General features: G+C 39.8%; 1 protein-coding gene and 1 non-coding gene across 2 annotated transcripts; one reads left to right on the forward strand and one right to left on the reverse strand.

Annotated features, from left to right (window-relative positions):
• Nucleotides 1-12,464: 12,464 nt before the first annotated feature.
• LOC131237135 (protein kinase STUNTED-like) lies at nucleotides 12,465-18,421 on the forward strand. The gene is made up of 11 exons (XM_058234798.1): nucleotides 12,465-12,951; nucleotides 13,065-13,162; nucleotides 13,458-13,576; nucleotides 13,658-13,773; nucleotides 14,315-15,070; nucleotides 15,966-16,214; nucleotides 16,291-16,451; nucleotides 16,527-16,606; nucleotides 16,695-16,842; nucleotides 16,949-17,098; nucleotides 17,561-18,421. Exons 1-11 carry the CDS (start codon nucleotides 12,789-12,791, stop codon nucleotides 17,804-17,806), a joined length of 2,286 nt encoding a protein of 761 aa, XP_058090781.1. The 5' UTR covers nucleotides 12,465-12,788; the 3' UTR covers nucleotides 17,807-18,421.
• A 4,439-nt stretch (nucleotides 18,422-22,860) lies between these two features.
• LOC131238267 (small nucleolar RNA R71) lies at nucleotides 22,861-22,966 on the reverse strand. Its single transcript, XR_009167673.1, has one exon. It is a non-coding gene; the product is annotated as a small nucleolar RNA R71 (small nucleolar RNA).
• Between the last annotated feature and the right edge of the window lie 49,123 nt (nucleotides 22,967-72,089).

A 72,089-nucleotide genomic window follows, 5' to 3' on the forward strand; every position in this document is an offset into this window, starting at 1 on the left:
ACGCCCTGCTCATAATGATGGTTATCCTTTAAGATTAACAATAATTTAAGATATTCAGAAAAGTGATGTAAGGGTTCTAATACGTCACGTACTCCACTACTACGAGAAGTATCAGTATGCGCAAACAATCTACATGCGATGCATGCCTAGCAAAGTATGTGCGGCTCATCATATGTAGTGATCACCATAATGTGGAATATAATTCATAGAAAACCTGACTCGACCCACATCCCATAACTACGGATATTCGTCGACGTGTCCATGAACACAATGTGTTCATAGAGCAACTATTTGCGACATCTAATCCCGAAAAGTAATATAACACACATGGTGATTTACTTACATCGATTGTGCACCACGCCAACCAACCCATGAAATTACGTGCTGACCAAGAGAACCGCTACCCGTAACACATTACATCCACGATGAATATTAAGTCACTAGTTTTGATACTTTTAGCACATTACTTGCATTGATAGAGAGATAATTCAAATTATGGGGGTTTTAGAATACCAAGACACATGTCCAAGCCATAAAGGTAATAGCACAAGGCTAACAAAATAAAAAGGAGAGTAGCAATGGCTAACTCAACAAAGAGGAGAGTGGCAAGGGCCAACTCAACAAAAAGAAGAGTGCAATGGCTAACTCAATAAAGAGGGGAGTGGTAATGGCCAACCCAATAAAGAGAAGAGTAGAAAGGGCTAACTCAACAAAATTGGTAAAGGCAAGGGTAAGGCTTGTATCCATCACCCCACATAAATTCAAAAAGATCACTCGTAATTAACATCACACCATAATCCCAAGAGTAAATAATTGTTAATGATAAATAAAATAATTACAAAAAGAAAATCATGAGAACATGTAAAAGACAAGATAATTCATATTAACTTAAATCAAAGTAAGCTTAAAGGAAAAACCCTCACCTCTAGTATTGTCCCTTTCTTAAACGTGGGTATGTGTTGAAGGATTTGGCCTTTAATCTAGTATTTAAGAATTTGGATGGTTAGATTTGATTTAGACTAATTAATCTCTTTGGTTCAATTTCTAGGTCGGAGCATTGGGAGAGGAAGGAGAAAAGGAGTATGAGAGGGAGAAGGTTGGATGTGGGTATACCTGGCGTTTCGACTCGCCTCTCAGCGAGTTGTTTGGCTCGACTTTTCTCCCTGCTATGAATCTCTCTTCCTCTCTCTTTCTTTCTTTTTTCTTTTCTTTTCTTTTCTTTCCTTCTCTTTCTTTTTCTTTCTCTTTCGCTTTTCTTTCTCTTTCTTTTTCTTCCTCCTTAGGCTGGAACGTCCAGCAGTACCTGAATCATGCCTGACTCGGACTCAACCTCGACAGCCACAAAGGCAGCGGCTCTCAAACTCACTCTCCCTCTCTCTCGTTTTCCTCTCTCTCTCTCTCTCTCTCTCTCTCTCTCTCTGTGTGTGTGTGTTCTTGGATGTGTGCATCCTCCAGTGAATAGTGTGGAGTTTTTATAAAGACTCAGGCCCCCGATATTGTTTCTGCGTAACTTGTACACTTGGATGAAACCGTGTGCGAACAGATTGCACAAGTGTAGTTTGTGGTTTTCCTCCATTTCTTATTTTTCTAAGGTCTCTTTCTTTCATTCTTGCAAAGGTTGGATCGTTTCCAAGTGGGCCTCTCGTATATGGTCTTGATCTTAGATTGGTGTTAATTGCTATGATTAACACTCGACAGCCGGTTGTGGAAGATAGTTTCTGCACTAATGGCAGATCTGCCTTCAGTCAATCTTGGCTCAAAAAGGCTCTTCTGGACGGCCAAGGAGTGTCAATCAATGCTCCCTGGCCCACAAGATCGATGGTCTGATCGTCCTTGTAGGTGTTTCTACTACGAACATGTTTTCCGCATGGTGCGGTTAACACGCGTGCCGAAACGGCGGAACACTCCTTGTTTCCTTTTTTCCTCTTTCAGACATCTTGGGGAGGGTCTGATTCCCCACTCCTTATGTTTGGACAAGTTGATTGGCCCTAGGTGGCCCACTTAAATCACAATGGATATGTCTTGGGGTGGTTATAATTAGCACAAACATGCTCGCACGCCCGACAACTTGTTCTTGTCGCTGTGAGCACACGTGTGCATGAATGCATAAGAGCGTCATGGTTTGGGTCAGCCCGAGCTGCCCAACACGATGTACAATTCGGATCATTGAGGTGGTCCGTGGTGGTGGGCCACTGGCCATGCAAAATGGACTATGTTCGTCCGCTGGGAAGGAAACCAAAAGGAGAGGAGGAAGTTTCCTCTTCAGGCAGGAGATATCGGGTCAAACCCAATTTGACCGGCACTTGGGTTCGATGTGCCGCAGGTGTACACCCTGTTGTGTACACCCGATATGAGGTTGGGGTCCACGGTGATGTTTTTAGAGGAATCTGCTCAATCCATGATACTGTATGGGCCAATCTAGGTCATTTGATTAGAGATGAAACAAATCCAAAGCTTAGGTGGTCCATATCAAGTGGATGTTTGTTTTAACTATGGGTCTTGCTGATCTAAGGGTTGAAATTTAACATGTGCGGTTTTGCGATATATAAGCATGGTATAAGGTTTCTCATCAAACAGATTGTGAGAACCTTGTGATTTAGAATTCACTGTCTAAGTTAATGGCATTTTCATAATTATTGTTGATCTGAGAGTTTTATGAAATTTAATGGTTCTACATGGTTGTATACACCTTTCTAAATAATTCTTACAAACAAACTTACATCTAAATCATTATGAATAAAGAGTTATTCACAAATTCATTTAAGGGAGGGTATATACGTCAAATCACATGATGGTTGGTCTTGTCTTAAAATTAACAGTCAGATGGCTTGATCTGTGAATGGAGACTATTCCCAATGGTCGGATTCACATTGGGAAATAGATGTAAGGTTAGGTTAGCTAGATTAGTACCGTACACATGTACATAATAGGTTAAATTCTTATAGTAACACTTGAGAACTTTCAATACTCGGGTATTGAAAAGTTCGGGGCATTACGCTACTGACAAAGAACATCAAATAAACCACACGAGCTAACCTGGGAAAGAACCCCAGATTTACTCTTGTACTATCACCTTTATAAAGGAAGATACTCGAGGGATTTAACACCCTCATGACGATGCACCAATGGTCGCCATGACCATTTCCAACCGCAATGTACATCGAATATTAGTTAACATAGGCAATTTGACAAAAGTTCTGTTCATTGCCACTTTTGACAAAATGGGAGTTGGAAGATCGAGACTACAACTTGTGAGGAACCCTCTACTTGGCTTCACAGGGGAGAAGGTGACCTCGAAAGGAAGCGTCCTTCTACCAATGATGGTGAGAGAGGGCTCTAACCAAGTCACCACTATGGTAGACTACTTAGTATACAATTTAATTCTGGGCAAACCATCATTGAATGTCATGCGGGCCATTGTCTTCACCTATCACCTCATCATGAAATTCCCAACCGAGCATAAGGTCGGCAGGATCTGGGGTGACCAGCATGAATCCCAACAATGTCATTTGACAACCCTCTGAGGAAGGGTGCAGTAACAACAGACAATACAAGTCACCTCCCTCGATCTTAGGGAGGAGACTACCAATAGAGGATCACCTACAGAAGACCTCATCTCAGTGCTACTCTCTGAGGTCAACCCATCTCAGATGATCCAGGTTAGACTGTTACTTGAACCTCAACTCCAGGATGAGATAGATGACCTATTGAGAGAACATGCTAACATATTCACTTAGTCTCACCAGGACATGCCCGGGATACACCTGAGAGCCATAGTCCATTGATTGAACATAAACTCAAACCACAAGCCTGTCTGACAAAAAGACGAGCATTCAAATCGAAAAGATACGCGACAATCAATAAGGAGGTCAACAAGCTCCTTGAGGTCGGCTTTATCGAGGAAGTGCACTATCCCAATTGGCTAGCCAATGTGGTGCTAGTGAACAAGGGCAGTGGAAAATAACAAGTCTGCGTGGACTACACTAACCTAAATAAGACTTGCCCAAAAGACAATTTCCCACCACCGAGGATCGGCCAGTTGGTAGATGCTACCACTAAGTACGCACTTCTCATTTTATAAACACATACTCAAGGTACAACCAATTCGGCATGCACAAGCACAACAAGTAAAAGACCGCCTTCATCATGGACAGGGGGTTGTATTGCCATCGAGTAATGCCCTTCAGGTTGAAAAATGTCATAGCAACATATCAAAGGATGGTGAATAAGACGTTCTCCAAGAAAATCAGGAAGACCATGGAGGTCTACATAGACAACATGCTCGTTAAGAGCATCGTGGCCAAGGACCACGTGGCGAACCTAAAAGAGATCTTTGGGATCTGTAGGAGATACCGAATGAAACTCAACCTGAGAAAATTTGCCTTTGGCGTTAGCTAGGGCAAGTTTGTGGGTTTCATGGTCCACATTAAAAAAAGGCAACCCGACCCCAACAATACAACTACAAACTCATGCGAGGCCATCATTGCCCCAAGGAGGAGGTGGGGATGGAGGGACAACATCGAATTCACTTCCTCCTTGGGGTCATAGCCCTAACCTGCCTTGGCCCGAGTTTGCTCAACATGTAGAGGAGGCGCGTAAAGGTCCACTACCTCCCTCAGTTGAGTGTCCTGTGGAGGGGAATGGGCTAGAGCAGTTGCCACCTCGCCACTAGCTGCTACCTAGCCCTTTGTAAGGTGACAATAGTCTCCACCCCTGCCTTGGTGACTAGGGGAGGAATCTCGTAGGCTATCTTGACTAGTAGCCATTTTACCGCACGAGCAACAGACCTGCCCAGCGGAGAATTGGCAGCAGAGGGCTGAAGCACAATGGCCAAGGCCACCTTCTCAGCAGCAACCTTCAACCACTCCAACTCGGTAGTAGCCAACATCTTTTACTTTTTCAACTATAGGCGACCTAACATCTCTTCAAGAAATAACAAAAAAGTAGGTTAGAGTGCAACCTTCATGATAACCGTGTAGGAAGCTAAGAAATGACAAGACTCACCAACAGGGGTAAAGCCAAATTGATGAAGTAATGAGGGAGTCACCAACTTTCAATGATCCCACCTCAACAAGTCGCTCTCGAGCGATCCTAATCTGGTGTTGATGGTACACGAACAAGCTAGGTTGTGATCGGGAAAAGGCTGTGAAGAAGAGCATGATGTTAGTAGAGAGAGTGAATAAGTGAGTGAGTGAGTGAAAATCTATATAGTACAAGTAAAGCAGCTTAGGGTGTTTCCGACCTGGTAGTGCGAATGAGGTCAAAACCTGAGACCTCAAATTCCAGCTCCACCAATGAAGCCCCCCACTCTCCTGACACAAAGAACCATTTATCCTTCCATCCCTTGTTAGAGGGAGGGTTGTTGGTAATAATGACCTAGCCCTTGCCTGACTAGGAAGAAAAATAGTACTAACCATTCTAAACTAGGCTGGTCTTGGTTTGGTACAAGTAGAGGAGCTCATTCATTGTGAGCTCAGAATTTTTGATCAACTTCCATATGATGTAGCAACTGAAGATAGCTTGTCAGACATTTGGCTTTAACTGACTGGGGGTGACCTGAAGATGATGCAAAATCTCTCTCACTAAGGGGTGGAGAGGCAGACAAAGATCACAGGAAAAAAAGGTAGAATACAAGGCAACCTCTCCCTTGGGAGGACAATTAGGAACTTCCCTAGCTTGGGGGAGACAAAATCCTACCGAGCTAGGAATGAAAAACCCCGACCTAACAGGTTGGTTATGCTCAGCTGTGACACAAAGGTGTCTGCGATAAAAATAAGGTCACCAGAGGAACGGGAGGTTGCCTCGACTGGTGGCGCCACCTCAGTGAGAGAAGGGGGTCTCCAATGGCCAGACTCAATAGAGGGGGGAGCAGGCCCCAGGGGACCAAACACAAATGATTTAGCAACGGGCGGGGACCAAGAGTCAGACACGCCATTATTCGACTCCTCCTAGAAGCGGTCATAGATTGTAGTTGCCCTAGAGTCCGCCTTAGAATGTAAGACCCGTGTCCTAATCCGTACTATTCCGTTAGCTTCCGCGGTCCTTCCGGTCAAATTCCGGCAACCTTCGCACCGTATTCGGTGTTTGCGCACGATCCTAAGCCAGGTCCCGCGCACCGACGTCGGCTTGATCCGAAAGTTGTATCATAGCGACCGTGTCGTCGCCGCGGTTCCAACGCCGTGACTTGCGCACCGAACCGATACCCAGGTAAGAAGATGCCGATCAGCGTTTATTCCGAAGAAACACCGCGCGTTGCGGATTTCGAGAGAATCTCTACACAATTAGTCCCATCAATTAACCATAAATGCATCCCATTCATCAAGTACTTCACCCATTCCCTCTTTTTCCAAAAGTCCACCATCTTTCTACCTCACCATTCCTCTTTTTCTCATTTTCAACCACAACCATCTCTCTTCTCCACCAATTTCAAACTAAACCATACCTCTCATCACTCCTTTCTTACAACCATCACTCCACCCATCCCTCCATCCATTATTTCTATCTCTCCCTCTCATTCTCTAGCAATTTTTCCAAATCCCATGAGAGCTCCAATATCCAAGCTCTCTCCCAAATAACAAGTGTGGCCCACCCTCCCATCTCTCATCCACACCATTAATCCCCCATCATCCTCCATTAAAAGTGAAGGTAAGGAGCTAAGGAGTCCAAGGGAGCAAGGAGAAGGAAGATAAGGTGGGTGATTTCCCATTATTTTAAATTTTAGGCCCATTTGTTGGTGGGACCCATGTGGATGTATGTGATTTAATCTAGAGGGCCCATAATGGCGGGGTTCCTCTACCTCACCGTATATCTCTCTCTCTATCTCTCTCCCTTTCTTTCTTTGTAATGGTGTGGATCCCACCAATGTGTTACATCTACCCCGTCCATCTACATCAGACGGTGTGGTCCACTCTATTACAGGCGATGATCCACACCATCCACTGTTTGGATGGGCCCAATGCACTTTTTTTTGTATATATATACTTATATATATATATGTTATATTTTATATAATATATATAATATATATAACTTAATATGTATTATATATATAATATGATATATATATTATATGTATATATATATATATATTTGGTGGGCCACGTCCATTTGGGACCCACCACAAGACATGTGTTTATCCACACCGTCCAGCGTCACTGGACGCTGGACGGGCGACCCCTCTGTGTTCCAAAAAAATAAAAGAGTAGGGAGAGGTGGGCCACACATGCAGGCCCCACCTTAATGTATATGTAAAATCCAAGCCGTCCATGTTGTTTCCCATCTCATTTTAGGCGTTGAGCCGAAAAATGAAGTTGATCCCCTTCCTTGGCGGGCCATACCATAGGAAACAGTGTTCCTACCTTCGGTTTACTCCCTGACGCCCCTGTATATCAAAAATAGCTCAATATTGGACTCTATGGGCTTGTATCAAGCCACAGAGACCCATGGCTGGAGTGGATCTTGTGGATGCGGGCCCCGACTATGAAAATCTGCAAAAAAAATTGCTTTTCAAAAAAAAAAAAAAAAAACAAAAAGGAAAGGAGAAGCAGCGCATGCTGCTGCTTGTCAGAGCGCCAGAGCGCTGCCTGCGCTCAACGGCGGACAGACGGATTGGTTGGGGCTCACGGCCCCAACTGTGGGCCCCACCTTGATGCATTTCTCCCATCCAAACCATACATCTGTGGGGGTCCACGCCAAAATTCAGCTGTATATGGAACTCCGGTGGGCCACATCATTTAAAATCATGTGAAGTCATGCCTAAAATATATAAAATCGTTGGTGGGGCCTACCTGAGTTTTGGATGCAAATGAAACTTGATTTGGACCCTTAAAATTGTGGGACACACACAATGAATGGGCTGGATTGTGAATCACATCTCGGTGGGCCCCAAAACAAAAAAAATATATAATAATAAAATTTTTAAAGTAGCAGCTGCAGTGACGAGCGGACGGTCGCTGGGGCCTCACGGCTCCAGCTGTGGGCCCCCACGGTGATGAGTTTCGATCATCAACACCGAGCATTTGATGGGTCCCCTTTGATTATGGTCTGTCCCCAAAAATCAGCCGTATACTGATCTCAAGTGGGCCACACCATCCAAAAATCATGTGAATATATGCCTAAAACATATAAAATTATTTGGTGGGGCCGACCTGAAATTTGGATGCGGTTGAAACTTGGTTTGGATGGTCAACTAGGTGGGACACACATGATGGGTGGACTGGATTTGCAAATCACATTACAGTGGACCCCTAGGTCCACGTGACCTTACAAACAGGTTGGCTGGCAAATAAATATTACCGTGGGCTAGGCCCACGTGACCCTATCCACGGGTTGCATGGCAAATAAACATCCTGGTGGGCCCCCTGGTCCCGTGACCTTATGAATAAGTTGGATTTCAAATAAACATTTCAGTGGGCCTTACCCAAGGTCCAAGTGACCTTATGGATAGGTTGAATTTCAAATAAATATTATGGTGGGCCCTAGGCCCATGTGATGGAGCCATATTGATGTATTTCTGGCCGTTGGGGAGGCCCACCTTGATATATATATATAAGGCCCATGAGATTAGGCCCATTCGACGTATTGGTGGCCCATGTCGAGGCCCACTCTGATATATTAAGGCCCATGTTACGAGACCCATTGTGATGTTTTCAAAGGCCCATGGAGTATGACCCATTGCATTGTACATGAGGCCATTGATGCGGCCCACCTGACTTATATAAGGCCCATATGAGGCAGCCCACTTAATGAACCTAAGGCCGTGGGGACGAGGCCCAATAAGATGTAAATAGGTCCATTACAATATGTGATTCATGGAAGGCCATTCCTTGGGAGCGATGTTGGTTTGACGTCCACATTGATAATGTTGGTTAAATGTCCGCATTATAGCTCTCCCTAAGGCCCACTGATAGGCCCATAATTATGGTAAGTAGGCCGTCTAGGGCCATCTCCATTATACCTAAAGCCCTTCTCTTTATACATGTTTAGTATAGATCCATGATTCATGATCATTCGCACCATATGTATGCCTGATATGAGGAGTGACCAATCATAGCATATGCCTTCGGGCCGACTGTTTATGGGCTCCCTGATAGGCGGAGTTACCCCATATAAGTGCATGGTACACGCGAGACTGTTGCATGACTGAGAGTGTGATTCATGCACTTGCATTTGTGTGATTGTAGTCACTGTATGCCCTAGCGACATCAGGGCCATAGCCTTCACAGACACATCGTGGATGGCAGGATCGATACCGAAAATACTTGGTTCTAGCATACGGGCGCCATAGATGTCCCCGGTGAAAATCCCTAAACCCGATGGTACCAGAGGATGACTTCAACGCCGAGACCGAGTGGATATACGAGTGCATGAGGGCCGAATACCGGAGGCCGCGTCTCCCACCGTGTCGTGGTCGGTTGGAAAGGAGTGTGGCCTTACTCGCCCGAGGGTAGGGGGCAATACTAGGCCGAGTTTGACCACTCGCGAATGGGTCCGCTATCGACGTCCCGGATAATTGGCAGACTATTGGTCGGGCGGATAGTGAGGTTTCTTACGCTTATTTGGACTATGCGGTAGGAGAGCCGCAGTGCCATTTGGAGTGTATTGAACCCGGTGATTATCCAGAATGAGAACTGTACTGATACATGATGAGGATTGGCATGCTTGAGTTGCATCTTGCATCGCATGGCCGTGTTATGGCCGATAGCATTCATATCTTGCACCGCATAGCCTTGGTACGGCTGATTGCATTCATGTGCTCATTACCATGATTCTGCATCACTCTGACCTTGCATTATGAGCACGCTTATATCACACACACACTTACACCACCCTCTAAGCTTTCTATAAGCTTATGCACGATTGATGCGTGCAGGTGACGCCAGGACGCAGTCGCAGCCATAGTCTCGCTGTAGTTGGAGCGTGCAGCTGAGCTTCTGGAGTTTTGCTTCTTTTGTTACATTGTATTTTCCCTTTCTGTCGCATTGTACTAAAAAGTTTTTTATCATAGTGGATTTTGTAGTGGTGTTCTTGTGGTTATTGTTTGTGGGTTATGCTTTTTGTTATGCTCATTATGATTCAGACTGATGATTTGAAACCCTCCTTGTAGTCTCCCAAGATCGAAACCTGGTGAATGGGTGCCGGGGTCCGAGAATGGGGTTCTACGGAGGCTGTCGGCGCCGGATTCGGCGATCAGGAATTTTGTGAGCCCGGTTCCCAAGTTCGGGGCGTGACAGTAGAAGACATTAGAAAAGGAAAAAAGAAGAGAAATGAAGATGGAGATGAGAGAGGCTATGGCGTACCCGAAGAATGCTCCAGCACGAAAACGTGGAAGTAGCAAACACTGGGAAGCAAACAACTGTTCGGTCGAGGTAAAGACTAGACGCTAGTCGGCAGAGCTCAGGCTTCATAAATCAAACAAATGAATAAAAGGGAGGACCAGAGTATTTATAAAGCCCCATGACCGCACATTTATTACTGAACAGTGCCACGTGCCAGAACAAAAGCCTGAGGTGATGCTTCGATGGATGCGTTGCTTCATGTGGCGATCTGGAATTCATTTAAGCAAAAGTATGACGGCCTAAATGAAAGCCGTTAACTCATGTTTCATCCGAAATCTGAACGGCGGCCTGTCATTAATGCACATCCCCTCATATCTCATGACAATGATCATGCTTTTTAGAATTTCACGTCAAGCGCCGACTTTTCAGCTCTGCGTTCGCCAGCAAACGACAAACCCGGTCTCGATTTAAAATTAAAAATTAAAAATAAAATTTAAAAAAAAAAACCATGTTGCTTGAAATTTGAATTTCGATTTTTACACTTTCAAACCAATTTAATCTCTTACTTCCCGAGCACGTACAGGATGAGCTCGGAAGTAGGGGGCACTATTGTGGGTAAAATTGAACTGATTTACTGCATAGGAAGTGTAAAATGTCTCGAAATTGAGTCAACTAGGGTACCAGATGAGCTTCCTAATTTGGTAGGACACAAAGTTCGGAAGATATAGAAAATGACTCTCCCGATGAATAGATGGGGCCTAAGCCGACCTCAAGTTGAGCCGCTTTAGGACAGGGTTCGGTGGGAGATCATCTCTCAAGCTGACTAGAACGACTACGACCAGAGGGTGAGATAAAAATTTCAGAAAGAATTCCGTCTCGAGCTAAGAAAGGAAAGATTTAGTACAATCCTACCCAAAGATCACGCCGATCGAGGCAGGCTCGATGATACTTTTAGAGGTAGATTCTTATTCAAATAAAGATCCTTTGGTGAATCCGGCAAATCCCACAGGGATACGTAGGTCTTGACATCACCTCTTCCGTTGCAATTGAAGGGAAGTAAGACAAGGAAGTAAGACAAAAAACTCAAGCTCAAACCCTTTAACCGAGTCTACCTACCAAACTTGGGCATCATAGAGTCCGTAGCTGTAAACGGCTACCTCATTGTGTACATCTCATTGCGCTCGCATCTGCGATTGATCATATGTTTCACTGGATATTCCTGATAATAGAAATAAGACCAAATCAACGCATTAGAATATCCTATGAGTGGATTTTAATTTTATTTTTTTACGACACTCCAGGGAATTTGTTCTCAACTTGATGGACGATTCAGATTTGATCAATTGGACCGAAGCAAACTTAAAGTGAGCATTTCTGTCCATGGGACTCTCCGGGGTCGACTCGGACCGAGTCAACTTGGACTGGCAAGACATGATCCAGTTTGACACCGCAAGCCACTTGGACGATCCTGTCCGACTCAACGAGTCTTAAACCCAAGTAACGTTCCTGTTTTAATTTCCTTTATAACGGGAGTAACGTTAACGATGGCAAAGGCTGCTACGCCCTCTGGGCTGCTCACCCGCAATAGCCGGTTTGAATTCCTAGGTCGACGTGGTGACCGGCTACCTTGGGTTCCCCGCGAAAAAGAGGTCCGTTAGTTTCATTTCGGAGAAGGGATGAAAGCTCTCTCTCTCTCTTATTTTTTATTGAAAGATTGGGAGCTTGTTCTTTGCTCAGCTCAATCGTCATCAGAACAGCCACCTTTCAGTTTTTAAATCTAATGATCTTGTAGTAGGTAGTGGCCTGATTATCTTTGGCAGCTGTGTTTCTATAGGTAGCTTTTTGGATTTTATTTATTTTTCTTTCTCCTCTCTTTGACAGAATTACAGGTTGGGTTTGTTAGTTTTGATTGGTTTTTATTGTAGAGTTGGGGATTCTATTTTTTTTCCCCTCTTGGGTTTTTGTGTTTTTGTTTGAATTCATCAAGTCAAGGGATTTTTGGCTTCGGTTTTCCCTTGCGGAGGTTGAGAATTCTTCTTTTTTGGTGTTTTTGCTTTTTGGGTTTGTTTCTTTGAATCCATGGAAGGAAACAAAATAATAATAAGAGATTGAACCAGTATGTGTTGGCGAATTTGAGGTTGGTTTTAAATAGAGATGGTGTTTTTTTTTTTTTTTTGGGGGGGGGGGGGGGGCTTTTATTAAAATTTGAAGAAGGAAGAAGATTGAATGTTTTTCTGTCGAGATAGATGTTAGTTGGTTTTCTGATCAACAGAAGTGAGGAAAGCTTGCTTGATTTCAAAATTTTCAATCACAGAGTGTGAAATTGTTGGTCTAGGAAGTCGTATAAAGTTTTATGGACGGATGTGGTTTTGTGGGTTTTCTATTATAGAGATTGAATTGAATTTTCAAGAATCAGGGTTTTCAATTTAAATGTTCTTGTGATAAGTTTGTTAATACGGGATTGAGGTGAGTGGAGATTTTGAAACTGTAAGTTAAGTTGATGAATTTGTAATGAAGGTCGAAAAGGGATCTGTGGAGAAGATGGAAGAGAAGAATAATGTATTGGTCGGGATCCGAATCGACAGCGATAGCCGAGAGTTGCTCAATTGGGCCCTCATCAAAATTGCAGAACCGCGCGATCGTGTAATAGCTGTTCATGTTTGTCGAGATTGGGGTAACATTGATTTCCTGCCTGCGATTTTCTTTTTTAAGGATCATCAACTTAATTAGCATATGTTTAATCTAAACTGTTCTGCCTTTCGAGTTTCTGATAGGATTTCTTTCCAGGTCCTTGTTCGAAAGGGAATTCGGCTGCCACTGTCTGCTTGATAAAATCATTAGATGATTATTTAGCTGTATATCAAGGTCTCTGTAGTGTGAGAAAGGTATGTGATTATCCCATGTTTTTACGACATCATTGCATTTCTTATTATACTCTTTCCTATTTACTTTTCCATTGGATGTAGGAAACTACTACTATGACTTACTTAAGAAACCGAATCTTCGATAGCAATTACCTGTTTCTTGTGAAAATATTCTGTAATTCTATGAACCATCCATGTAAAAAACCACCTACCCAAATGAATCTGAATTAATCTATGTGCAATTCATGATACTCAATCTCAAAAGCATTGCGTGGGCAATTTCCTTATATTGTTTCTTCTCAATCTCGGTATTCAGGTTGATCTTGTAGGTCAGGTCTCGCGGGGCAATTCAATCAGGAAAGTTCTGGTGAGAGAGGCAAAGCTTTGTGGAGCGACAGTGGTAGTTGTAGGAATGAGCAAGCACAACACTTTCGGGTAGGCATTACAAATTCTCAGACAACAGCATTCGGTGTATGGCAATTCTCTCTGATTATTCTTAACAGTGACATCTTTCAGGGATTCGCTTTCACTTGTTCGGTATTGTGCCAAGAGGTTGCCACCTACTATTTCAATCCTCGCAATTAACAACGGAAAGGTCATTTTTCAGAAGGACGCTACAAAACAGTTGTCAGGTTCGATCCTTAAGGTCCCTTGTGGTGATTTCCCATAGATAACCAAATTACTATACAGAATTTCAGTGTATCTGTCAGTCCCTTGGGTGAATTTCAATAAGGGGATGCTTATCTCTGTTTCATTGGAGGGTCCACTGCTTGGCAAGTGGCTGCATGGTCTGACGATTCAGAAAGCCATTTTGTGGGCCCTACTAATGATTGAAAAATCACATAAATGGGACAATCCTAGCCACCTTCGTTCCCCATTGAACATGGGCCGTTGTTGTGAACCATTTTCTGGAAGGCTGTTAATCATAGTGATAGGATTGGTCAACTGATATGATATTTATAAAGTTGCCCGTCCACCTCAATGTCCATCACATAGACGGTCCGGATCATCTTTCCATGAACCAGCACATGGGATCAGATCAGAACTATTTTAAGAACTCGTCACATTTTCATGTTGATTAATTGAATTTTCAGCAAATCTGAGGTGCAGCTAATGTCATGAATTCGTTGATTTTTTGTATTGATTTTTCTTAGACCGGTTCTTGTTTTGTAGGTCCAGAAAGAGATCTGAGGCGGCCGAGCCTTCATAGTATACTACATCCAAGCCTATGTGTAGATGCAAAAGTTATCATTCCCAGTCACAAAGAAGAACCTGATATTGGAGTTTCTTCTGTGTTGGAGACTGGGAATCCCATTCCCAATACAGTTCTCAACTCCGATGGTGGATTAACCAATGGTGTTGGAGACGTAAAAGAAATAGAAGTAGAACAGGATTCACCACTCACAGAAAAGGATGATGCAACGAAAACTGACAATAATGAAACCAGAAGCTCATCTTCATCTGCATGTCAAAGCGCTGTTGATTTGGAATCTTTGAAAGAAGTTGAAGATGACCATTTCTACCCTGCTCTTGAACCGCCAATCAAAGTCACTTCGAGCTCAATTTCTCATCTCATAAGAAAGCTACCGGAGTCTAAGCCTGGTTGGCCCCTTCTCCGAAAAGCATCCTCAGCAGGTTCAGAAGTTCTGAAAGAAAAAGAAGCCAGGCAAATGTCTGTGGTTGAATGGGTTATGCACCTTCCAAATAGATCTTCCTCATTGACTCCTCTACTTCAGATTGGTTCGGATAAAATGCAGAATCCTATTGGAAGAGCAATATCAGAGTGCAGTGATAAGAGTTATAAAAACTGTTTGTCCTCATGGTTTGAGATGCCTAAGGAGTTGGAGACAATACTAATAACTAATTCCTCTAGCTGTAGATGGTTCACTCGTAAGGAGCTTCAGAGTTCAGCCACTCCATTCTCTAAAGGTTCTTCCTTCACCCACTTAACTTGTTTCCAATTCTTAACCCGTCTTTACTTCGGAGTGCGTTTGGATGCACAATTGGATTGAATTATGTTAGTGTTGTGTTGGGTAATGATAAAGTGGCTGTTGGGCAATGATGAAGGATTGGAAAGGTGGTAGACCCTGGATAATGATGATGAATGTAAATCTATCCTCCATTACCATACAGGGTATGAAGAGATAGAGAGAGAGAGAGAGAGAGAGAGAGAGAGAGAGAGAGAGAGAGATGGTGGAATGGTGGACTCTCAAAACAGAAAAATGGATCAGCCAAGAGGCTCTGATACCATGTTCCGGGAGAAAATTGTATTAGAGAAGAATTTGTTCTCTAATTACAATTTTCTCGCAGATCTCTCGCAAGTTTCTAATTAGAGCCAATGAGATCACCAAGTTGCTGCCAGAACATTCTAGAACCACAAGAAATGCTAGCAATTCAAATCCCAAGCACTAGAAGTGTGCAGCGACCAGAAGAGCCAAAGATTCAAATCCCAACCACTGGAAGTGCCACTAGATCCTTCGACAGCCACCGGAAGTGCCAATGGTTCACATTAGTCAGTGAAAGCCCAGGACAATGCTAATAAATTGCAAATCCAGTTCAAAATAGAAGAAAGACATAATTGGGAGTGGCACCATTTCAATATATAATGATGACCAAATGTCTTATTTGCAACTCAATTTGTTTCGAGTTAGACAAGACACCATTGTAATCTCAATTTGAGGAATTGTCACCCTGTAAAGGGGCTAGACCCATTTTTGCATTTGCGCTTTATTGATTTGAAACTATTGCAATCCCATTCAATTGAGCATCTAAACAGTCTTAATCAGCATATTTACATAAGCTCACTTCTGTCATCTTCAACCAGAAAATTTAATCGGGAAGGGAGGATCTAGCCAGGTATACGAAGGGTGTCTTCACAATGGCCAGCCAGTGGCAGTAAAGGTAACAAAATCTTCCAAAGAAGCTTGGAAGGATTTCCTTTTAGAAGTTGATATCATCACTAGCTTGCAGCACAAACACATACTATCCCTCGTCGGTGTCTGCATAGAAGAAAATGATCTCATCTCAGTTTATGATTTCTTATCCAAAGGAAGCCTAGAAGAAAATCTTCAAGGTAAGCTTCCACAATGCTCTTTTCTTCCCACCCCAAATGGGTTTTATGTAGTTAACATCATTTGGTCTTAAACCAGGTAAAGGAGAAATTTCTGTATTACCTTGGGAGGTGAGGTTTAAGGTGGCTGTCGGAGTTGCAGAGGCTCTAAATTACCTACACAGTGACTGCTCTCGGCCAGTCATTCATAGAGATGTGAAATCTTCAAATATTCTTCTCTCCGACAAATTCGAGCCCAAGGTACTTGGCCGAAGAGACATTGTTATTATTTGAATCTTATAAATTCGTAATACATCTGTTGTATCTATTTGGCAGTTATCTGATTTTGGGCTTGCAATATTGGCTCCAGCAACTTCAACATATGTGACACACAGCGATGTTGTCGGGACCTTTGGGTGTGTTTCTGTTTTTCCTGCAAATCACTCCATGATATCAGATGATTTCCCTTCTTCGAATTCTAAGGTAGCTGAATAACTTCCACAGGTACCTTGCTCCCGAGTATTTCATGTATGGGAAGGTCAGCGACAAGATAGATGTCTATTCCTATGGAGTGGTACTCCTTGAGCTGTTATCTGGAAGAAAGCCCATCAGCACTGAGGGTCCCAAGGGCCAAGAGAGCTTGGTTATGTGGGTAAGGAGTAAGGACCTTCTCTATTCCATTAATAAAAACACACTATTTCTATTAAATTTTCATTAGCAAAGGTTAGTTATACAATGATACATCCTGTCATGAGAAGGCGACACCGATTCTAGAGAGTGAGGATGTGACGGACCTAATGGACCGAAATCTGGGTGGTGATTTCAACGAGAATCAAATGCAGAGAATGGTTATGGCGGCGTCTCTTTGCATTACCAGGACAGCTAGGCTCCGTCCCCGGATGAGTCAGGTAATCTCCTGTGAGCTCTTATCTTTTGTGGGTCATCAGGTAAAACCATAGCTTAATTAGTTCCAGATAAATGTGATGACCAAGCAAAGGAGTCAAGATCCTATTCTCCTCATATGGGCCAATGTGCCACATGTGCAAGATTGAGACTATTCATTAGATGTGCCCCACCATGTAGATTCCATGGCCTAAAAATTGCCTCTGTCTGGTCATTATTGGTGGACAACAGATTGGAAGAAATGGACAATTTAGAAGAAATGACCAATGTTCCACATTCGACTGACATACACATGCACGGTGGGGGCCCACCAGATGAATGGCTTCATGTGTGGACCAGTGGGGCTCTTAGTTATCATCCATCAGTGCTAATTCAAGAGGGACATGTATGTGCTTATGATCATTTTCATAATTAAGTAGTTCGCTTCCCTGTCTTTATTAAGTTATTCCGCAATCTCGTTCATTCAGGTATTGAAGCTTCTGCAAGGAGATGAAGATACCATGAAGTGGGCCATGTCTCAAGCCAATGATCCTGAGTTGGATAATCAGGATGAAGAAGCATATCCAGCCCCAAGGGTGCAGTCCCATCAACTGGGCCTCACCTTGCTCGAGGGTGATGATGATACATCCGTCAGCAGCATAGAACAAAACAACCATCGGTCCTTGGAGGACTTCTTGAGAGAGCGATGGAGCCGTTCATCGAGCTTCGATTAGACTCAGCTTAATTTTAACTCATTTGAGGATGAATTTGGCTGCCAATTTGGTTAGGGACATGGAACATGTCGCAATAATCCTGTACAATCAAAAGCTCCAAAAGAGATGTAGAGTTTTCCTCTAAAGCTTGAGAGGCGGAGGAAAAAAAAAAAAACCATAATAATATGGAAGTAAAAAAAAGAAGTCAATGTAAGATAGTTTCTATCAAAGAATGTCGTTTAGCTGCTGCAAGCGGCATTGTATATGCATTCAAAGGTGGCGTGCTAGTAGTTAGAAGCATGGCTTTGAGTTAGTTAACAAAATGAATTCAATATTGGCGTGCCTGAAGTTGGAAAATGGTTTGATTTTTGGAATACGACCACTGCGATCCATCATTCGTCATCCTAGTTTGACAATGGCCAGTAAAAAAGACTGATATGAAACCCCACCAAATTATAGTTGCTTAATGGTAGGTTATCAGGTGTGGAGAGCTCACGTGCACGGCATAACCAGCTGCTATTGGAGGAGAGTTTTGGGAGAAAATGACCTCCCTGACGTATTTTATAAAGAAAACAGTATGGTGGTGTCGCTAAATGAACACCAAAAAAATTTTAAAATTTAAAATAAATAAATAAAATAGTAATCTTATACACCATCTACCCCCATCCAAAATCGTAACGGCAATTGTTGATCAAGAAGGGCATATCTCCTACACAGGCATTTACCTATCATTGCATGACAAGGCTTTCCATCAACCCGTCAATCAGGGGCCACATTCCACCAGAAAAACAGCTAATGCAGAGGAATGCATGCATAGAGGATGGGTATGTGCACCACCTATCGCAATACCATAACTCCGTAACGATTTTATATTTGTCAGAGTTTTGGACGCAACTTCCACGGCTTTGAGGGCCTGTTTGGACGGACGCATGCTTTTGATGCAAACCGATCCAATTTTGTCAATTACTTTTCAGGGCCTTTTTGCTGCAAAACCAATGCGACTGTCTTCGTGCCAAAAACCAAATTGCGAGTGAGATTTAACGCACATAAATCTTCGGGTGTATTTGCATCCGATTGTTTATGGGTGGTTTCCAAATCACAATGGTTGGGTCTCCAGGCAGCCGTTGCAAAGCTGTGTCAAAACAGGGCACAAGATTCGAAGCCATATTGAATAAGTTCCTCTGTTTCTTATACATGATTACTCATTTTCTCCCGTTTGTATACCATACCACAGGAACACCCCTTACTGCTGTTAATGTCTTAAATCCATGTCATCGATAGACTGGTCTAGGCCATCAAGTAGAGTTCGATGCCATCGAACAGGTGCTTAATGCCATCGGAAAAATTTGAAAAACTCATGTTTTCTTGTTAGAACGTTTTGTTGTTTTTTTGATGCCGTCGAAGGGGTTCGATGCCATCGACAATATGTCAATGCCATCGAAGTACCATCGAATGTGTCATTGAGAGCGCGCACAAAATTGCGTAAGTGCGGGATTTGTTTTTTATTTCGATTGTGATTCTCATAGAGGTTATATATGTGGATGTAATCAGGGTTTGGTAGCTATAAAGGTGTTCTAGGTTTTCTAAATTCGTTCCTAGGGGTTTCGAGGGTATATAGCTGAGGGAGATTCGAGAATTGTTCAAATCGAATAATCTTTATCTCTTGTAAATTTCTGCTTTTATAGTGCATTACTATCAATTTGTGCCGTGGTTTTTATCCCATAAGGATTTTACCATGTTAAATTAGGAGTGTTTGTGATTAGACTTGATTGTGCGATTGTAATACTTTGCTTTATTCATCTCTATATGCTTCAACGGTCCCCCGACAAGTGGTATCAGATATTAACGTTGGAACGCAGTTTGAATCTGAAAGCATAATATCAATGATTTCTAATCTTAAGTTTGATATTGAGAAATACTCAGGAAAAATAATTTTGAATTATGAAATGTCAAAATGACCAGTCTCCTAGTTCAGCAAGGATTGGATGATGCACTCCTTGAGAAACGGCTAAAATATATGACAGATGATGAATGTAATAAGACGGATAAGAAAGTGAGAACCTCTATCCAATTGTACCTAATGGATAAGGTCTTCTATAATGTCATGAGAGAGAAAACTGCAGAAAGTACAAGGGCGAAATTAGAGGACATCTACGTGAAAAAATCTCTTGAAAATCGCTTATACTTGAAGCTTCAGTTGTTCAATCTGAAGATGGCAGAGGGGCCTGATGTTGAGGCCTACATTAGTAACTTTAACAAGATAATTTAGAAATTACTGGATGTGGATGAAACGATAAAAGATAAGGTTCAGGCATGCATCCTATTAAATTCTCTCCCGGCTTCGTATGAGTCATTCAAGAACTCATTGTGCATCTGTAAATCAACCATTAACATTAATACAATTATCTTAATCCTTCAAGGAAAGGTGATGAGAAAGAATAGTGGTGACGTGGGTGCCTCTATTGATGCATTGGTTACGAGGGGACGGAATTCTAAATGGGGCAGTGGATCTTCACGATCGAGGTCCAAATCCAGGGGCAGGGGCAGGGGCAAAGGGAAGTTGAAGTGCTAGAATTATGGAATATTTGGGCACATAAAAAAAGATTGCACAAATCCTAAGGTAAGAAAAGAGAATTTAGAGGCTTCTTCAAAGGGGGGGAGGGTCTCACACTGCCCTCTCTTTTTAGGGCAACCATGCATTTACACTATAACATCCCAGATGTTTCTGCATAAGTTCAAGTTCAATGTGTTGGTATACATGTTGTTGAGTGTGAAATATTGCATATTTCCCCTTATTGTACAATGGCTTTATATGTATAGGTGTGTTAAATTGGTCTAATTATATATGTTTTGCTATGCAATGTGATTTGGAGAGCTAAGATGAAAATGATTATTAAAACAAGGATTTTATGCTCAAAGAATACCAAGTGAATGATTAGATCTATGGAGGACATTATTGAAGATGGAAAAAAAATATGAAAAATCGCAGTTGAATAACAGAAATAACAAACTGTTCAATTCCACCTGAGGTTGGTTCGGTCTAACTGAAAGTGCACAAAATAATCCAGTAAAGAAAAGTAATTTTAAGACTTAATTTGGCTCGGTATGACCGAAGTGTTATTCGGTCCGAGGGTTCGATATGACTTGAGGGAGATAGAGACTTCATAAAAATTTTTAGAAAATTCGGCTGCAACCGAGAGACTAATTCGGTGCAACCGAAGGGTACAGTTGGTGCGCCCGAAACGTAAGAAATGTGTGAAAATCTAATGTTGGTGTAAAGTTGGTTCAAGTTTTTCTTATTTAAGGGGGTGATTTAGGTCAATCTAGATATGATTTAGGTTTAGAGAGAGAGAGAGAGAGCCTTTCACCCTTGGGTTTAGTGGCCTCGCATGGAAGAAATGGGAACGTGATTTTAACCCAAGGAGGGAAAATGGAATTTGTGTCCCTAGGTTAAGCTCCCGTTTCTCCCATGGAGTTGCATAGCTTTTATGGAGCCATCCTTCTCTGATCTTTTTGTTCTACGTTCTTTTTCATATTTTTGTTAGAGTTTAGTTCAATTACGACAATAGCTGACTAAATCTCTTAGCTAGGTCTAAGAGGTGAAGCTTGTAGTGATTTTTAAAGTTATACTTTACTTTGATTGGTTTGAATGTTGAACAATTCATTGATAAAGCTTTAGTTTTAGTTTATTTGATCAATTGTCGACTCCGGACACTTTAGATGCTTAAGAAGGCTAAGATTGTTAGCTTATCTCTTTTACAAGGGATTGAATTATAAAATTCATTAATCTATCATAGAATAAGGACACAATAAATGCTTTGAATACCCTATGCTCAATAACTTGATACCTTGTGTGGGAACTGAATCAATTGAAGTTCAGATCTATTTTAGATTGTGAATGATGAATTAACTACTCTATTAGCCGATTGAATAGGATAGGAATTCGATTTAAGTTGAGTTATCTAATTGAATCAAATGAATTATGCATTGAGAATGGATAGAAATGGATCATTGGTACTCTAATGTTTTTTACTATTGATTTTCTCATTATATTATTTAGTTTTCAATCATTACTTCATTCAATTCAAATTCCATAGTTAGTTTTAGTTTAATTCCAGTTTTAAAGTATTTTTTAGAATGCCCAAGTCCCTATGGATTCAATCTTGGTCTCATCAAGTTAAAACTACATCACAGCCCTACGCTTGAGATTGTCAACCCTTGGGTTCGATCAAGTTTTTAGCACTATTACTGGGGACTTCAGCTGCAATTTTCTGAAATATCTTAGGGTTGAAATTTTTGTAAGATTAAGATTAGTTTTCTCTATGTTTCTAGGTTAGTTTTTTCTTAGAATTCTAGATACTAACATTTGTTATTTATTTATTTATTTACAAAATCTAACCTAGAATCATCAATCGGGCACTATCCTTCCAACCCTCTTGCTTTAGTTTATTTCATATTCTTATTTTTCTATAGAAGTTTTTTTTTTTTTTTTTTGGTTACTGTAGAAGTAGGTTTAGGTTTAGAATTATGTTTTGAGTGGTTCATGCCCAAATGGGTCCGAGATAACACTCGGAAGGATTAGTTGAAGGATTGTCCATCCATTGCCGTGTTAGAAAATACCTAAGATCTTCTGAATTTGCCGAGAATATGGCTAAGAATCAACCCAATCGACATGCCGAGTAGCAACAAGATGAGAATGATGTGCACAATGGTCCTCAAGCTAGAACCCTACGTGATTATTTACAATCAACTAGGGTGAGCACCCCTTGCTGCATGATTTTTTCACATGATGCAGGAAACATGGACTTTAAACCAATAGTGATCCAACTACTTCCAAAATTTTATGGACTAGATTATGAAATTCCATACCTGCATATCAAGGAGTTTGATGAGATTGTAGCCAACTTACACTTCAACAATGTGTTGGATGATACCCTAAGACTAAACTTGTTCCCTTTTCATTGAAGGAGAAGGCCAAGTCTTGGCTTCACTCCTTAGGGCTGAGATTGATTGCGACATGGGCTGAGATGATGTAGGAGTTCCTAAAAGAGTTCTTTTCAATTCATAAGACTAAAACCCTTAGAAGGGTTATCATTAACTTTTCACAAAAAGAGGAAGAAACCTTCTTCCAATGCTGGGAAAGGTTTAAGGAACTTTTAAGTGCTTGCCCACATCATGACTATGAAATATGGCAGGTCATAAGCTTTTTCTACGATGGACTAACTTCACCCATTTATTCGTAGATATGATGTGCAACGAGGAGTTCATGAATAAGGATCTTGATGACGCGTGGGACTACTTTGATATGTTAGCTGAAAATGCACAATCTTGGGATACTTTAGCTAAGTTTACCCAACCCAAGTTGTCTCAGTCTGAGGAAAATAGATGAATGTACATCTTAACAAAAAAAGACAATGTCACTGTTAGGGTAGCCAGCCTCACAAGAAAACTTAAGGCCATGGAATTGGAGAAGATGGAAACGATCAAACCTGAGGAGACCATTGACACTGTTTATGGTATTTGTGCAAGTAACATACACTTGACATAAGAATGCCCTACAATTCATGTGTTTTGAGAGTTATTACATGAGTAATCCAATGCCATGAACAATTATCAAAGGTCCTTCAGTGTTCTAATCTCAAACATGTACAATTTTAGTTGGTGGAACCACCTGGATCTCAGTTCTGAAAGTGCCCTGGTATGTCAATTAGTGTATGTGTTGGGTCAGTCAGACTACAGAGCCTCATAGGAAGATCAATTCAAGCATTTACCTCAACTAGATGTGTGCAAGCTTATCATAGGTAAATCTAAAGCTTCACATCCCATATCCGAAGACACCAGGTGAATAAAACCCTTAAAATAAGTTAGAACATTACAGGATTTTTAAGTAGGAAAACTTTTTCGAAAATCAGAAAATCTCCAAGTTTTCTTGCTTTGTCAATTTTATCGATACACATCTTGATATGATCGACCTTCTCTGTCGATGTCCTCGATGCCTAAAACGATATCATCAAAAAGAGGACAAAAAATGTCCAGCAATCGCATATATCTCTGGACTGGTTTATTGATGTATCGATCCACATATCGATATCATCGATATTTGAATCTCGAGTCCATCGAAGGTGACTCAATAATATCGACAGACAGATTTCCGGCGCCCCTGTTTTTCCTGAAGAATATCATATATGCATCGATATATCGATGCCTCTTCGATACCATCGAAATTCAAATCTCGATAATATCGGAAGGCTCTCGATGAGATTGGTCTAGGGCGCCAAGTTCTTCCAGCAAAATATTTCAGGATGGTTTATCTATGGTCGGGGGTCTCTCGATAGAATCGATATTCAAATATCGATGATATCGGTACCCGGTCGATTGCATTGAACAAAGACATAAACTGTCTGGCAGGCTTAATGAGAAATCCATTGGATTTATCGATGCCTCGACTCTGATATCGATATCATCGACATTCAAATTCCGATGATCTCGATGGTTCCTCGATCATTCTTGAAAATATGAAATATTTCATGTCAAGTCTCTCTCACTTTCAAGTATCGATGAATCGAACCTCTCATCAATGAAATCGGAGTTCGAAATCCGATGACATCGACAAGTGTTTCGATTCCATCGACTAGTTGGCTAAAGGTTTCAAATGCGTATGACATTGAGTTTATGTTATCGAGCGGACCATCGATGCTATCGAGAGTATACGCTCGATGATATCGAACCCGCTCGATGATATCGAACTCTGTCATAAATGTAACCGTTTTATATCCGTTGGAACCTTTTGCGTATTTAAAGAGAGCTTGTCTATTGTTGCTGGTAGAGAAAGAAGAGAGTGCTTTTGTCTGTTTCAAGCCTTAGATCATTTACCTAAAACTCTTTCTCTCGAGGGAGTTCATCTTCCAATCCACCCTCATCATTGATATTCAATAGAGTGGATTGGAGAATGAACTTCTGCATTCAAGGATCCTCCAGCAACTATCTTAATAGCAAATCATTGAGCTGGAATGTCTTGAATGTATAATTGGAACCACTCTATCTTCCTTAAAGGAAAATATTTTATAGAGTAGGATTCCGTTCTAACCTTGACCCAACCCGAAGCCTCGTATTGGTACATCATCTGTGTTGCGGATCAAGGAAATTGAAGACTCTTCATCAACAAGGAGGAGATCTTTGTCAATGTGCTGAATGAGACTCATCCACTTATTTGTAAGTTATTAGAGTCCAGAGGACACTTGTTATCATTCCTTTTTAGGATTGGGTCTTAGGTGTTTCTCATCCCTTCAAGCCCTCGTTGGAGGCCTCTGGCGAGAGTGTACGTAGTGGGTGCATTATGTGGACCCTTGCTCTGTGGAGAGCATAAACATTTGGTTGAAGGTTAACCTATTTAAAACCTTAGGTTAGAGGTGAACCGAGTGAAACCTCAGGGTCTTGTGGAAGATCCTTGACCAGTGTGCCTAAAAGTGGGTGTGTTATGTTGACCCTTGCTCGTGAGAGCATAAACAGTCTACCTTAGTGTAGGTTGTAAAGGTTGAAGGTGAACCTGATTTAAAACCTTAGGTTTGAGGTGAACCACTGTGAAACCTCCTTAGTGAAATCCGGTACACTCAAGGGTTGAGTGTGGTTACCAGGAGTGGAGTAGACAAGTAGTCGAACCACTATAAAAATAACTGTGTTTGAAATTATTATTCTTTTGTTTGTGTAACTTGTGTTAATATTTTCATATCTGAATATATGTGATCACACCTCACACACTTACATAGTTATATCCATCATAAACTAAGTTGAATATTATTTACTTCTTAAATAGTTTGTGATTGGATCCTCTACCGGGCTTGAAAGCTAGTAGAGTTACTTTTGAGTAATCCTAATATGTGTCTGTTATTAGGATTAGTGTAATGGGGCTTTAAATAAATCATAAAACTTTAAAAAGTCCTATTCACCCCCCTCTAGGACATATTGACATATCCCTACTTCGACTAAAGCGGTCTTCACCACTATTTCAATTGGTATCAGAGTGGGTCTCTCTTTAAGGGCTTCACCGCTTAGAGAGTGATCTTGACTGAAGTTGGGAATATGGCCAAAGGAGAGGGCTCATCGGTCACTAGACCTCCAGTATTTGATGGCTCAAATTATGCATACTGGAAGGCTAAGATGTATTACTTTCTGAGATCTTTGGATCACGATGTTTGGGATATAGTTGAAAGTAGATATGTGTCACCAACTGAACAAATTGTACTTGACAATGGCACAACTATCTTAAAACTAAACCAAAAGAAAAGTGGAGGACGTTCGATAAAGAAAGGCAAACTGCTGAAGCTAAAGCTATGAACGACATCTACTATACCGTGTCCCAGGATATATTTAATCAAATAAGTATGTGTGGGACATCCAAAGAAGCATGGGATCTATTGGAAATAACCTATGAAGGCACAAACACTGTGAAGAGATCTAAACTTCAACTCCTGACTTCACAGTTCGAAAGTCTCAGAATGGAAGAGCATGAGACCTTTATGGAGTTTTTCACAAAGTTAAATATCATTTGCAACTCCATGGGTGGATTGGGAGAAAAAGTTCAGGTATCTAAAATCTATAGGAAAATACTGAGATCACTATCGGAACGGTTTAATCTCAAAGTAACAACCATTGAAGAGTGTAGGAATATTGATGAAATGAAAGTAGAAGAACTAGTAGGTTCCCTACGAACTTTTGAACTACACTTCAAACAAATCCCTAAATCCAAAACAACTATCCTAAAAACCTCAAAGAGAACAACAAATGAGTACAGTGGAATTGAAAAAGATGATGAAGATGAGGAAGTGGCTTTACTAGCACAAAGATTCAGGAAATTCTTCCAGAAGAATCATGGTCATCCTACCAAAGGAAGAAAGATGGACAACAGACCTTCTGCAGGCAAATTTGGTAAAAAGACCAAAGAACCACAATGTTATGCCTGTCAGAAGTATGGACATGTGTCTACTGAATACACAAACAGAAAAACTAAGGGCAAAGTGATGGCTGCCACATGGGATGATACAGAAGAGTCAAACTCAGAATCTAGTGACTCAGAGAGTGATAGAGACCAAAAATCTTTGAAAATTCTTATGGTCTCCACTACTCCAATCATTCCCAGTGAATCTGAAATCGAAAAAGAATAGCATGCCACTGAATCATTTTCATCTAATAATGAGGAAATGGAAAAAGAAGAAAAAGAAGATCAAGACAAATTACAAGATGCTTACAATCAGCTTTATATTCATAGCATCAACATTCTTAAAAGACTTGGAATTTCTGAAAAGAAGAAGGAACTGCTGCAAAAGATCTAGACAAAACATTGGAAATCAATTCACATCTAATTAATGATCTGCAGCAATATTATTCAGATAATGACGAGTTGGAAAGAATCAACCTATCCCTAAAAACTGACTCATCAAAGCTTATCAAACAATAGAATTACTAGAAGATGAAAATAGGCACCTCCAGAATGAGAATCACACACTCCGGTTTGACTTAGAAAAATCCAGAAAATTTGTTGAAATAAACTATAAATTTTCTCAGAGTGGTGAAAAACTAGAAAAAATTGTTAGGGATGGGAAGACAAAGAAAAGACAAGAGTGGCCGAGGGTACGAGAAAACTGGAAATAAAGCCCCAACATCTGAAAAACTTGCTGCTTCAGGTAGCAATATGAGAACTTCTCCACTTTGTCATTCATGTGGTGATATGGGTCATTATAAGTTTGAATGCTTGACACCTAGAAGGACTTCATATAACACTGGTCAAAATCACATTGGTAAATTCACACCAGCCAGAGAAATACAAAATGACAAAAGTCCATCGAGGAAATACACTCATCCATCACCACTTAAAGGGAAAGAGGGAAAGGCAGAATGAAGGAGTCATTGGATCAAGTGGGTGAGATAAAGACTAAATCTACCACAGTAAAGAATTCTGTTCCAAAATGGATAGAGAGAAAAACTGAACTCTATACCCTGAAATGTCAAGTATAGAAAAACAAGTCCAAGTCATGCATCTAGATCTGGATATTTGTTGAAATGATGCAATTTTGGTGAGCTTCAATTGATATATCTGAGGTTCCTTACCTCAATCTTTTTGTATATATAAACATTCAAATGTTTATAATTTTGATGTGCATAGTACACAATTCTGCTTGGTATACTATTGATTCATAGAAGTTCTATCAGTATACTTGGAGGATCGTCTGAATGCTAAAAATTAAAAATCATTCACCGGAGATACGACTATCAATATATCATTCCCGATTAATCGATCAGATATCATCGATAACCCTTTGGAATGTGAAAAGCCATATGATCGAGAATGATATCAAAGACAGGCTCGATAAAATCGATCAAGAGTATAACGATATCATCGAAACAAGGATCGATGATATCGACAGATGTCGCTCGATATAAGTCGGTGGAGCACGAAAAAGGGATTTTATTCCAGGGTTTCCGGTTCTCGTCCCTTTGTGCTCCTCTCAACTGGATGGCTCGGTACATTGTCAGATAGCCCCAGAAGTTTCAAAAATATGGTAATACCTTTCTAATCATCAAGGGTTATTTTTTTTTTGGGTATTACCGTTGGACTTTGTCTTATTTCCCAAATTGCTCAAATCCTCTCTTTGTCCACATGGGAAAAGACAAAGAAAAGTATCTGGTCTGGGTGAGTCATCGAGATCCACTCGACAAAAAGTACTTGCTTCAAAAGGAGGCACAAGGGCCCCGGAACGTGAGACCCCCACCCGTCAAAGATCTCAACAAACTTCACATGGTGGGTCCCAGTCTGAAACACCGGCACCGCCTCCGGCTGAAGTACCTTCACGACAACCAAAATACACGGGTAGGAAGCTCATACATGAGAGAAAGGTAGACAGGGATTGTCTAAAGACATACAATCTCGAACCCCTGTTTGTTGCAATCAATTGGCTACCTGTTCTAGATTTCGATGGGCCATGCCAACTCGAACGAACATGCAACTTCCTTGCCGCGTGTCACTCACCTGTGTCGGACCCTCCATCTATCATGGTCTCTCTGGATGGAGATGATGTGCTGATCACGCTTACTATAATGGTGAATATCCTTGGTCTGACAATGGCACCTAAGAGTCTCCCAGAAATGGATCTCGAAGATGTTGAAATTTGGTCCATGGTAACTAAGTACCTTTGTTATGGTAGGGACATCCCTTGGTGTCAAGGGAATGCGTTGAAATCTAGGTACATGGAACCAAGATTTTGGGTTCTGCATGGTATCTTCACAACAAATATATATCCCAGAAGTACCAACCGGTCCGATCTCGCGGGTTTCATGACCATGCTAGTGTACTCAATTGCCAAAGGGATAAGGATCTGTCTTCTGACTCTGCTTGTCTATCAGTTGGTAAACGCTATCCATACATCCAGGGATCTTCATCTGCCCTATCCCTATATCATAAACATGGTCTGTAATGCCATCGGCTTTCCAATGACCACTGATCCGGTTCTTCCTCTCCAAAGCTTCAACAAAAATAATATTCGAAGAATGGATTTAAAGTTCCATAAATACCCTGAGGATCCATCTGAGGAAGAGCTTCAATTAGAAGAAGTAGGAGATACAGGCGACGCTCCCATCGAAGGAATTGAAATGGCCGAAGATGAACCCCTTGGACCCGATCAAGCACCGTCAATGTCAACGCCTGGGTATGCCAAACGATTCAAACTAGACAGGATTGGGGCAATTCAGAAGGATATCCACTCAGTGCACGAGAGACTTACTGTTTTGGAACGGATGGTCCAAGGAGTGCAGCAGACAGTACAACAGTTAGTCGAGCTGTTCACCTGTCGACATGATGATACGACACTATCCTCCTCGGTTCCATAAGTACTGATCTCTAGGCGCTATCATACACACTTCACTCTCATTACTGCGTATGAACATTAATATCTTTTTGGATGTTCTGCGCACTCATAAGTGTATGTGATCGCCCACTAACCTGCACCGTCTAAACAGTTTTTTTTTGTATATGTTACCCATGGATGGGTTAAGAACTGACGTTTAATTTTGGGTGCCCATGAGTGGGCTTGTCAATTTGGTTAGGAATCTACTACTATCTGGGGCAGTATATGTTTTGAATAATTTTGGAAATGGCTGATTATAATCTGCTCCTCTTTACTGCCATTCTGATATATGTGATCCCCTGGTTTATCTAGTATCTAATATGGAATGCATGTGATTTTTTTTAAACTATTGTATCTGCTATATCACTGCTCTATTCAGTCTGATATACATACATACTTGCTGCAAATGATGTCTGATTAAACCGACTCGATCATCTTATATCTATCTATTATATGCATATTCCTTTGAATGTTAGTTCTCCCAAATAAATCACACTTCAGTCAATATCAACTGCTATATCTTTGTCAATGACTGACAAAAAAGGAGAGAACAGTTCAAACACCCCGAATGGAAAATTGTATATCTTCTTGAATGGTGTTGCAGGTGATAGGGGGTGCAGCTGCACTAAACAAGGGGGAGTTTTGCAGTTAGGGGGAGTAGATACTAGGCTGTGCACATGGTTCATTAGAAATTGTAAAATTATGTAAAAAGCATGTACACACAATTTAGGATGTATTTGTCTAGATATTGCTCTAGGGTGTTTTGGTATTTTGTCACGTAATTGACAAATGGGGAGATTGAAAGTGCCCTGGTTTGTCGATTAGCGTGTGTGTTGGGTCAGTCAGACTACAGAGCCTCATAGGAAGATCAATTCAAGCGTCTACCTTAACCGGATGTGTGCAAGCTTGCCATAGGTAAACCTAAAGCCTCACATCCCATATCTCAAAACACCAGGTGAATAAAACCCTTAAAACAAGTTAGAACATTATAAGGTTTTTAAGTAGGAAAACCTTTTCAAAAATCAGAAAATCTCTAAGTTTTCTTACTTTGTCAATTTTATCGATACACATCTCGATATGGTCGACCTTCTCTGTCGATGTCCTCGATGCCAAAATGATATCATCGAAAAGAGGACAAAAAGTGTCCAGCAATCGCATATATCTCTGGACTTATTTATCGATGTATCGATCCACGTATCGATATCATCAATATTTGAATCTTGAGTCCATCGAAGGTGACTCGATAATATCAACAGATAGATTTTCGGCGCCCCTGTTTTTCCTTAAGAATATCATATATGCATCGATATATCGAAGCCTCCTCGATACCATCGAAATTCAAATCTCGATAATATCAGAAGGCTCTCGATGAGATCGGTCTAGGGCGCTAAGTTCTTCTAGCAAAATATTTCAGGATGGTTTATCTATGATTGGGGGTCTCTCGATAGAATCAATATTCAAATATCGATGATATTGGTACCAGGTTGATTGCATCGAACAAAGACATAAACTGTCCAGCAGGCTTTATAAGAAATCCGTTGGATTTATCGATGCCTCGACTCTGATATCGATATCATCGACATTCAAATTCCGATGATCTCGATGGTCCCTCGATCATTCTTGAAAACCTGAAATATTTCATGTTAAGTCTCTCTCGCTTTCAAGTATCAATGAATCGAACCTCTCATCGATGAAATCGGAGTTCGAAATCCGATAACATCGACAAGTGTTTCGATTCCATCGACTAGTTGGCTAAAGGTTTCAAAAGCGTATGACATTGAGTTTGTGTCATCGAGCGAACCATCGATGCTATCGAGAGTATACGCTTGATGATCTCAAACCCGCTCGATGATATCGAACTCTGTCATAAATGTGACCGTTTTATATCCGTTGGAACCTTTTGCCTATTTAAAGAGAGATTGTCTATTGTTGTCGGTAGAGAAAGAAGAGAGTGCTTTTGTGTGTTTCAAGCCTTAGATCATTTACTTAAAGCTCTTTCTCTCAAGGGAGTTCATCCTCTAATCCACCTTCATCATAGATATTCAATAGAGTGGATTGGGGAATGAACTTCCGCATTCAAGGATCCTCCAGCAACTATCTTAATGGCAAATCATTAAGCTGGGATGCCTTGAATGCATAATCGGAACCACTCTATCTTCCTTATAGGAAAATATTTTATAGAGTAGGATTTCATTCTAACTTTGACCCAACCCGAAGACTTGTATTGGTACATCATCTGTGTTGCGGATCAAGGAAGTCGAAGACTCTTCATCAACAAGGAGGAGATCTTTGTCAACGTGCTGAATAGGACTCATCCACTTATTTGTAAGTTATTAGAGTCCAGAGGACACTTGTGATCATTCCTTTTTAGGATTGGGTCTTAGGTATTTCTCACCCCTTCAATCCCTCATAGGAGGCCTCCGGCGGGAGTGTACGTGGTGGGTGCGTTGAATAGACCATTGCTCTATGGAGAGCATAAACATCTGGTTAAAGGTTAACCTATTTAAAACCTTAGGTTAGAGGTGAACTGAGTAAAACCTCAGGGTCTTGTGGAAGATCCTTGGTCAGTGTGCCTAAAAGTGGGTGCAATGTGTTGACCCTTGCTTGTATGAGCATAAACAGTCAACCTCAGTGTAAGTTGTAAAGGTTGAAGGTGAACCTGATTTAAAACCTTAGGTTTGAGGTGAACTGCTATGAAACCTCCTTAGTGAAATCAAGTACACTCAAGGGTTGAGTGCGGTTACCGGGAGTGGAGTAGACAAGTAGTCGAACCACTATAAAAATGACTGTGCTTGAGATTGCTATTCTTTTGTTTGTGTGACTTGCGTTAATATTTTCATATCTGTAATCACACCTCACACACTTACATAGTTATATCCATCATAAACTAAGTTGAATATTGTTTACTTCTTAAATAGTTTGTGATTGGATCCTCTACCTGGCTTGGAAGCCAGTAGAGTTACTTTTGAGTAATCCCAATATGTGTCTGTTATTAGGATTAGTGTAATAGGGCTTTAAATAAATCATAAAACTTTAAAAAGTCCTATTCACTCCCCTCTAGGACATATTGACATATCCCTACTTCGACTAAAGCGGTCTTCACTGCTATTTCAAGTTCGAGGAATGGACTAATGGCTAATGGTGATAAACATCCTCAAGGGCCTCTTCCTTCAATCCTTATCACATTGTTAACACGGAAAAAGTCCCAAGAAAATCCAATTAAAAAATTCATGCACGATCAAGAGCAATTCAATTAAAGTGCTATGCAAATATTTCAGGATATTAAAACATCATCAAGGATGTTTGCATCGTCTATTCAAAGATTGGAGTCACAAATAACTGTTATGGAGAATGGAACTCTTCCAGCTCAACCTCTTCCTAACCTGAAATCACAATGTGAGATAAGTGACCCTATCTCTTCGACTCATTATGTGGAGAAAGTCAAGTCCATCACCACTTTTAGAAATGGAAAAACAATTGATAAAGGCATCCCGACGAGGGCTGAGAAACCTAAGGACTCGGAAGAATCTGAAAGTGATGATGAGCTTAACAACACTCCACATGAGAAGGAACCAAAAAAAGAGTATAAGCAAGTGGCTCCATTCCCACAACGATTGATCTTATCCAAACCTTAACCCAACACTCAAGATATCTTAGAGGTTCTCAAATAGGTGAAAATTAACATCCCTTTGTTGGATGCCATAAAATAAATTTTGTCAAATGCCAAATTCCTTCGGAACCTTTATACAGTCAAGATACAGCACAATGTTTAGAAAAAGATATTCCTGACAAAGAAAGTAAGTGTCAACATTAAACAAGATGTGCCCTTAAAATACAAAGACCTTGATAGCCTAACCATCTCATGTGTGATTGGAACCACTGGATTGATCATGCCTTGCTTGATTTGGGGGTGAGTGTGAATCTGATCCCCTACTCGGTTTATGAACAACTCGATCTAGGTGAATTAAAACCTACTAAAACTGCACTTCAACTAGCCGATCATTCGATTCGTATATTGAGAGGGATGGTAGAGGATGTACCTATCCAAGTTGATAAATTCTACTATCTAATAGACTTTATTGTTTTAGATACGCAATTGGTTATTGATGCTAGCACTCTAATTCTTATTATCTTTGGTTGCCGATTCCTAGTCATATCAAATGCCATAATTAACTGTAGGAACGAGATTATGAAGTTGTCATTTGAAAATATGACTCTTGAGCTAAATGTGTTTAATATGTGCAAGCAACAGGAGGATGACGATGCTGTCTACAAAATTAATTTGATTGACTCATTCGTGAAAGACAAGTCTCTTTTAACTTTATACTTTGACACTCTAGAGGTGTGCTTGGCCCACTCCACTAATTTAGATTATGATATGATCTGGGAGATGGCTGCCTTACTTGATGTGATGCTAGTAATTTCAACTAACTGGTGAAGGCTTGAATTTGAACCATTACCATTGACTGACTCAAAGCATCTACCATCTAGTGTCAAGGCATCGAAGTTTGAACGAAAACCTTAGCTTGTTGATTTGAAATATGCCTATTTGGGTCAAGATGAGACATATACAGTAGTGATTTCTTCCCACTTAGAAAAGGAACAAGAGAGTATATAAGTTGATTTCTATTTTCAAAAAGCATAAGAGAGTTCTTAGATCGACTATTGCAGACCTTGAGGGAAATGACCTTGTGATTTGTAATTGTCGCATCCACCTTGAAGATAATACAAAAATACCTAGACAACCGCAATGCCGTCTAAATCCAAATATTAAGGATGTGGTTAAGGCTGAGATGTTAAATCTATTAGATGTGGGTATCATCTATTTTATATCTGATAGCCAATGAATGAGCCTAACTCAGGGGGTGAGAAGTCCGAAATTACCATCATAGCCAATGCAGATAATGAACTTGTGCCCACTAGAGTCACTATGGTTGGATAATGTGCATTGACTACCGAAAGTTGAATACCATCATGAGAAAGGACCACTTTCCTTTGCCCTTTGTTGACTAGATTTGGAAGGTTAGCGGGTCATTCCTACTATTGCTTCATGGATGGGTATTCAGGCTACAACCAGATGGTGATAGCCCTTCAGGACTAGGAAAATACTACATTTACATGTCCCTTTGATACTTTTTTCAATCGAAAGATGCCATTGGGATTGTGTAATACTCCCCACTACATTTTAACAATATATGTTTAGTATTTTTTTTATATGGTGGGGTAGTTTTTACCCAAGCCCTATCCCTTAAGAAGATTCACCCATCCTTTTCTCTCTTACCTTAGCACTACAAAGGCACATCTACTGTAAGGTTGTTATTAAAATTAGCTGAAGAAGAAACTTTCATAATAGATAAAGCTCTTCAACAAGACACATTCATGGGGGCTCATCCACTTTAAGTAAGAAAGTTAATTTTGATTCCATTTTGTCTGCAAAACCAATTCTTATATAGAATTGAGTTTCAGAGTTTGATAAACCAACTTGCCAAGTCCTTGTGCAGGCCTTTAACAGGAGCATACGTGTGTCGTCCTTGTGTAGGCCATCGACGGATGCAAAATGCATAGACCTTGTGTAGGTTATAAATGTTTTATGGTAAACCTGATTTAAAACCATCGTGACAGTGAAATTTGGTATGCTTTAGGAGAGAGTACATCAGCCGGGAGTAGAATATGCACATTATCAAACCATTATACATAGTTTACAATCGGTTGAATGAATCTTATTTATTGTTAATTTTTTTTTTGTTGAATTTGAATGCATATCCTTATTGTATCCAATATGTTTGATTAATTGCTTACATGATGATTTACTAGATTCATGTTTTAGTCTTGAGTTGAATTAGTATATCAATCTATATCTTGTGTGATTGAGTAATTGGAGGTGGACCTTTGTAACTTAATTCAGAAAATTTTAAGATGTCCTATTCACTCCCTCTAGGTCTTAGTCTTAATTTCTAGCTCCTATCATAACGACTATTGAACTGAGACTGCAATTTCACATATATTTACCACTAAACACATACTAACAAGGGAACAAGGTGCATATAATATTAAAATATGAAGCATGCATATATGGTCATTTAAAAAAGATATACCTTTTAAAATGACAATGACCAAATGTTTAATAATAAATATGTGATACCCAATTAGTGAATGACCGAATAACTGTAACTTATAATACTCATTATTGACCAATTCTCCATATTTTATGGTAAATCAACATATGTGTTATATAACCGATTGACTCATATCATTTGTAAACAACGTAAAGTCAGATTAATAGTTCCTTGGCAATGAATATTGCTAGTTGATCCAATCATGATATGACTTATGATAAATTGGAGTAGTAGTTCAGCCAAGAGCTTGGCCTATTACTTCATAAACTAGTTGAAAATTTTAGTTACGCTCCTAGTATTGCTGTGCAGCAACTGGATATACTTCAGGGCTATCCTGATATTGTTCTTCATTAATTCTAAGCAAGGGATGCCCCCAGGTATTCCTTGATTCCCGACTTCATGAACTATATTTTTATTTTCACGTTCACGACGTCTGAAATCTACCGGTGGCGATGAATTTCGCATTTCCTAGACAAGAACATGTTCAAGATATTTGAAATCCACTGGTATTGGTGAATTTCACACATCATGTATTGGACTAGGGATAAGAACATGTGGTATGTTTCATTGTAATGGAAGTATTTGTGGCATCGGCTAACTGGTGGTACAGGTGCCCGATTTTCAACAGAGCTTGCATCGGCCTGTTACTGAGGTGTAGCACATAATCTTTCAGCGAATACAACCATCAACCGTTTCATGCCCTCAGTGTGGCTGACTATCCACCTATTGAAAGCCTCGGCCTGAACTTGTGAATGTTCTGCCCGAATTCACAATAGTTATGTGATGTATCGAATCCCCCTTTGCATATTAACCTTCCCGCCTAACATAATCTCAAAAGGTTCGAGTTGAGATATTGATGGTCTATCTAGATTTAGAGAAACATGCACCAGACTAGGTGTGGATCTCCTTGCTCAGGCACTTGTTGGACTTGGACTTCCTCCTCATGAGTAGAAAGCTCGTTAGCCACAACAACAGCTATTGAAATATTATGACCATCCATTCGACTCATGATTCCAAATAATTACTTCACTAGTAAATATGCTTAAGTCAATCAAATGTTATGAAAACCAAGTAATTTAGAGTCCTATCAGGCGTGCTAAAAATGTTGGCTCTAGTTAAAATTATTGAGCGGTTGGTACACAATGAATATTTATGGTAACCAAGTAGTTTGTAGTACCACTGGATGTGCAAAAAATGTTGGGTCTAGCCAAAATTGTTGCATGGTCAGTGCACAATGAATATTTATGGCAACCAAATAGTTTGTAGTCTCATCGGCCGTGTCAAAAAATGTTGGCTGCTTGGTTTGTTTTTAATTATGCATGTGTGCTAGAATCGATACAGCGACTCGATGTAAACTGATCAACTTTGACGCCAAGTAAAAAAATAAGCAAATATGTCTAATATGAATGTAATGATTATATTCTAAGAAGATCAGTCACATATTCAACCACTGCAGAATTTGATAACAATCAGGCGATAATCGGAGAGTGAGGTTCTTTCTCCAAAAATGGGTGACTTTGTGCCTTCCACAAGAAAGAACTTTCAGAATACTAGTGCAAATCAAACAAAAGGCAAAACTCACAATCGGTCATTAAGAGAAACTGCAAGAATGCGTCTCTTAAAAGAACTACTTGATATTGGATAAAGAACGAATCCAACGTATGAAGGTAATCTTGGCTTTTAGCTAAGAATTACCGCTACTTGATACTGCTACTCTTATGATAAATTAAGATAAAGTAAATTGAAAAAAAAAGTTTGTTTGTTTTTTTAGATTACTGTGACTGGATTGAGGATGTTTTTTTCTGTCACATTCTTCTGTTATTTATAGATTCTTGTTGTAGCTTATTCCTCAAGATCTTTCTTTCGTTACTGCAATGGTTACATTAGTCTAAAAGCCTTTTTAGGTTCTTCTCTTTTTTTTTAGTGTGTTTTTCTTTATGACGGTTACACTTCTGAATGCCTCTTGGTCACTTACTTTACTTTTGTGTCGGCCAAGGTTTTATTTTGATTGCCCCCGGTCACCTTTATATCAAACAATTTGACCAGACTTCTTATTTATATATCGACCACAATACTCCATTGGGCATCTACTAATGCTTAGAACTAAACTTATGCTAGTTGTAAGCCCCTGAAAATACTCCAAATCTTTGAAAATGTTTTTATCCACTTTCTATTCCTCGTACAATGACACCTGCCTCTCTTTTAATAGCTTTCTCACAATCGTTGGAAATAGGGTACAGCAACTTCAATTTTGAGCAGATACCATGAAATTAAAAAAAGAAAAAAAAGGAAAAAAAAAAAGGAAAAGAAAAAGGCAAGGCGCTAAAAACACATACATCATGCTGTGCCAATAGAGTTTTAGTTTGGAAATAACATACCAGAGGTTGAATTTTGCCCATTTTGGGGGTGAAATTCCATGTGCAAACAGTGATCACTTCTCGTTATTAATCACACCCAACTAAAGGGGCCGTAAAATCTGTCAAAATAATGGACGGCAGGGATAAAACTCATACAACATGGTGGGGTCTACACAGTTTTGCCACGAATACACGGTACCGACCGGTGCTCTGTTATACAGAGGCGGATTGCGTCCTACCCCCGCCGGCTCTGTGGGGCCCACTGTGATGTACATGTTTTATCCACGCCGTTCATCGCTTTTCGCAGATCATTTTAAGATATAAACCAAAAAATGAAGCAGGTGCAGATATTACGTGGACCACAAAGTGGGGATAGAATGTCCACCGTTAAAAACTTCTTGGAAGCTGGAAAAGTTTTGGATCAAGCTGATATTTTTGTTTTGACTTCATCCACGTCTACATGGCCTTATTAATAGGTTGGATGGTATAAAAGAATCACGGCGGCCCTTAGAAAGGTTTCAACGGTGGATGTCATCATCACTGCAGCTTCCTTTGGTGTGGTCCACTGGAGTTGTGGACCTTCTTCATTTTTAGGCACAAATCTTAAAATAATCTGAGAAAAGGGATGAACGGCGTGGATAAACCACTTACATCACGGTGGGCCTCAAAGAGCCCTGCATGGACGGTCCGGCCAGGGGGTAGGACGCAATCCGCGTCCCCGTTATACACGATGCAATCCGAGTCCACTACAGTAGCGAATCCGAGTCCGTTTCGAAAGAGGGCTTGCACGCAAGCACAACCTCCGGCCCTAAATCCGATTTTTCGAATCTCTGGATTTACACAAAGCCGTTGAAGGGGATATTTTTGCCGATCAATCCACTCTGCGAGGAGGGCTACAAAGCTCAAAAATTCAGTTTTCTTTTTTTAATTAATTGAATCTCTTCTCGAGCTTGATAGTGGTATGTTCTTGCCCTTTAATATCTCTAAAGGATGAAGATTTATGTTTTTTTTTTTTTCTTGGGATTTTTTTCTTTGCCGGTTCCTATGCAATGTTGCAAGATATGATTGTTCTACAACACTTTTCTTTGTGAGTCCTTCTGGGGTGTTTGTATGGCATGTATGCAACCCATCCAATCCTCACGTCCGCTACCATGCTTCAGTGGAGGTTTTTGGGTGGTGGTGCGTTGTTTTCTATGGCGTGGCCCAGGTGCGTGGGGCCCACTGTGGTGTGTGTATGTAAAGAATCCAGCTTGTCCAGTCCATCATATGGGCCACCACTCTACAGTGGTGGTTTTTTAGTGGCTGTCCTGTGTAGTGTAGTTTATAGAAAAGTGACATTTGTACTTAATACCCTAAAGTCGGGGGATTTTATACTCTCTTTTTATAATTGAACTTGTGGGTTTCAATTAGACATTATTAATTGAAGTAGTTTGCTTTAGAAAGTTGTGATGCCATAATGATTGGATTTGGTTTAAATATAAGTGGACTGGCTTTTGATACATGATAATTAGTAACTTGGTTTGAATATGCATTTACTTATAAGTGAAGCAATTTTTAGGCCTTTTTTGAATTTTAAAAAAATATTTGTTCTTACTATTTATCATATTTTCCCTTTAAAATAAAAAATAAAAAATAGAAGTATCGCGTAGCTAATGCTACTTGGAATGTAGCCTACGCTACGATATTCGCTACTCGCTATTTAAAACACTGCTTCTTTCGCCACTTTCTTAATGCACCCGGTCATTTCATTCCACATAACATTAACTTCATCGACATTCCACTTCTTTAAGCAATTTATTCCTAAATAACATTGCTTTTTCTACTTTTAAATGCCACTACCTTGTTCTTGGGCACCTATTAATTTCACTTCATCTCTTCCATCTCATGATGTAAATATTGATAACCATTAGCCTATGTTGTGTTTTCAAACTCTCTCCTTAGTTTGTGCATATTGATCGTTTTATCTTCATAAGCAAAAAGAAGTCTATTTGTCTTGTGTATGATCCATTTTTTTGAAGGTCATTAAATGTTCATCTCTCTTTTTTCAAATTATGTGATTGTTTTTTAAGATTGTATGGACCAACAAAATCAAGGATAGCATCTCCCATCTCATTTTCTATTCCACAAACCCTCTCCTCCATGTTCCCTTTCATGTCCTCTACAGTCTTTTCCAAAATGACATTTACATCTGTTCCTATAAAAATCTTCTCTCGGTTTGGAATTCCTTGTATTTGTCCATCCATGTCCTCCTAGAATTGCCCTGTAAATTTTTTTTTTTTTCGAAGATTGAAATATTATTAAAGGGGAGCCAAATCAACTCAAAAGCAAAACAAAAGCAACTAAACCAAAACAAAATACAACTCAACAACCTAACCTAAAAATGACCATACAACTTAGAGGGATCTGAAGACTAGAAAACAAAAGCGGCATCGCAGTCCGCCTATACAACTTTCAAAAACAGAAAGGAAAACTCAAAAACCAAACCCAGCAGAACCTTATCCTAAACTGCGGCTCAACCAGGGAGGGGAGGAATACAAAGGATCTCCAGCAGATTGAAAGCAAAGGACCAGTCTTTCACGTCCCTTAAAGTACATGTGCACATGTGCACTAAAGACATCAATTATCTCCACCCTCGACAATTGTTATTGATAAAAAGCTATCACTAGAGTTGGCAATGGGCTAGACTAGGATTGACCCTAGCCCGACCCCTAGCTTGACCCCTAGCCTGGCCCCTAGCCCACTATGCCCTTGCCCTGGCCCAACCCTGTAAATAAAAGAGTTAAAATGATATATTTTAAGGTTTGAAATAGTTCAATCTTAGAAAGTTTTCTACTATCTATCATCCACAATGAATCGTATGATATAAATGATTTAGATCATTGAAACATGATTTTAGATCCATTGAGTGTCATTAAACTACTCTTCATGTTGAATGGGGTCGCTGACAAACTTCTTTAATCTATCCTTTTTTTCTTTATAATGGCGGCCCGGGTGATGACTGGACTAGGCCATTCACCATTAGTCTTGGCTTGGGCACTAGGCCTCGATTTGAAGCCTGGGCCTAGCCCTTGGGCCAATTTAGGGGCTAAGTCGGGTTGGGCAGGCACGCCCATTGCAACCCCTACTATCACTGACTCTCTTAACAGCTACAACTTTATCCTCTACATCTTTGTCTACCACTATCCCTACCTAGTTTCTATCATTGTCCTTTCCTATGTTCTAAAGTTTGTGTCCATCAATTTTCGTAATTTTTGCCAAATTTCACTTGGTCTTGTATACACAAGCTATGTTAACTCTTCTCCGTTTCATCATGTCCGCTAACTCCTACTTCTACCGGTAAAAGTTCATACATTTCGTGTGGCATAACAAATCCTATTCTCTTTGACTCCCTTATTACCTGCACTCATCCAAAATGGTGTAGGAACCTTTGTCTACACTTCACCACAATTAGGCATTGTTTTGGTGCGTTGCTTCTAGGGGATGCACTAACTAACCCTCCCCAATCCTGAATGTACCGTTGCACGTCGTTTGCAGGTAATGCCCAATCATGAGCTTGAACCATTGTATCAAGATTCATGGGAAAGGATATAGAAAAGGTTTTACACTGGCTGCCTACCTGATACAACCCTCCTTTATCTGGTCTTGGGACTGTCATTGAGAGTGCAAAAAACTCGTACTGGCGGAGTTGTACTTCACAAATAAACATAGTTTCTGTTAATGTTGATAGTCCTTGACTTTTTTGATATGTTAAAAAAACTCATTCTTGGGATGGAAATCTATCTGACTTGGTCAGTTAATGATTTCCAGGTCAATTTTTTTTTTTTTTTAAGTTGGGCTAAATTGAGTTTACTTTGCCAGGTCAATGATTGACCTGAAGAGTTTATAATATTTTCTTTTGCAGCTATTTTCGTAAATGTCATGATCATTTGAGATTGGTGTATTTATCATGACCTCTCCTTAGAATAGCATTCTCTGTCTCTATGATGGTGTCTTGTTGAACTTATAGCCTAGGGTACTCAATATACTTTGGTTCGTTGTCAACCTAAACTGTCCCTAAACTTACATTCCAGTTCTAGTAACAACCTTAAAATACTCAAAACTCCTGCTGTAAACCCAAACACCTCTTCCCCTATCCATAGGCCAACTGAAATCCATCTCTGTTGACCCTTCCATAACGAGCTCCTAAAGTCCCACCTGCGTCCCCTGTTTACTCCAATTCTCAAATCTGAACCCCATAACATGACTATCTTCACTATAGCTTACTTTCTCCTTCTAAATCCTATCCATACATAATAACCTTGACTCACCCTCATCCTAACTGTCCAGCAAAACTGTTCCTAAACAGTCCATTGTTTTATCGTAGATCCTATCCACAGCTTGTTCCCAGGAGCAGTCAAGTCCCAATCTGCAACCCATATACAATTTCAAATCTTTCCACTTTAAGTCCAGAAACCTGTAGCCATTATCCCTGATCATTGCCTAAAACACTGGATGGGACTACTGGTTTATGTTGTGTTAGGGAGGAATTAAGGGCTCCTTTACAGTTGACTAGAGGACATATTTAGGGACAAGGTTTAAAGGCTGGTTTTTGTTGCGTGGAAGCAAACAAATTTGAGTGTTGCATGGTGTTTTGCACACTACACTATACTTCTATTTTTTTAAATTTTAAAATAAAAACTATATGATAAATAGGAAGAAAGAAAAACATTATATATAAATGCCTAAAAGATGATTCAATTTTTTTATTTTTATTTTTTCAAGTGTAAGCATGCTCAAACAAGTTATTAATTATAGTTGATCAAATTCCAATTCACATATGTAGACCAAATCAAATTAGTACAAATTTCCTCTTGATCCTCTCAATGACTTTGTTCCACAAGTGTTTGGCCGGCTTCCCAATACAAAGAGGCAACCCAAGATATGATGACAGAATTTCTCTAGTTCTGCAGCCAAATATAGAAGCAAAGGAAGATAACTCCTTCCTGTCCACATGCACACTCAACATCTCAGACTTGGTTGTATTTATCTTCAAACCCAAGGAAGCCTCAAAACACAATAATATTTTTCGAAGATTGTTCACCGAAGTGGCTTCATTTCACAAAATAGCAACGTTTCATTAGCACCCCGAAGATGGCTAATGTGATCCACGTCACTTAGACCCTGGAATCCGCAAAAGTGCCCGTTCTCCTCACTTCTTTGGAGCATCATACTAAGGGCTTTGCTTATAACAACAAACAAATATGGGGAAATAGGGACCCCTTGTCTAAGACCACGAGAGGCCTTGAAGAATCCATTAGGCAATGTGTTAACTAAAACAGGAAAGGAAGCATATTGCACACATTCTTGGATCCAATTCCTCCATTTGAGGCTGCACCCAAACATATTGAGCATGTAGTTTAAGAAGTCCCAATCGACATGGTCATACGCCTTCTCGATGTCAAGATTGCACACTAACTTTCCCTTCTACTCCCTGTGCTCGGTATCAATGCATTCATGAGCAATTAGAGTGCTATCTAAAATCTATCTTTCCGTCACAAATGCCCCCTGATTTTCTGAAATCACCTTCGAGAGGATCTCCTTGAATCGCGTAGCCAAAATTTTGGCTAGAATTTTGTATGGTCCCCCTTTAAGGCTTACCTATTTGAAGTCTTTCAACTACTCAACTCCTTCCACCTTGGGAATGAGGGCAATGAATGAGGCTCCAAGCTCTTGACCCCTCACCATTTTAAATGAAAATAAACATCAAATATTTTGGTTTTAACTTAACATTTTAAGGTTGTTTTTTTTTTTTTAAATTTAAATTTTTTTTTTTTTTTTAAAATTTTTACAGTATGAGTTTTATATCATATAATACAAACAAAACTCAAAACTAAAAAAGAACATACATTCAGTGTTTTAAATATTAATGATATCGGGCGATATATCCCACGTTATATCTTGTATCCCACTTGTGCGATACGAAATGCACAGGTAGTGTCGATATATCCCACATGTTTGATACAGTGAGCATTTTCAAATTCGATCCCCTTTTTTGTAGAAATTATGTTAAATCAATGTTAAATGGTTACAAATTCATTGGTTCTTCATGTTTTGCATGAAAAATCATGGAGTTGGAGTTTTGATTTCGATATCCATTGGTTCTTCATCTTCTCCATGTTTTTTTTTTTTTTTTTTTTTTCAATTTCCTTCAACCAACTGTCAATTGAGACTAATTTCCAAGTATTTAGGAGTATTTAAAGAAATGATCATCACATACACTCTAATTTCGAAATTTGAGCGTAGGTGGTCCGATTTGGGGAAAATTGAGGACAATTCAAAAATTTCCCAATTTCTTCCAAATTACTTACAATGTTGCCTTCCAAACATGAAATCAAGCATGTATGAGGGCTAATCTACTGATTTGTTAAGTCCTCGTCGATTTTCGAAAATAAAAATCACTTTTTAATTAAAAGTTAATAAATTTTTTTAATTAATTTTTTTTTTTTTTTTCAAAATTACCCTTCAGCCAGCTATTAATTGAGATTAATATCGAAGTATTTAGGAGTGTTTGATGAAATGATCATCACATACATTCTAAATGTTATGCATTCAATTTGAATATACTTGCATTAGTTCAGTTAGACAACGCATATCTTAGGACCCTATACAAAGGAAACCTATCATGTGCACTTTTTTTTTAATTTTTGAGATGTTATGATTTAAAGGTGTGTATTAAGGTCTTTTTTAATAATCCCTGAAGTTTCATTGAAAAATTCAACCATTTTCCCAATGTTTCCCCATGTTTCCCAAAAAGTGCCATAAATTACCCGATACAAACGATAGATCCCGTGTGATAACCGATACATATATATATCCCAAGGATGCGATATGTAACGCAATACCGATATTTCGAACATTGCATACATTACACACTGCATAGTTCTAGCGTACGCAATGACCCTTATAGCGCATGCTACAAGGGATTTACGCTATTTACTAATGCTACTGCTACACTACTTAACGTAGCGTACACTACCACTACGGTATGTGTGTTATTTGAAACACTGGTCACGTCAACCTGTCCCATACTAGTACGGCAATGCCTCTGCAACCAGCCTTTACCAGCCCTAAATTCAGATCTAAATAACCCCACATCAGTACATAATCTGTCCAGCAGATTACCAGCAGATTACTCCTAAAATCAAGTCCACATAGAGCCTTTAAATCAACATCAATTCTGTCCTCGGTACTGTCCACAATTGAACCAACACCTGCCCCAAATTTATCGTTAGCAGATTAATTTTATTGCTCAAGCCAAATGGCAAAGTACAATAATTCATTAGGATAATGGATAAGAAGAACCAATACACAGAAGATCTAAGGGTCCCTTTTTTAGCTAGAGAATCTGCCATACAAACCTCTGTAGAACATGCTGAAAAGTGATGTCTAAAGAGAGCAATTGGAACCGTATGAAGTTGGATATGAAGACTAATTCCTACAGCGAATCGCAGTCACTGATGTCCAAGTGATAGCATTAAAGGGTCACCTCCACTATCACCAATCTTCATACCTTGTCAACAAAGATTTCGATCCCAATTTTCCTTGCCATCAATTCTGACTATTTGAATTGCTGTAGCCTACCAATCTGGAGAAAACAAACACAACAGAGCCTCGGTGGATTCTTAAGACTCCTCCAACTCCCAATATCCCCAGGTTCCCTCTAGAATTTCCATCTACGATTAGCTTCTGTCAATGTGGGGGTGGTGGCTCCCCATTCAATAACCAAGGGAGATTCCAAATATGTATCAATGTTAGCTTATCACATATTTCAGTGCATTATATGTTCTCACTCCCCAAGCAGCTCAAATTCCTATTCCTTTTGAACCAAACTTTGCCCCAAATCTGATGCTACCTTAGCTTCCAACCCAAAATTGGTATCAAAATTTTGGTGCCCACAAAAAGCGCATATTCTTTTAGCCTTGTGATGGTGGGTGATGGTCAAGGTGTGATGAGAATGATGCAACAATTGCTATGGAGTCCACTGATAGATGAGCGGCCGCTATAAAGGAAAATAACAAGAGAAAGAACTTCAACTCATAGGTTAAGGGAAATTTAGATAATGTCCTGATCCATAAGGATTCATGGGACTAGACAATATCTCCTCTAAGCAACCTAAGCTTATGCTAGGTAGAAATGACGATAATTTTGGATAGGAACATGATCTTTCCCTTGTGCATTTGTCACCCCGCTACCCTTGGCGAGGGCCAAGGGTGCTCCCTCCATCAAAGCTACACACAGTACCAGAGGTGGGTCATCCTCCATGCACGAAAGATCTGATGAAGCACGTGACGGTTGGGATAAAAGATTATGCTACCTACCTTGATCTAACCTTTTCCATTGTTGGCTAAGGTTGATGGAGAATGCTTTTCCATGTTACCAAAGGTTGGCAGATATCAAATTGTGTGTTGTAGTGTGGAGGTTCAAAGGGTCATCACAGAATTGGTGGCATTGGGTAGGGCTGTCAGTGGGTCGGGTCTTCTAGTGCTTGTACTCAGGCAACCATTGTTTGAGTCTTTTTGGGTCCAATTCTAGTTCTTGCAGACTTAGATCCGGATCAAATCAGGCTTTAGTACTCGTCATGTACCCATTGGATCTAAGTAGTTTTGGTATCGACGATATCGGCCAATATATCCCATGATATATCTTGTATCTCACTTGTGCGATATGAAACGCACTGGTAGTGCGATATATCTCACATGTTCGATCCCGTTAGCATTTTCAATTTTCGATCCTTTTTTTTTCCTCTTTTGCTATAAATTATGTTAAATTAGTGTCAAATTGTTACTAATCCATGATTTTTCATGTTTTGCATGAAAAATGCATGAAAAATCATGGATTGGGAGTTTCAATTTCGAGATTTGGAGGAGATGGGCCGAGTTGTAGAAAATTAAAAAAAATCTAAAATTTTCAATTTCTCGCAAATCGGTTGTAATTTTTGTCTAAACATAAAATCAAACATGTATGTAACCTAATCTAGGAATTCCTCTTCTGCTTTTGAATGTATTGCTTGTGTTTCCACACTACTTACATTTATAAATTATATCAATAGACTTTGATATATTTGCATCAGTTGAGTCAGACAACGCATAGATTAGGACCTGATACAAAGAAAATCTATTATGTGCACTTGTTTTTTGTAATGTTTTGATTTCAAAGTGAGCATTGATGCATTTTTTAACAATCATTGAAGTTTTATTGAAAAATTTGACCAATTTCCAAATGTTTCCCCATGTTTCCAACAACAGCGATACATTACATGATACAACCGATATATCCCATGCAATAACCAAAATGTATCCATATCCCAACGGTGTGATACATTATGCGATAACTATACAAAAAACATTGGATCTAGGTTTTGAGTTGGGTTTGGGACAAATAAGAACGTTCATTTGGTTGGGCCTGCCTGATGGATGGATTAGATAGCACACGCATTTGTCATTTTGACACGTGCATGGTGTGTGAATAGGCTCTCTTATATGTTTATGGCTTAGGAAACCTCATTTTGTTGCTAGAATCATCAATATATCTTAAATATATGTAACTATACTGTTAAGACTCTAGTTGAACTCGACCTAGACCCAAACACAAACCCGACTTGACCCGATTTTTAACCGGTCCAAAAAGTGAGACATGAACCTTATACAATTTCTTATTGGGACCAAAAGATGGGCCTTGGACCTGTTCAAATTGATTGGGTCCATTGAATACTCGTGGGGTCTAGTTAGACAACCCTAGCATTGGGTTGATATAGGTTTATGATGTAAAAGGTAGGAATGAAGATGAGGTTCCTACTCTGGATTATGAGGCCATTTGTTTTGAGACCTCTTTCTTTGTGCCAGCTTAATATGATATTCAAAGAGTACATGTAGCGTATTGTGATTTGATGGTTTGTTGTGTGTTGGTGGAATTCCCATGCAATAGGTTGCATATTAATGTAGTGTATCGAGGGTGGATATCTAGATAGAGATGGTAGTAGTTAGCCTGGACAACATACTGGAAGAATTAGATAGTTCTACAAGCAGCATAGAAGAATGGAAGCCATGTGTAATAACTTCAAGCCGAGGGTATCCATTGCCCTTTCTTACAGCAACTCCATGCGCTACAGTAGCCCTTGTTGAGAATAGATGGTCCTCCTATGATCACCCATGGTGATGGCCAAAGGGCCACCTATTCACATCTGGCAAGCAATGAGTGTCTACTGCCATTCCCTGGTGAATTATTCATTGTGACCACATTGCATCAAGTCTATATAGTGTGACACTTTTCCAATGAGAATTTACAGTATCTTACCTTGTTGTCTGTGTATGTAGCATCATTGAGTGTAACATTGTGGTTTCAACATCACTTGCACTTTTATTCACGAAGGCAAGATATCCTCAATACAATCAGAGATGATCTGCATTGAAGGATGACATGAATAAGGCCATTGCTACAAGGAAGAACAAGATTGCATGAACCACCATGAAGATGAGTGCGCTAGATGAATTTTGAGGATTTGGTTGCCCATGAAGAGAAGATAATTAGTGCATCAAAATGTAACATTATAAAATGGGCTTATATGGTTCCATGAGGTTTTGATGTATGATTTCCTTGGTAATTGGATTTCAACCCTGCATATAAAGGTGGTTTTGCAATATCGTCCTCCCAGGGATAGAGGAAACTTAATTTCGATGGGTCTTCTCGAGGAAATCTTGGTCCATTTGGTGCGGGGATTGTCCTCTATGATGATAAATGCAAATATGACTTTTCCATTCTTTGGTCTGGCGAGAAAGGGAGATGCATCAAAGGCGGAGTTCTGTGCTCTTAGGGAAGGATTGAGACTTCTCACCAAGGAGCATGATGGCAGGACATGAAAATTAAATATGATAAGCAAGATCTGAAGCTTTAGATCATACCAATTTTAAACAATCACAATATTCCACGTCCCACATATGTTCAAACATTCAACAAGGGGAATCTATGGGAGTCCAAGCCTACACACGTTTAGGGCTGGATCAAGTAAAATTATAAACCAAACAATGCCCAGAGGAGTGTAAGATTCATCCATCCTTGCAAATGATTGTTCCCCAATTCAAGAGATTCACCATGTGTCAATTTGGGGAAAATCTAAGGTTTGAAAAAGTTGGAAAAACTTGGAATTGAGATTATCTAGGGTTGGGGTTATGGATTTAAGGCAGTAGAGGAGAGGAAATAAAAGAAAACCTGAACCCGAGAAGTTCCGCGCGTATGGACAGCAGCTCGGCCTAAATGCATGTGTGTGGGTCTCTGTCTGCACGTGTGTGGGGCCCACGAAACCAGAAAAAGCCAGCTAGGGCTTGGTCGGCCAAGGGAGGTCCACTCTCACGCCAATTTTCATGTCGATCCGCTGACCGGCTCGTGCATGGTGTTCCGCCGAAGTTTCAGCCCCCCTGGAGGGCCAGAATCTGAAAATCTGCTATGAAAGGGAATTTAGGTGCAAACAAAGGTGAATCTGAAGATGGGAGGGCTGAGGAAGATTGTGGATGTAGGGTGTAGGAGGTGGGGACGATTTGGGATGGTTGTGGCTTCGCACCACGGTAGTCAGCCCTTCAAGGAAGGGAGAGTTTCGCACCTAATTAGATCCTTCAACTCAGAGAGATAGAGAAGAAAAAACGCAGAATTTTATTCATACGCTTCAATGAAAAAAAACGTACATGGGGTTGCCTATTTATAAGAAAACCCAAAACCCCAAAAGCCGCGCCATGTGCGCACACTATTACTTAGAGACAAAGTAACAAAAATAGTAACTAATCAACGTAATCAAAACCGTTCATGAGGTTTCTAATAATGATAATAACCAGACCTCAAAATGCTAGATCATCTAGGGTAGTGGGCCACGATCATGAGATCCAATGCTGAAATCCACTTGATGATCGGGTCCACTCTAATGCTCCATAGCACGGCCCCCTAACTAAGAGGTCCTCCATAGATGTCGTCGTCGATCCAGATTGATAGTGGGGCTCTTCCTCCTCCTTGAGTACGTGCGTAGGGTTGGGGGCGTGAGCGTGCGCATGATGTCCCCATCAGAGCACCAGGGCCTGGTCATTGTGGAAGGATGCTCTCTAAATGTTAGAAAGTGGGCATCTAATGAAACATGAGCTTTGGAAGATATCATTATTTTTGAGGAAATTCATCTCCTTTCCTAAAGGCTAAACATTATGCTTTCCACATTGGAAGAGTGGTGAGTTTGCTAGCAGATTAGCTAGAGAAGGATCTTATATTTCCTCTAATGTAACTGGGAATTTGATCCTCCCACTTGGTGTAGTTTTTCTCTTTATTAAAATTTCTAGCGTTATCATTGGAGAAAAGAGTGTTCCTGTGGACATGAGAGGAAGCCGTCAATGAAAAGGAGGCTTCCCAAGAAGCAATGAGTTCTAGAGGGTGTAAAAGGAGTAGAAATCATGATCTAGTCAAAGTCATGCTAACTGCTAGCAATGACTACATCATCAACTTCCACCATGACAGGATTTAGCATTAATTTACATCCAGAGGATCAAAACCAGCTTCCAACTCAAGTATCAGTTCTGTCTGAGGAGGGAATTATTGCATCCCCGCTACATGTGTGTATCAAAGGAGACCTCTAGTGGGCCCCACTTGATCACATGTGCGACAAATATGCCTACTCAATGTTTTGAGGTTTAGATGTGTGGATCCTCCGAAACGATATGGGCTGTATGGGGCTGTGTCAAACCTGTATTGGACACAAATTTTTTAGCAATTTTTTTGAAGGATTTCATAGCAAAGAAAGAAATGGAAAACACAAGAATCCATCATTTATTTGTGTTTTTGACATGTACAAATGGTGCTTCAGACAATTCTTTGGTAGGAGTGTTATCTATCAGCTTGGTCTGCTAGAAATAACTTTTTAGTCTTAGAATTACAAAACTGTTTGGTTTATATCCTTCAAAAAAAAAAATTTGTTTGGTCTATTGTCAATTTTTTAGTTTTTATATTTTAATTGAACATCATGGGGATCACCATTTAGTACTGCTTATCCATAATTAAAATGTGCTATCACAATAAAAAAAGCATGAATTAATTATATGCATGTTGCCTTAAATTTACCTGTTTAATATGCTCAGTTCTAATTGATACATTCTCATTACAATGTGACTATCAAACAAGTTCCTCTTTGATTCGATTCATAGAATCTCTCAAATCTTGTGTGATCTTAAAAATAGGCTTTCCTCTATCTTTGAAATGAAGAAATTCATGAAAAGTGAGAAAAAAGCTGATCATCATCATCATCATCATCATCATCATTATTATTATTTGAATAATCGCTTCTTGTAGGCATGTTAGCCAATACATGATAATTGGTGGCAATATCAGGTACAATTCGGGCTGATATGGCCACTGATTTTGATTAATGTCGTTTCACCCTGTATCGGCCATTTGTTCTGGCCTTTATGGGTCCAGTAGGGCTTTATTGCTCAGAAAATAGGTGCTGAATTGGCCAATTCCAAAATCAATTTTCTGAACTGTGACCCTAGTTGCTAACTGAATGGACTGTGGATCCCACTGGACCATCCGACAGCTTGTCCTCTATATGCAATAAGTTGGAACTTCTAATAAATATTTATCAACCATATAGTATGTTAGAGCTATTCGGCCGTATAGAGTTCAGATATGTGGTGTATAATGAGGTCTAGGTTGAGTTTGAGTCTTTATAAGCATTTAACTTCCTTCTATATGCCTAAAACACTTGTACAGTTGTGTAAAAGACCATATTCATGGTTTATGGAAAGTTAAGAGGTTATTTGGACTCTTAGCCCTTAGATTAGTTGTTTCTGTTATTAGGAAGTTGAGTAGGAAAGGTCTCTTTCTGGATCAATAGGGTCATTTCTTTATTTTGGCATTAGTTATGTAAACCGTTTTGCTGAGATTGGATTGGTTGGAGTGTGAAGTGTGGTGCAAATGGAGGCATTTGAAACTTGACTTTGACACATGCTTGATTTATTTACTCAACTTGAGATTGCTGTGTCGGTTAGCTTGTTGATGATATATGCACGTCTAAGAAGCATTTTTTTAATATTGTAGCATTTAGAGGCTGCTGCAGCTATTGATCCCATTACATATGTTAAAGTGTTTATTGCTGTCATCAACCCAGTGAGTCGTGTTTCTTCCAATACTCGGCCACACATTCAAGGGTGTCAACCAGTTGTGCTTGCTGAGCTAGGAACAACATGTTCATAGGATGAGTGGACTGAAATGAGGAAGTTAAGATGGATGAGTGCCAAGACAAGGAAGGATAGAATTGGAAATGAATGTCTTCAAGGGAATTAGGAGTCGCACCAATAGGTAATAAGATCAGGGCAAGAGATTAAGATGGTTTGGGCATGTGCAACAGAGACCAAGAACTGCACAAGATAAGAGTGAGTTTCAAGTTGAAAGGCTCTAAAAGAGCAAGGGGGAAGGCCCAAAAGGATGTGGGTAGTAGAGGCAGTCAAAAGATCTGAAGACCTATGGTTTAACTGAGGATGTGGTCCTTGATAGAGTGGAATGGTGGAAGTTATGTATAGCTGATCCCACTTAGTTTGGGTAAGGCTTAAATGATGAGGATGATGAACCGGTCGGGCCAGCTTGTTGGTTTGTAGGGCTGGCCCATCACTGTTTGGTCACAAGCCTTGACTCCTAGAATTATAGTAATTGATTGGGCTTGGGTCAAGGTCATTTAAACCAGTTAGGCTCCTCCGGTCTTTGGTCAAGGTCATTGGATCATTAGGTCGTGTCAAGATGGGCAAAGTTCGAGACAAGATAATAATATTATCTTATATTATTTATGGTTAACGTCTACAGAAACAAATATTGGACCTGGGTGTTCCTTGTGAGAGGTGCGCTGCATTGGAACTCAGGTGCAATGAGAAATGGGCAATGGTTGGTTAGGGTGTCCCTCAGAAGCTACGAGCCACAAAAACGCCCAGTCACTGTGAGAAGTAGGCAAGGGTTCTCGCACCATTCTGGAAGTGTGTGGGTAAAGAAGCTAGTCTAGGAGAATAAGATTCGTCTTGCCATGTGGAATATAGGAACATTGACAGGTAAGAGTATGGAGTTAGTAGATATGATGAAATGAAAGAGAGTTGACATAGCTTGCATTCAGGAGTCCAAGTGGAAAGGGGCCAAAACTTGGGAAATTTATGAACATAAACTGTGGTATATAGATAAGGAAGGACAATAATGGAAATGGGGTAGGGATAATGGTAGATAAAAATTTTAAAGATAAAGTTGTAGATGTTAAGAGTGTATGTAATATGGTTTTATTAATAAAACTTGTCTTAGGAGAGGAGATAATTAGTGTTATTAATGCATATATGCTGCAAGCAGGGTTGCAGGGTGGAGTTGAGAGACAATTTTGTAAAGGTATGGATGAACTGATGTAAGAAATTCCAAACGGAGAGAGGATATTTGTAGTTGGAGACTTAAATGGTCATGTAGGAAAAGAAAGTAGAGGATATGAGACGGTATATGGAGGATATGGTTTTCGGAGAAGAAATGCGATGGGGAAAGCTATCCTTGATTTTGCTATGGCATACAATCTAGTTCTAGCAAACACATACTTTAAAAAGAAATATGAACATTTACTGACTTTCAAAAGTTGATCATATCCAAACCAAATAAATTTCTTCTACTTAGAAAAACAAAATGATCAATATGTTAGGACTGCAAGGTGATTCCTAGAGAGAGTTTGACCACATAACATAGGCTTATGGTTATGGATGTTTACATTAAGAGATGGAAAAAAGAGAATGAAATGATAGGTGTCCAAAAACTAGGTGTTGGAATTTAAAAGCAGAGAAAACAATGTTATTCAGAAATAAATTGATGGAAGAAGGAAAGTGGAATATCGAGGAAGAAGTAAACCTTATGTGGAATGAGATGGTTATGTGCATTAGGAATCTGGCAAAAGATGTTTTAGGAGTATCTAGAGGGAAAAGCCAATCATATAAGGAAACTCGGTCGTGGAACGACGATGTACAAAAAGCTCTTAACGAGAAACGTTCATGTTTCAAGGCCTAGCAAGGGACTAAAAACAATGGAAATTTTGAAATGGCAAAAAAATTGCTAAGTAGTAAGTGAGGCTAAACTTAAGGCATATGATGATCGTTAAAATAGATTGGGGACAAGAGAAGGTGAGAAAGATATCTTCAAACATGCAAAAATGAGAGAGAGAGGGAGAGTAGGGACCTAGATCATGTTAGATGCATTAAGAGCAATGACTAGAGGGTATTGGTTAACGGCTATGAGATCAATGAAAGGTGGAGAAGTTTTTTTTGAAACTTGTTAAATGACAATCACTTTGAGAGCATAGGGATAGATGGAATCGTAAACTCAACTGACATAAGGTCCATGGGTACTTTCATAGGATTAGGATATTTCAAGTGGAAAAAACTTTGAGAAAGATGAAAGTAGGAAAGGCCTTTGGACTAGATGGTATACCGATAGGGGTTTAGAAGTGTATCGGAGATAGTTAAGAAAGTTGTTCAACAAGATTGTAAGATTGAAGGAAATGCTAGACGAATGGAGGAAAAGTATTGTTACCTATTTATAAGAATAAAGGAGATAGAGCTGCACTAACTATCGAGGGATTAGACTTATGTGCCATATTATGTAACTTTGGGAAAGAGTTATTGAGTAAAGACTAAGGCATGAGACAAGTGTCTTAGAATATCAGTTTGATTTCATGCCAAGAAGGTTTACCACTAAAGCTATTTTCCTGCTTAGAGCCTTGGAGAGTTGATGGAGAATTATAGGGAAAGGAGGATCTCCACGTGGTCTTTATTTGACTTAGAGAAAGCTTATGATAGGGACCCTAGAGAATAAATCTGGTGGGTATTGGGAAATAAAGGAGTTTCAGGAGGATATATTGATATTTTTAAGGATATTTATAGGGGAGCGGTACCAAATGTGAGGACCACTAGTGGGGGGAGAAGTGAGTTCTTAACTACTGTATGCTTGCACCAAGGGTTAGCATTGAGCCTGTACCTTTTCACATTGGTTATGGACAAGCTAACAAAGCATTTACAAGAAGAGATCCCGTGATCTATGTTATTTGTTGATGATTTAATTTTGATTGACAAGACTAAGGAGGGTGTAAAACAAAGCTAGATTTTGCTTTAGAATCTCAAAGAAAAAAAAATTAGTTGGACTAAAATCGAGTATATGGAGTGCAATTTTAGAAACAATAGGAGTGGGAATGTGGGATTAATTAAGATTGTTGTCCAAGAAGTTTTTCAAAATGACTACTTTTGACATCTTGGGATGATAATTCATGAGAGTGGAGAGATTGAGAAGGATGTTGCCTATAAAATTCAAGCGGAGTGGAAGAAAGGAGTTTCAGAAGGATATATTGATATTTTTAAGGATAGTATAAGGGAGTGGTACCAAAGCTAGAGAGTAAATCTGGTGGTTGTTGGGGAATAATCTAAAAGATAAATATGAAGTGCAATTTTAGAAACAATAGGAGTGGAAACGTGGGATTAGTTAAGATTGTTGTCCAAGAAGTTTTTCAAAATGATCACTTTTGACATCTTGGGATGATAATTCATGAGAGTGGAGAGATTGAGAAGGATTTTGCCTATAAAATTCAAGCAAGGTGGAAGAAATGGAGATGTGCCTCTGGAGTTCTATGTGCTTGTCGTGTGCCACTCAAACCAAGAGGGAGATTTTATAGGATGGCTATAAGACCAGCATGCTTTATGGTACATGATGTTGGGCAGTTAAGGAACAACATGTTCATAGGACGAGTGTAGCTGAAATGAGGATGTTTAGATGGATGAGTGGCAAGACAAGGATATAATTAGAAATGAAGGCATTCAAGGGGATCTAGGAGTAGCACCAACATATAATAAGATGAGTGGAAGTAGACTTGGATGATTTGTTCAAGTGCAATAGAGACTGAGAATTACACCGGTTAGGAGTGAGTCAGTACCAGTTATGACGAACCCCAATTAGTTGGGAGAAGGCTTAGATGACGATGATGATGTTGGGTCTGGACCAAGAATTACACGTGTGGCAAGTGCCAAAGTTCTAGCATGGCAAACCTCAAAAAATCTATACACAAATAAATAAAACAAAATTAAAGAGAATTAAGCAAAGACTAAGGCATGAGACGAGTGTGTAAGAAAATTAGTTTGGTCTCATGGCAGTGTATCCTGGACACCTGGCACTGGTGGCAAGTGCCAATGATTAAGTAAATATATAAAATTAAATAAAACAATGAAAACATTAAAGACAAAGGAAATTTGAAAGAATATTCTAATGGTTCCAATAGAAAAAAATACTTAAACCAACAAATCATTGATCAACAAAACATCAGAAATCACGAGTAATAAAAAGTTCTTATGAACATCACTTGTTCTTTTAAAATAATAGAACTAAAGCAAAAGAACAAAAAGAGCAACAAAGCATGTATTTTTTGTTAGAGTGGAGGCAAGCTCGAGGGCTAAGAGTAGTGAGAGGTCTTTGGCTTGACAAAAGAAATTTACATCATATAAAAACTGAAGCTAAAACTGAAGCTAAAACAAAATCTTTGTGCAGAAAAAAATGTTTGGACAACTTAGAAGTTTCAAACATGCGCCACTTTTCAATGAAATCACTAGGATACTTCGTCCGTACAAAATTTAAAGTGTCTTGTTGTGTCCAGGAATGTCCTAGTGTCCTCAAGTGTCGACACGGCAAAATCCTAGAAAGTAGGAAGTGTCCAGGTAACATTCAAGTCTGGTCTTTTATTGCTGTCTGTTTTTCCAAGCCATGGGTGGGAGGGTTATGATTGCCTGATAAAAGTGATACTCTAGAATCATAAGAGATCCATGATGATTCCCAACAAATAAATGATCTAAATTGGCGATTGGACCTATTTTTTCATAAATGATGTCGGTTGCCCTTTTCTGGTTGTTGATCAGATGGCTATCTTACTCATGTACTTTTTGCATGTTACTCCAGGGAACATGTCCTGGACTGTACAAAAAGTTTGGATTGATCAATTGTACTAAGCTTCCTGATGCACACACACACACACACACACACACACGCACAAGTCATCATCATCGTAGCCTTGTCTAGGTATTTGGTTGAGATTAATTTCACGAATCTTATTTCACAGAACTGCCTTGTCCTTGGTAAGTAAACAAGCCTTTACATCCCCTTCTCACCACCTCCATCAGTACTTTTTAGGTCATCCTTTCATCTCTTTTAGCTCTCAACCTGATCAGTATTTCCCTAGTTTCTAAAGATGTGAGTTTCTGCTCATGTTGCTTTCCAACTAGCCAACATTTTACCCCAGATAACATAGCTGATGGAATAACTATCTTATTAAATTTCCCTTAAATTTCATAAGTATACAAAACGCATCCATCTTTTAGAATAATAGAGCCAAGGTGGTGAAGCAAACCGCTTTTACAAATCTCCTGACCCTTTATTTTAGCTTAAGCTATGCTCTATAACAATTCTTACACAAACATATGGGGAGCGATACAGTCAATGTTGTGTCCTTTCATGTATCAAAGATTGGAGATAGGTAAACATGTATTGGTATTAATGATATTATCATCTATACCCAGAAAAATATCGTTGACTGAGCGAAACATTGATAAAAAAGTGGAAATTTTCAATGAAACTTCAGGAGATGTTAAAAGACACATGTTTACACATTTAGGAATTAAAAATTACAAAAACAATTATACATAATAACTTTCCATTTAATAGGAGCTTAAACCATGTGTTGTCCAAAAAAAAGAAAAAAGAAAAACTAGTGAAGTTATAACCAAAATGAGTTTATATCATTCAAATACCATACAATACAAGTAATAAAACCTAAATGGAAAGGAGTGGTTGATATCATCCAAAGAATAAATTCTTCAAAAAATGATGAAAGTTCGATTATTGGGGAACTTCTCATGAATTTCCTGGTCTCCTTGGTATTGGCGACAATATCGCTGTTGTCGCCAATACCAGGAAAATATACTGGGCTCGAGCAAAAATATTGACGATAGTTAAATTATCGCCAGATATTGCTGATATTATCGAACATATCGGCTATATCTGGAGGTTTTCTATTTACTGAAGTTTCTGTATCGTTAACCTGGCCATATCGATATTATTGGCGATATTATTGAAAATATGGCTAGCAATTGAACACTAGAGACTTGGTTTTTTGTGTGTGTCTGTCAGCATAACAATTCTCTGATTCATTAGTAGGACTCATCGAATCTAGCTTGCATGATGGACCAGCCTTCTTCAACTATATATATAGTATCTTTAACAGACCCAGGATTACTAAAAGTACTAATATTAAATATCCAAACCTAAGGATTTAAAATGGATCTAGGAACAGAAACTATCTCTTACATATCAAGTATATTACAAAGTAATCAGTACACTTTCCCAAGGAGATGTTAACACTAGCACTAAAGGTATGACTACCCTATTTCAAACAAATGTAAAATAATCCTTTTGTCTCAAAATTGTTGTCTTCGAATGAGGTTAAACTTCCTAAGGCATGGACTTTATCATAGGTTATTCCGCCTCAACCTTTAGGAAACACAGAAGTAGAAAAGATATTGAACACCGAAATGGAGATGCTGAAGTGAAATCTTCTTCCACAGAAAAGTTTTGCTAAATTCTGGACCGACTACTTCTTTAATCCTAGTCACACAGCATGGAAAGCATAAGTTTAGCACCAAACCTGTAGGAGTAGCCTTCCCTATGTATGAAGAATCTTCTTCTTCTTCTTCTTCTCTCTCTCTCTCTCTCTCTCTGAAAGAGAGAGATAACAACAATTTTATTAAGAAATCTGCTGAAAAGCGAGAAAAGAATACAACCCAACACGAAAATAAAAAAGAAACAAGAAGATTTGCAGCCCTACTGCATTTATATAAATAGTCCAACCCAAAACAAGACCCTTAACTTTCTTAATAACCTCTTCCATTGAAATGCTCTCATTCAAAATCACTGGCCATTTCGAACCCCCCAAATAGCCCAAAACAAAGCCATGATGATCAGCCTCCACACAGCTTTCCCCGATTTTCCAATCTCCCCCCCATCCCAAGCCCATAGAAGGTCTTCCATTGTCTTCGGCATCACCCAATTGGTATGAGGCTATAACAGGAAATAGTCCCAAACTTTACGAACAAAAGGGTAGTGCATAAAAAGGTGGTCAGTCCTCTCTACATTCTCCATACACCTCAGGTATACATTAGGGGGAATTAAGGATCTTCCTTGAAGATTGTGAATAGTGAGAACTCTCTTCCCACCTAGTAGCCAAATAACTCCATAGAACCAATGATGAAATGGGTGGCAAGGGCCAAATATGCGAGGCGGCTTACTAATAAACCTAAATAATGAGCGAACAAAGAATTTGCTTGACCGATGTGGAATCCAAGTCATCGAGTCCACTTCTTGGGATTATACTCTTTAGGCAATTGAGTAACCCGACAAACTCCACAATCTCCTCCATCATGTTCCTCCGGTAAGGTGGATTTCATACCATGGAGCCACCACAATAAGAATAGCAACCTATTACATAAATGAAACGATCAGGAGCAAGGTGAGCTACTCTAAGTGAAAAGATTTTGAAGCGCATGATCTCCATACCAAATATCCACTTAAAACCGAATGTGATGCTCGTTCCTAGCTGAAAGGGCGATCCCTCTTCGAACCAGATGATTTGTTGTTGCAATTGCTTTCTAGATACTAGAGGCTTTATACTTGCTAGCCACAATGATGAGGATATCGGGCCATCATATAGGATCTACGAGAGGAGGAGGGCCCAGTTGGCAGTCCTAGCTTCGTTATGGATGGACAACATCTATATGGGGCCCAGCGAGCGACTTTGAAGACCCCACATGCATGGATTGTGCATCTGGAAGACACTATTCTGGGAAGATGCACATGGGTTGCTATGATAGGAGCATTCGACCGTTGGATTGCAACCATTGGCCTATCTGACCATCAAATCATCATCTGTGGGCCATCAAACTGCTGGTCCACACAAAATTTGGACCACATGGGTCCCTAGTTGTAGGCATTTTTATTTTTTACATTATTTTGGACATGATTGATGGTTTGGATTAAGATTTGATAGTTTAGATTCATTATTTTTGAGTTTACACATTTTATTTAGTACCAGGGGCATTATTGTAAATATTGCTTTTTGAGACTATAAATAAGTGGTTGGGGGGGGGGGGCGGTGGTGGACGTCCACACCCTAGCCCATGAATTTTGAAGAAAACTTTTTTTTTTTTCTCTCTCCTTCTTGCATGAGATTTGCAGGTGAAGTTCTAGATTCTCCAGGGATTCGAGGGAAGGTGTGAGGCCGCGATGGTAATCCCCATCTATCCTTTATTCATTTTCTTCAAAGGTAAGTTCCTTTCTTCTTCTCTTTTCATTCTCTTCCTTATCAAACCCTAGAATCCCTTTCATTTCCCCCTCTTTTCTCATCTTTTCTACTCCTAAATCATCTAAACATTCATCCATCCAAACCCTAGGTCGTATGCCCCTTACCCGTGGCCGTACGCACATGCGCATGTCCTCACGCACAAGTGTGCTAGGCTGTCCACGTGGACAGCCACTTCCTCTTTTCTTTTTGCTTTGTTTCTCCCATAAAAGCCCAACTCTAGTGCCATATTTCATTCCTTTTGAAACCCTAAACCTATTCTTCCCTTAAACCCTAACCCTAGGTTTTCTATTTTTAACCTTGAGCCGAAATTGTGTTTAAACTTGAAACTAACAATCTAGTTGAGCGTTGGGACTATCCTACGCTAGAACGGGATTCCCATATCTCGTAGGGACCATTCTTTCATAACTTTATATTGATTATGCATGATGGGATGACAATTTTGGTTAGAACCTAGCTAATTAAACTTGAATTCTCTAATTTGTGGTAGAATACATATTTCTTTCGTACTTGATTTAACTGTATTAATCTAGAAATTGATCTCATTCATCACTTTGGCTTAAACAACTCTCATCCTGCATCAATTTTGGTATCAAAGCTTAGGTCTAGTGTAGGATAGGTGTTTGACGAAATTCCTAATTTATTGTGGTGCATCTAGGCATATAGATAAGTTGCTGAATTTTTCTGACTTGGTATTTGAAAATTCCCATATTGCTGGAATTATTTTTAGATTTGGTGAATTTTAAAGTCCCTGGTTGCTGGATTTTCAAGTTTTGCATAATTAGAAGTGTCCTAGGGCTGTCCATTGGGTTACAACATCTAAATTCATCATATATAGAGTATAGGTGCATCATATTGTAGTGTCTAGGTATAGAATTTATCTTTTTTCATTGCATAACCCTCGTCCTTGTCCAGTAGTCCTTAGGGTTGTGTCTAGTAGAGTTCTTACTGTATGCACACTTGCATAGGTCATGGCTTTGGTCTTTCTCCCACGATGAATATGGAACAGCTTGCCGAGGCTATCGAAAATATCAACCGTCACCTCACAAATATTGAGAACCAGCGGACCACTGCCACCCAGATAACCGCTTGTGTCCAACGCATAGCTCAGTTGGAAGCATCTCGTATGACTAACCCCAACACTGGGGAAGATTGCCATTTTCAAGTTGAGGAATGAGTTGAAGGTGTGTATGATAGGGAAGAGCCTATTAAGGGATGTGTGAGGTACCAAGGTTAGGGAGTAGGCCATGGAGGGGTGCGTGCCCAGCCACCTTGTAGAGAGTTCTAAGATCACTATGATCCTGAGGATAGGGTGATGAAGAGTGTTAAGGTTGACACTCCTAGTTTTGATGGTCACCTGGACCCCAAAGTTTTTCTGGACTGTTTAGCATACATGGAGCACTTCTTCGAGTGGTATGACATTTTTGACCAACGCTGGGTCAGATTCACTATGATGAAGTTAGTGGGTCAAGAGGAACTGTTTTGGACTAACGTGGAGCGCACCATGGGAAGGCGTGGAGACGAGCCAGTTGTACACTAGGTCGAGATGAAGGAGCTCCCGAGGGAAAAATATCTTTCGCTTTCCTACCGCCAAAAACTCTTGGATTAGTGGCAATCCCTAAGGTAGGGAACAATGCTCGTGATAGATTATATCGCTAAGTTTGACGAGTATATGATGCGATGTAACGTCGAGGATGACCCATTCGTGACTCAGCTTGAGCTCATTCCTCGCAATGTAACCACTTTGAAGCATGCCTATCAGATGGTGCAAGAACTGGAGCAATATGTTAAACCCTAGTTCGTGAGGCAGCTTGATATGAATACTAGGTCCACTCCTCACGGAGCTAGGCCAGGTATTAGTAATCAAATCAAGGCCTTCATTGGTACACAACCCAGTCTTAGAGAAGTCAAAGGAAAAGGGGTAGCTAGTACCAGTGCTATGGCCAATGAGCACACCCAATGTTTCAAGTGCCATGGATACAACCACTTTGTGCACCATTGCCCTACAAAAGAGTGTAGTAAGGCACTTGTTGTCGGAGAAGCGGATGATGAAGAACATGATGAGTATGAAGAGGAAGTACACAAGCTCGCTGAAGGTGCTAGTGATGAAGAATTGGACGAATTTGAGGCCATGCCACTTGCAGTTGTCACATGTGCTCTAGCACAGGCTAAGGGTAATGATGATTGGTGTAGGAGCACAATTTTCTATACTTACGCCAATTGTGGAGAGAAGAATTGCAAAGTGATCATAGATAGTGAAAGTTGTTCAAATGTGATCTCCACTAGCACCTTGGATCGCTGAGGGTTGAAAGTTAACCCTCATCCTGAGCCTTGTAGAGTTTCTTGGGTAGATAAGACTTCTCTTCCGGTTTCCTAGTTGTGTCAAGTTCCTATTGAGTTTGAATCTTATAAGGACATACTTTGGTGCGATGTGTTGTCCATGGATGTAGGCCATATCTTGGATAGACCCTGGTTATTCGATCGTGATGTGACAATATTCGGCTGCTCCAATACTTATTCATTCATACATTAGGCAAGAAGATCAAGTTGGACCCTCTTCCACCCAAGAGCACCCCAGAAAGGAGGGCGTTAAGAAAAGCGATCCTAAAGTGTCAAGGAAGTCCTACACTAAGTCTCTACATATCATAATGCTAGTGAGTTCGAGAAAGAGACCAAGGTAGATTCGATGGTGTATGACCTCATAGCTGGAGAAGTTACACCCCAGGTTAGTGTAGAGTTGCCATGTGAGGTGAGTCTGGTTTTCGAAGGGTTTAGAGATGTTTTTCTCGATGATTTTCCAGACAAACTCCCACCCATGAGGGACGTACAACATGTCATAGATTTAGTCCCTGGGTCGACTCTACCGAATTGTCCTCACTATCGGATGAATCCTATGGACCATGCGGAGTTGAAAAAGCAAGTAGACGAGCTCCTCAGAAAAGGTTTCATCCAAGAGAGTATGAGTCCATGTATCGTGCTCGCCCTTCTCACGCTCAAGAAAGATCGCACGTGGCGCTTGTGTGTGGACAGTCGTGCCATTAACAAGATTACAATCAAGTATCGGTTTCCCATACCACGTCTTGATGACATGTGAGATATGATGGCCGGTGCCACGATCTTTTCGAAGATCGACCTCAAGAGTGGGTACCGCCAAATACGTATTCACCTAAGAGATGAATGGAATTTCGAAGATCGACCTCGAGAGTGGGGACCGCCAAATTCGTATTCACCTAAGAGATGAATGAAAGACTGCCTTCAAGACGAATGATGGGCTTTACAAGTGGTTGGTCATGCCATTTGGTTTGAGTAACGCTCTGAATACGTTTATGAGGGTGATGACCCAGGTGTTGAGACCCTTCATTGAGAAGTTCATAGTGGTCTACATTAACGACATCCTTATTTATAGTACCACTAAGGAACACCATCTCTACCACTTGAGGCATGTTTGCACGGTCCTTAGAGTAGGAAAGTTATTTGCGAACCTAAAGAAATATACGTTCATGTCAGATAGGGTCATCTTCTTAGGGTTTGTCGGTCGTCTGAGGGCATGTTTGCGGACCCTAAGAAAGTCAAGGCCGTTCCATTGTGGCCCCCATCACAAACTGCATAAAGAAATGGGAGTTTAAATGGACTAAGGCGGCCTCCAGGCTTTTAAGGATATTAATGGCAAGATGACAAAGGCTCCCGTCATGCGCCTTCTTGAATTTTGTAAAGTCTTCGAAGTTGCGTGTGATGCTTCAGGGGTTGGTATAGCCGTATAGGTGGAGTCCTTACTCAGGAGGGGCATCCCGTTGCTTATTTTAGTGAGAAGTTGAATGAGGCCAAGTAACAATACTCTACCTATGACAAGGAGTTTTATGCAATTGCCCAGTATTTGCGCTATTGGCATCACTATCTTTTACCATAAGAATTCGTCGTATTTTCTGACCACGAGGCTTTGCGCTATCTGAACTCCTAAAAAAAATTAAACTCAAGGCATGCCAAGTGGGTCCAGTTTCTTTAAGAGTATTCATTTGTATTAAAGCACATGGCCGGGGTTAAAACTAGACTCGCCGATGCCCTTAGCCGTAGGGTGATGCTACTCCAATCCATGAGTGTTGAGGTCACTGGGTTCGAGCATTTGAAGGAAGAATATTCTTCATGCCTATATTTTGGAGAGGTCTATACATCATGGTTAGCTGATCAGGTGAGGGATGATCATGGGTTTGTCGTTATTGACAATTATTTATTTAGACATGACATACTCTGCATTCCTCATACCTCACTCCATGATTTTCTTATTTGGGAGCTTCATTCTGGAGTGGTGGCTGGTCATTTTCGGAGGGACAAGACTATTGCCCTTGCAGAGGATAAATTTTACTGGCCAAGTCTCAAGAGAGATGTAGCCAAATTATTGGGCAATGTAGGGCTTGTCAACTGGCAAAGCAGTGAATGTAGAATACATGAACAAGACTATTGCCCTTGCAGAGGATAGATTTTATTGGCCAAGCCTTAAGAGAGATGTAGCCAAAATTATTGGGCAATGTAGGACTTGTCAACTGGCAAAGCAGCGAAACAAGAATACAAGGTTATAACTTATATATGCCTTTGACAGTACCTCATGCTTTGTGGCAGGACATTAGTATGGATTTTGTGCTTGAGCTTCCCAAGACAATCAAGGATCACGATTCCATCTTTGTTGTGGTGGACCGCTTTTCTAAAATGGCTCATTTTCTGCTATGTTCAAAAATGTCGGACGCCTCCAACATGGCTAAGATTTTCTTTGGGGAGGTGGTTCGCTTGCATGGTTACTGAAGACCATAGTGTCTGACATGGATGTACGCTTTATAAATTACTTTTGGAAGACACTTTGGCACATGATGGGCACGAGACTTCAGTTCTCATCGGCATCCCATTCTCAAACTGATGGGCAAACGGAAGTGGTTAATAGGAGCCTAGGAAACCTGTTGCTTGTAGCTGAGTTAGCATACAATAGTTCAGTGAATAGGTCCATTGGTACGAGTCCATTTGAAGTTGTGCATGGGTATAATGAAACCAATAGATCTCATTCCCATGTCCATCTCACATAGGCCATCCAAGTCAGCATATGCATTTGCACAACATATCCACTATTTGCACGTTGAGATCAAAAGAATGATTAATGCAAGTAATGAAAAGTAAAAGATTCATGCTGATTCTCACTGCAAGTTCAAAGACTTTCAGGTGGGTGACTATGTCATGGTTCGTATATGACCAGAGCGGTTTCCCCATGGAGCTGTTAAAAAGTTGCAACCCATAGTGCAGGTCTTTATAAAATTTTGCAAAGAATGAGCGCTAATGCATATGTGATGGATATCCCATCCAGCATGGGCATTAGTTCCATGTTTAACGTAGAGGACCCGGTTTCTTGTGATGGACTTGTTATTGCACCTACTAGCCCCCCTACACACCCGAATATACCAAATCTGTCCTCTAGTCCTTGGCCTTTGCCTGACCCATTATCCCATCTTTTACCTTCTCTACCATCCTTACTTGAGAGAAGAGAAGATTGGGGTTGTGTTGGATTACCATGTGGTTTCCACGAGGTAAGGAGGATTCTAGAAATTCATTGTCAAATGAAAGGATAGACTGGCATCAGACTACGTGGATTAAGGAGGCGGAGTTTTAGAGATTGGATCCTGACCTTCTTGAGCAGTTCCATAGTTTTGCTTCGCCATAGGCGATTCTTTCTCAATCAGGGAGGATTGATGAGGACATCGGGCCATTATATAGGGTCTACCAGAGGAGGAGGGCGTAGACAACAACCCCAGCTTCGTTATGGATGGACGACATCTATATGGGGCCCCGCGGGCCACCTTGAAGACCCCACATGCATGGATCATGCATCTGGAGGACCCCATATTGGGAAGATGCATGTGGGTTGCTATGATAGGAGCATTTGATTGTTAGATTGTAACCGTTGGCCTATTTTACCATCATATATTCATTTGCGGGCCATCAGACCGTTGGTCCACGCAGATTTTGGACCACATGGGTCCCTAGTTGTAGGCATTTTTATTTTTACATTGTTTTGGACATGATCGATGGTTTGGATTAGGATTTGATAGTTTAGATTCATTATTTTTGTGTTTATACACTTTATTTAGCAGTAGGGGCATTATTTTAAATATTACTTTTTGAGACTATAAATAAGAGGGAGGGGGGATGTCCACACCCTAGCCCATGAATTTTGAAGAAAAGCAGTTTCTTTTTCTCATTCTTCTTCTTGCATGAGATTTGCAGGTGAAGTTCTATACTCTCTAGGGATTTGAGAGAAGGTGCGAGGCCTCGAAGGTGATCCTCATCTATCCCTTCTTCGTTTTCTTCAAAGGCAAGTTCCTTTCTTCTTCTCTTTTCATTCTCTTCCTCATCAAACCCTAGAATCCCTTTCATTTCCCCCCCCTTTCTCATCTTTTCTACTCCTAAATCATCCAAACATTCATCCATCCAAACCCTAGGTCGTATGCCCCTTACCTGTGGCCGTACGCATGTGCGCACATCCACACGCACGAGTGTGCATGGCTGTCCACGTGGGCAGCCACTTCCTCTTTTCTTTTTTTTTGCTTTGTTTCTCCCATAAAACCCTAACCTTTTGTGAACTCATTAACCAAGATAGGAAAGGAGGTTGATTGCACTCATGATCGGCCCCAACCCCTTCACTTCAGATCACACCCCAATCGTTCCAGCAGATAATCTAAGAACTCCCAATCCACATGATCATAGGCCTTCTCAATGTTAAGCTTGCATACAATCCCACGTTTCCTCTCCCTATTCTTGGAATCGCTGCATTCATGGGGCGATAAGAGCACCATCTAAAATTTGTTTACCCACGATAAAAGCTTCCCGATTATTGGAAATAATCTCTGAGGAACTTCCTGAAATCTTTAAAGGATCTTTGCCAGAATTTTATTAGCCCCCTTATTAGACTGATAGGTCTAAAATCTTTTAACTGTTCCACGCGCTTTGCTTTAAGGATAATAGCGAGAAATGAAGCCCCGTGCCTAGTTGAAAAACCACTTCGCTCAAAAAACTCCAAGATAAAGTCCATCACGTCCTTTTTGAATAATCACCAGAATTTCTAAAAGAAGAACATTGGGAAGCCATCAGGCAGCAAGGCCTTGACCCCACACATCGAGTCCAAAGCAGCTTTAACCTGTTCCTCCGATATTGGCGCTTCAAGCGAGGAAACACCTGCCTTTGCTAATTTATGAAACTCTTTAAGTTATCCAACTATGGCCTCTCCCACCGGTCACAAGTTAACAACTTTCTGTAAAGTCGGACTATAGAGTCGCTTATCTCTCTTGTCCGAGGTCCTCCATCCATTTACAACCAAGATAGAAATATTGTTTCTGCGAGCCTGGGCACTAGCTATATTGTGAAAGCAACAAGTATTTTTGTCCCCTCCTATAAGCCACATTGCTCTAGATCTCTAACACTATCTAATGTCCTCTTCTTTAGATTGGTTATCATAACTCCAAGATAAAGCTACGCTCTTTTCTCTATCTTCTGCCAATAGATCACCGCCCTTCTTTAATAGATCTAATTCATGCATCTCTTTCGACATTCTATCAAAGTCTGCCTTCCAAGCACCGAGCACATCCCTTCTTCTACAAATTAATCATATTTTTCAGAGGCTTGAGTTTCCTACTTATCCCGAAGCCAACAAAACCTTCTCTACCATAAAGGAGGTCCACCAATCGACTGCAAGCTGCTCGAAATCATCAATTTTCAACCAAGCTAACTCGAACCTGAAAGGCCTTGGGCTCCAATTCTCTTCAGCTACCTCAAGCACAATAGGACAATGGTCAGAAGTGGTCCTCGGTAGGCCACACTAATTGACCATTGGAAAATTGTCAAGGCAGTCCATGGAGACCAAAAAAATCTGTCAAGTCCATATTGTGTCGGAGCCACCCAATCTGTGAAGTTCTTCATACTTATCTATGTCAGATATGTAAATGTAATTGGACTAGATAAAGAATTCATATTGGTAAGCCATTACTTTGACAAATTTTTTCTTTAGAATCTAACAAAGAGAAAATGAGATTGGTTCTTAAATTATTATTCTAAAGATCAGCAGGCCCTTATCAGAGAAAAAATGGTACATCCATATGAATCTGGAAAAAAATGTTCTTCTTTGATTGGTACGAAACTTACTACTCTAGTCCAGAACTCCTGCAATCGGACATCAATGCTTTTGAAAACTTAACCAAGATTTGAATTCTTGCTACTAATAATATGCAAGTTGAATCTATTCATCCTCCTGGAGAAACAATCAAACTTGTAGGAAAAGAAGAATTTAAAACATGTCCTATAAAAAAATAAGTCTATTTAAAAATAGGAAGAACTTGTCAAAACCGAAATTATTTTTAATAGCAAAATAATTTCACAAATACATATTTACAGATCTCTCACAAAATAAAAATAAAAATACAGACTTTTTGATACCAAGCTACTCGATTTATTTATTTATTTATTTATTTTTGAAAATCGATCCAAGCTATTCGAATGTAATATTTTATGGAAAATAAACAAATAACCTACCACTTTCAAGATAAACAGGAAGCTAAATCTAAACCCTTAATTATTCCATTCTCCTAGAAGGAATAATCTTAGCAAAAGAACTTTTGAAAATATCTGATGAGCTAATCCAAGAGTTAGGAAAAAGACTTGCGTCTTTAAGCATAAAAATAGCAATCCAAATACTTCACTATCTATTGATCAAATAGAGGAAGAGACTAGATCTGAATTTGAAATAAATGAAATCCCTAGAGTAAGTAAAATCCGATCTGCAAATAACTATCATAGGAGGCCTGCCTCTGTCAACATACAGTTAAAGAAAATAAAGATACAACAAGAGTCAGTTTTGATGGATCATCACTTTATGAATGGAACATTGATGGACTGACCAAATATCAAATCTTGACTGTATGTAGTGATATCTTAATGTACTCTAATGCTTGTATAGGAAAATCATATGACTTGTATGGTAAAATCTGAGAACAACTAATGAATCTTCAGTGTTCAATTTTTACTGATTTCCACTGGTATAAACATGTATTCTTAACAAAAATTTATACACTGTAGTCCACTAAACAAGATATATGGAAAGTTTTTTTTTTCTTGTGGTCTCCCTTCTCTCCTTGTTGAAAAGGTAATAACGCTTTTAAAACAAGCAGGAACAATAAACTATAACACTTATAAAAAATTAAAAAAAGAAGGAAAAAAGGAGAGATTAATATAAAAGAAAGAATTAGGAAAATTTTGTTATTAATTCGGCTATGAGCCAATAATTCCTGAGAGCATGAAATATTCTAAAACTCAACAAAACCAAAACAACAGAAGAATCCAAACGATATCAGGCCTACAAAAGAAACTTCAAAGCAAAAGAAAAAAAGGACCATCAAGAGAAAGTGAAGCAATTTTCAAGACAAACTCGAAAGAGAAATTTGTGCTGATATCCTGATGGCTTTTTGGCATTGAAAACAGTATGCAGTATTGTCTACCTTATGTCAAGGATTTCAGAGAAGAATATATCCCCGTGAAAGCTTGCCTAATTCAAATAAACAAAAGATTAATCGAAATCTATAAACAAGGAATAAAAGATCTATTAAAGAAAGGATTAATTAGAAAAAGCTTGTCCCCATGGAGTTGCGCAGCTTTCTATGTGGAGAACACAGCTGAACTAGAAACAGGGAGTCCCATGGTTGGTAATAAACTATAAACCATTGAACAAAGTCTTACAGTGGATTTGATACCCAATTTTAAACAAACAAGACTTAATTAGTAGATTAAATGATGCAAAAATATTTTCAAAATTCGACATGTAATCAAGGTTTTGGCAAATTCTAATTAAAGAGGAAGATTGTTATAAAACAGCCTTCACAGTATCCTTTGGGAATTTTGAATAGAATGTTATGCCCTTTTGCTTAAAAAATGCTCTGCAGAATTTCAGTGAATTATGAACGAAAAACTCAACCCACATGCATCTTTGTCATAGTTTATATAGATGATGTTCCTATTTACTCCATAAACATTGATCAATATTGAAAACATCTTAAGATCTTTTATTATGTCATAAAGAAAAATGGGCTAGTAGTGTCAGCATGAAAAATAAGGTTATTTCAGACTAAATTCAATTTCTTGGCTACCATATAGACCAGGGATATCCTTGGATGCTTAAATTGTATATGCAATTTTTACAAAGACCTTACAAAAGATAAAGGAATTATCTCCACTCTCTTAAAAAATAAGCCTTAAAGAATGGTCCTCCTAGCATTGATGCAGGACCTGAAATTGAAATATGATGTGCAAGATTTCAGGTGTAAGATCACGTTAGTTCAGAAACAATTACATAAATTCCATATCCCATACAAAAAAAATCCAAACATTCAATTAAGGGGAATCTATGCGGGTCCATGCCTACACATGTTAGGGTTGGATCAATAAAAATTATGAACTAAACGATACTCAAAGATAAGTAATATTCATCCACACATGCACAACAATCAGTCCCTAATCTAAAGGATTCATCAATTTCAACTCAAGGAACCCTAGGGTGAAGAAAGAGACAAATTAATTAAGGATAATGTAATATAGGGTTAGGGCTTATGAAAATAGGTATAAAAGAGGAAAAATAAGAAGGAAAACCTGAATCGAAGAAAGTCCACGCGTGCGGACAGTGGCAGGGCCAGGCGCACGTGCGAGCGGGGCTCGATTTCCGAAACGGACTCCTTGGCTCTGATTGGCCAGAGGGGTCTCCAAAACCTCCAGGTTTCGTGGCGATTCGACGTACGGTCTGTGCACAGTGCTCCGTCAAAGTTTCGGCCCTCTTGTAGGGCCAGATTCTGGAAACTGGTTGTAGGAAGAGGAACGGCTGAAAACCTGATGGATTTGAAGCAAGGATGATTGTATAAGGTGAGAGATATAGATGGAAGAGGGTAGGGGCGGATAAGGATAGATGTGGCTTCGCACCACGGTAGTTAGCCCTTCGAAAAGGGAGGGCTTTGCACCCACTTGAATTTTTCTACAACTTAGAAACTCAGAGAGAAAAAAACTTACAGGAATTTTTATTAAACTTCAATGAATCAAAAGAACTACAAGGGGTGCTTATTTATAGGAAAATCCTATATCCCAAAACTCGCGCCATATGCGCAACCTATTACTTGGCGATGAAGTAAACTAAAATAAAAACCAATCAAAGAAATCTAAAGTGTTCATGATGTTCTAAATAACATAAATAAGCAAAACCTAAAATATGAACTTAATCCGATCAGCGGGCTTCGATCATGAGATCCCATGATGGGCTTTACTTGACTATCGGGTCCACTTTAATGAACCAAACTCCTTCTAACTAGGAGGCCCTCCCTGGATGTCGTCATTGATCCAGATCGATGGTGGGGCCCTCCTTCTGGCGTATGTGCATAGGGGGCAGCGTGTGTGCACGTGTGCGCGTGATGTCCCCAT

This window comes from Magnolia sinica, chromosome 2 (genome assembly GCF_029962835.1).
Source record: "Magnolia sinica isolate HGM2019 chromosome 2, MsV1, whole genome shotgun sequence".
In the NCBI taxonomy this organism is placed as follows: domain Eukaryota; kingdom Viridiplantae; phylum Streptophyta; class Magnoliopsida; order Magnoliales; family Magnoliaceae; genus Magnolia; species Magnolia sinica.

What these genes read in the sequence shown, in the direction of transcription:
- LOC131237135 (XM_058234798.1), top strand. Translation starts at nt 12,789, where the DNA reads ATGAAGGTCGAAAAGGGATCTGTGGAGAAGATGGAAGAGAAGAATAAT. An exon ending in TCATGTTTGTCGAGATTGGG is followed by an intron (nt 12,952 to 13,064) that starts GTAACATTGATT and finishes ATTTCTTTCCAG; the next exon opens with GTCCTTGTTCGAAAGGGAAT. An exon ending in CCGACAAATTCGAGCCCAAG is followed by an intron (nt 16,452 to 16,526) that starts GTACTTGGCCGA and finishes TCTATTTGGCAG; the next exon opens with TTATCTGATTTTGGGCTTGC.